Source organism: Chiloscyllium plagiosum, unplaced genomic scaffold (genome assembly GCF_037043375.1).
Source record: "Chiloscyllium plagiosum isolate Xiang-an unplaced genomic scaffold, Cpla_swu_hap1 HiC_scaffold_50, whole genome shotgun sequence".
Taxonomy (NCBI): Eukaryota; Metazoa; Chordata; class Chondrichthyes; order Orectolobiformes; family Hemiscylliidae; genus Chiloscyllium; species Chiloscyllium plagiosum.
In genome coordinates, this window is record NW_028270188.1 from 12,656,611 (window position 1) to 12,728,699 (window position 72,089).

Genomic DNA, 72,089 nt, shown 5'->3' on the forward strand with positions numbered 1-72,089 from the left:
CCTCAATATCTTGAATCATGACTTCCCACGCACAAAGCAATGCTGACTATCCCCAATTAGACATTGCCTTTCTAAACTCATGTAAATCCTGTCCCTCATGGTAAAAACAATGACTGCAGATGCTGGAAACCAGATTCTGGATTAGTGGTGCTGAAAGTGCACAGCAGTTGAGCAAATCCGAGGAGCAGCAAAATCGACGTTTGGGGCAAAAGCGCTTCATTAGGAATACAAACAGAGTGCCTGTAGGGTGGAAAGATAAGTGAGAGAAGGGTGCGGGTGGGGAGAAAGTAGCAGAGAGTACAATAGGTGAGTGGGGGAGGGAATGAAGGTGATAGATCTGGGGGAGAGGGGGGAGTGGATACGTGGAAAAGAAGATAGGCAGGTAGGACAAGTCAGGACAAGTCATAGGGTCAGCGCTGAGCTGGAAGTTTGGAACTGGGAAATGAGGAAACGGCTGAAGTCCACATTGATGCCCTGGGGTTGTAGTGTTCCGAAGCGGAAGATTTGGCGTTCTTCCTCCAGGTGTCTGGTGGTGAGGGAGCGGCGGTGAAGGAGGCCCAGGACCTCCATGTACTCGGCAGTGGGAGGGGGAGTTGAAATGTTGGGTCATGGGGCGGTGCGGTTGATTGGTGCGGGTGTCCCGGAGATGTTCCCTAAAGCGCTGTGCTAGGAGGCGCCCAGTCTCCCCAATGTAGAGAATACCGCATCAGGAGCAACGGATACAATAAATGATATTGGTGAATGTGCAGGCAAAATCTTTGATGGATGTGGAAGGCTCCTTTCGGGCCTTGGATGGAGGTGAGGGAGGAGGTGTGGGCGCAGGTTTTGCAATTCCTGCGGTGGTAGGGGAAGGTGCCAGAATGGGAGGGTGGGTTGAAGGGGGACGTGGACCTGACCAGGTAGTCACGGAGGGAACGGTCTTTGCAGAAGGCGAAAAGGGTTGGAGAGGGAAATATATCCCTGGTGATGGATCTGTTTGGAGGTGGCGGAAATTGGCAGCAGACGATTTGGTTTATGCAAAGGTTGGTAGGGTGGAAAATGAGCACCAGGGGTGTTCCGTCCTTGTTACATTTGGAGGGATTGGGTCTGAGGGCGGAGGTGCGGGATGTGGACGAGATGCATTGGAGGGCATCTTTAACCACGTGGGAAGGGAAATTGCGGTCTCTCAAGAAAGAGGCAATCTAGTGTGTATTGTGGTGGGACTGGTCCTCCTGGGAGCAGATACGGCAGAGGCGGAGGAATTGGGAATACGGGATGGCATTTTTGTAGGGTGGAGGGTGGGAAGAGGTGTAATCCAGGTAGCTGTGGGAGTCGGTGGGTTTGCAAAAAATGTCGGTATCAAGTCCGTCGTCATTAATGGAGATGGAGAGGTCCAAGAAAGGGAGGGAGGTGTCAGAGATGGTCCAGGTAAATTTAAGGTCAGGGTGGAATGTATTGGTGAAGTTGATGAATTGCTCAACCTCCTCGCGAGAGCACGAGGTGGCGCCAATGCAGTCATCAATATAGCGGAGGAAGAGGTGGGGAGTGGTGCCGGTGTAATTACAGAAGATCGACTGTTCTACGTAGCCAACAAAGAGACAGGCATAGCTAGGGCCCATACTGTTGCCCATGACTACACCTTTAATCTGGAGGAAGTGGGAGGATTCGAAGGAGAAATTGTTAAGGGTGAGGACCAGTTCGGCCAAACGAACGAGAGTATCGGTGGAAGGGTACTGTTGGGGACGTCGGGAGAGGAAGAAACGGAGGGCGTGGAGGCCCTGGTCATGGCGGATGGAGGTGCAGAGGGTGTGGATATCCATGGTGAAGATGAGGCGTTTGGGCCCGGGGAAACGGAAGTCTTGGAGGGGGTGGAGGGCGTGGGTGGTGTCTTGACCGTATGTGAGGAGTTCCTTGACTAGTGGGATAGGGCAGTGTCGAGGTCCTGTCCCTCGTGTATCCGTCTTTCAACGAGTCCACGACTGACATCAGGCAAACCAGTCTGTAGTTCCCTGGCTTGTCCTCACCATCCTTCTTAAACAGTGGCACCACGTTTGCCAACTTCCAGTATTCTGGTACCTCACCAATGTCGATCGATGATACAAAGATTTCAGCAGGGGCACAGCAATCACTTCTCCAGCTTCCCAAGGATATCGAGAGTACACCTGATAAGGTCCTGTGGATTTATCCACCTTTATGCGTTTCAAGACATCCAGCACCTCCTCCTCTGTAAGGTGGACATTTTGCAAGATGACATGATCTATTTACCAACGTTATTTCCCAAACCATCATTCTATTCTATATCTTCCATGTCCTTCTCCATAGGAAATATTTGTTCAGTAACTCCCACATCTCCTGCAGCACCACGTGCAGGCTGTCTTGATCTTTGAGGGGTCCAATTCTCTCCGCAGCGATGCTTTGACCTTAAAGCATTTGCAAAAACCCTTAGGATACTCCTTAACCCTATTTGTCAAAGCAAACTCACGTCCACATTTTGCCCAGGTGATTTCCCTCTATCCCTACCCAACACAACAATCACCCACACTCTGACTGATCCCTACCCAACACTGCATTCACTCTCTCCCTGATTGATCCCTACACAACACTGCAATCTCCCCTCCCTGACTGATCCCTACCCAACACTGCAATCACCCCCTCCCTGACTGATCTCTACCCAACACTGCAATCTCCCCTCCCTGACTGATCCCTACCCAACACTGCAATCTCCCCTCCCTGACTGATCCCTACCCAACACTGCAATCTCCACCTCCCTGACTGATCCCTACCCAACACTACACCCACCCCCTTCCTGACGGATCCTTACCCAAAATTGCAATCGCCCCCTCCCTGACTGATCCCTACCCAACACTGCAATCTCCACTTCCCTGACTGATCCCTACCCAACACTGCACACACCCCCTCCCTGCCTGATCCCTACCAACACTGCAATCAGCCCATCTGATCCATTCCCAACACTGCAATTATCCCCTCCCTGATTGATCCCTATCCAACAATGTAATCTCCCCCTCCCTGACTGATCCCTACCCAACACTGCAATATCCCCCTCCCTGACTGATCCCTACCCAACACTGCAATCTCACCCTCCCTGACTGATCCCTACACAGAACTACAATCTCGCCCTCCATGACTGGTCCATACCCAACACCACACTCACAACCTCCTTGTCTGATCCCTACCCAACACTGCAATCTCCCAATCCCTGGTTGATCCCTAAGCAACATTGCAATCACCCCCTCCCAGACTGACCACGATCCAACACCTCAGACCCCCTACCTGACAGATCCCAACCAAAAACTACAATCAGCCCCTGCCTGACGGATCCCTACTCATCACTACAATCAACCCCAGTCTGACTAATCCCGATCCAACACTGCACTCACCCCCTCCCTGACTGATCCCGATCCAACAGTGCACTCACCCCCTCCCTGACAGATGCCTAACCAACACCTCACTCAACCCCACCCTGACGGATCCCTACCCAACACTGCAATCACCCCCTCCATGACCGATCCCTACACAAAACTGCAAACTCCCCCCGCCTGACTGACCATGACCCAACAGTTCAATCTCCACCAACATGGCAGATCTCTACCCAACACTACAATCTCCCCCTCCCTGAGGGATCCCTACAAAAAACTGCAATGTCCCCCTCCCTGACTGATCCCTAACCTACATTGCATTCATCCCCTCCCTTGACTGATCCCTACTCAACACTGCACTCACCCCCTCCATTACTGATCCCTACCCAACACTGCAATCTCCCCCTCCCTGAGTGATCCCTACACAAAACTGCACTCGCCCCCTCCATGATTAATCCCGACCCAACACTCTACTAACCACCACCCTGACTGATCCCGACCCAACGATGCACTCACACCCTCCCTGACTTATCCCTACCTAACACTGCAATCACACCCTCCCTGACTGATCCCTACCCAACACTGCACTCACTCCCTGCCTGCCTGATCCCTACCCAGCACTGCAATCATCCCCTCCCTGACTGATCCCTATCCACTGCAATCTCCCCCTATCTGACTGACCCCAAACCAACACTGCAATCACCCCCTCCCTGACTGATCCCGACCCAACTCTCCACTAACCCCCACCGTGACTGATCCCGACCGAACAATGCACTCACCGCCTCCCTGACAGATCCCAATCCAACACTGCAATCTCCCCCTCGCTGACTTATCACTATCCAAAAACTGCACTCACCCCCTCCCTGGTTGATCACAACCCAACATTGCAATCACCCCCTCCCTGACGAATCCCTACCCAACAGTGCACTCAACCCCTGCCTACCTGATCCCCACACAACACTGCAAACACTCCTCCCTGACTGATCCCCACACAACACTGCACTCACCCCCTCCCTGACTGATCCCTACCGAACGCTGAAATCTCACTCTCCCTGAAAGATCCAAAACCAACACTGCAATCTCCAACTCCCTGGCTGATCCCTACCCAGCGGTGCACTCACCCCCTTCCAGACTGATCCCCTACCAACACTGCAATCTCACCCTCCTTGACTGATCCTTAACCAACACTGCAATCTCCCTCTTCCTGACTAATACTGACACAATACTGCAATCCCCCCCTGACCGATCGCTATCCAACATTGCAGTCTCCCTATCCCTGACTGATCCCCACCCAACACTGCAATCTCGCCCTCCCTGACTAATCCCAACCCAACACTCACTAACGCCCTCCATGTCTGATACCTATCCAACACGGCAAACTCCCCGTCCCTGACTGATCCCTACCCAACACTGCACTCACCCCCCTCCCTGACTGATCCCTACCCAACACTGCAATCTCCCCCGACCTGACTGATCCCCACAAAACACTGCAATCACCTATCCCTGATTGATCCATTCCCAACACTGTACTCATCCCCTCCTTGACTGATCCCTGTCCAACACTGCTCTCACCCGTCCCTGACTAATCCCTACCCAACACTGCAATCTCCCTCTTACTGACTAATCCAGACCCAACACTTCAATACCACTTCCCTTGCTGATCCCTACCCAACACTGTAATCACACCCTTCCTGACTGATCGCCACACAACACTTCCATTATTCCTCCGTGACTGTTCCCCACCCAACAGTGCACTCACCCGGTCCTTGACTGATCCCTAACCAACACTGCAATAATTACTCCCTGCCTGATCCCGCCCCAAGACTGCAATCTCCCCTTCCCTGACTAATCCTTAGCTAACACTGAAATCTCACCCTCCCTGACTGATCCCTACCCAACACTGCACTCTGCCCCCCACTGACTGATCCCTACCCAACACTGCAATCTCCCCCTCCCTGACTGATACCAACCCAACACTGCAATCTCCCCCTCCCTGACTGATATTCACCCAACACTGCAATTACCCCCATCCTGTTGATACCTACCCAACACTGCAATCTCCCCCCTGACTTATCCCAACCTAACTCTGCAATTTCGCCCTCCATGTCTGATCCCTAACCAACACTGCAATCACCCCATCCATGACTGATCCCTACTCAGCAATGCACTCTCCCCCTCCATGACGGATCCATCCCCAACACTCCACTAACTCCTTCCCTGTCTGATAGCTATCCAACACGGCAATCTCCCCCTCCCTGACTGATCCCTACCCAACACTGTAATCTGCCCCTCCCTGACTGTTTCCTACCCAACACTGCAATCTCCCCCTCCCTCACTGATCCCTACACAACACCGCAAACTCCCCCTCGCTGACTGATCCATACCCAACACTGCACTCACCCCATTCCTGACTGATTCCTACCCAACACTGCAATCTCCCCCGACCTGACTGATCCCCATAAAAACACTGCAATCACCTCCTCCCTGTTGATACCTACCCAACGCTGCAATCACCCCCTGATGCCTTCCAAACACTGCACTCACCCCTACCTGACTGATCCCAACCTATCACTGCAATTGCCCCCTCCATGTCTGATCTCCAACCAACATCGCACTAACCCTCTGCCTGACGAATCCAGACCCAACACTGCAATCTCCCCCTCCCTGACTAGTCCCGACCCAACACTCCACTAACGCCCTCCCTGACTGATCCCTACCCAACACTGCAATCTCCCACGACCCGACTGGTCCCCACACAACACTGCAATCACCTCTCCCTGATTGAACCGTTCCCAACACTGCACTCATCCCTACATTGACAGATCCCTAGCCATAACTGCAATCACCCCCTCCCTGACTGATTCCTGAACAACACTGCAATCACTTCCTCCCTAACTGATCCACTACCAACACTGCAATCTCAGCCTCCCTGACTAATCCCTGCCAACACTGCAATCACCCCCTCCCTGACTGATCCCTAAGCAACACTGCACTCACGCCCTCCCTGACTGATCCCTATCCAACACTGCAATCTCCCCATTCCTGTCTGATACCTAACCAACACTGCACTCACCCACTCCCTGACTGATCGCTACCCAACTCTGCACTAACTCCCTCCCTGCGTGATCCCTACCCAACACTGCAACCACACCCTCACTGTCTCATCCCTTCCCAACAGTGCAATCTCCCTCTCCCTGACTGATCCCGACCCAACACTGCACTAAACCCCTACCTGACTGATCCCAACCTAACACTGCAATCTCCCCCTCCCTGACTGATCCCTCACCAACACTGCAATTTCCCCTTCCCTGACTGATCCCTTACAAACAATGTAATCTCCCCGTTCCTGATTAATCACTACCCAACACTGCACTCACCCATCCCTGACTGATCCCGATCACACACTGCAAACTCCCCCTCCCTGACATATTCCTACCCCACACTGCAATCTGCCCCTCCCTGACTGATCCCGATCCCACACTGCAAACTCCCCCTCCCTGACATATTCCTACCCCACACTGCAATCTGCCCCTCCCTGACTGATCACGATCCCACAATGCAATCTCCCCCCATGACTGATCCCCACCCAACACGGCAATCTCCCCGTCCCTGACTGATCCCTACCCAACACTGCACTCACCCCCTCCCTGACTGATCCCTACCCAACACGGCACTCACACCTTCCCTGACTGATCCCTACCCAACACTGCAATCTCCCCCGACATGACTGATCCCCACAAAACACTGCAATCACCTATCCCTGATTGATCCATTCCCAACACTGTACTCATCCCCTCCTTGACTGATCCCTGTCCAACACTGCACTCATCCGTCCCTGACTGATCCCTACCCAACACTGCAATCTCCCTCTTACTGACTAATCCAGACCCAACACTTCAATACCACTTCCCTTGCTGATCCCTACCCAACACAGTAATCACCCCCTTCCTGACTGATCGCCACACAACACTTCAATTATTCCTCCGTGACTGTTCCCCACCCAACAGTGCACTCACCCGGTCCTTGACTGATCCCTAACCAACACTGCAATAATTACTCCCTGCCTGATCCCGCCCCAAGACTGCAATCTCCCCTTCCCTGACTAATCCTTAGCTAACACTGAAATCTCCCCCTCCCTGACTGATCCCTACCCAACACTGCACTCTGCCCCTACCTGACTGATCCCTACCCAACACTGCAATCTCCCCCTCCCTGACTGATATTCACCCATCACTGCAATCACCCCCACCCTGTTGATACCTACCCAACACTGCAATCTCCCCCCTGACTTATACCAACCTAACTCTGCAATTTCGCCCTCCATGTCTGATCCATAACGAACACTGCAATCACCCCATCCATGACGGATCCATCCCCAACACTCCACTAACTCCTTCCCTGTCTGATAGCTATCCAACACGGCAATCTCCCCCTCCCTGACTGATCCCTACCCAACACTGCAATCTCCCCCTCCCTCACTGATCCCTACACAACACCGCAAACTCCCCCTCGCTGACTGATCCCTACCCAACACTGCACTCACCCCATTCCTGACTGATTCCTACCCAACACTGCAATCTCCCCCGACCTGACTGATCCCCATAAAAACACTGCAATCACCTCCTCCCTGTTGATACCTACCCAACACTGCAATCACCCCCCGATGCCTTCCAAACACTGCACTCACCCCTACCTGACTGATCCCAACCTATCACTGCAATTTCCCCCTCCATGTCTGAACTCCAACTAACATCGCACTAACCCTCTGCCTGACGAATCCAGACCCAACACTGCAATCTCCCCCTCCCTGACTAGTCCCGACCCAACACTCCACTAACGCCCTCCCTGACAGATCCCTATCCAACACTGCAATCACCTCTCCCTGATTGAACCGTTCCCAATACTGCACTCATCCCCACATTGACAGATCCCTACCCATAACATTCAATCACCCCCTCCCTGACTGATCCCTGATCAACACTGCAATCACCTCCTCCCTAACTGATCCACTACCAACACTGCAATCTCACCCTCCCTGACTAATCGCGACACAACACTGCACTCACCCCCTCCCTGACTGATCACTACCCAGAACCGCAATCAGCCCCGGCCTGACCGATCCCCACAAAACACGGCAATCACCCCTCCTTGATTGATCCCTTCCCAACACTGCATTCATCCCCTCCTTGACTGATCCCTGTCCAACACTGCACTCCCCCCTTCCTGACAGATCCCTAACCAACACTGCAATCTCACCCTCCCTGACTGATCCCTTACCAACACTGCAATCTCCCTCTTCCTGACTAATCCCGACCCAACACTGCAATCACCACCACCCTGACTGATCCCTACCCAAAACTGCAATCACCCCCTCCATGACTGATCCCTACTCAACACTGCACTCACCCTCCCTGACAGATCCCTACCCAACACCTCACTCCCCCACTCCCGACTGATCCCTTTCGAACATTGCAGTCTCCCCATTCCTGTCTGATACCTATTCAACACTGCACTCACCCACACCCTGACTGATCGCTACCCAACACTGCACTAACTCCCTCTTTGCGTGATCCCTCCCCAACACTGCAACCAAACCGTCCCTGTCTGATCCTTTCCCAACAGTGCAATAACCCCCTCCCAGACTGATCCCTACCCAACACTGCAATCATCTCCTCCCTGACTGATCCCGACCCAACACTGCAATCTCACCCTCCCTGACTGATCCCTAACCAGCACTGCAGTCTCCCTCTTCCTGACTAATCCCGACCCAACACTGCACTCATCCCTTCCTTGACTGGTCCCTGTCCAACACTGCACTCAACCCGACCCCTATTGATCCCTACCCAACACTGCAATCACTCCCTCCCTAACTGATCCCTTACCAACACTGCAATCTCCACCTCCCTGACTGATCCCCACACAATACTACAATCTCCACCTCACTGGCTGATCACTAACCAATACAGCAATCATCCCCTCCCTGACTGAACCCTACCCAACACTGCAATCGCCCACAACACTTCAATCACTCATCCCTGACTGTTCCCCACCCAACACTGCATTCACCCCCTTCCTGACTGATCCTTAACCAACACTGCACTCACCCCTCACTGACTGATCCCTACTCAACACTGCAATCACCCCTTCCCTGACTGATCCCGACACAACACTGCAATCTCCCCCTCCCTGACTGATCCCTACCCAACACTGCAATCTCACCCTCCCTGAGTGATCCCTTACCAACACTGCAAACACCCCCTTTCTGACTGATCCCTACCCAACATTGCAAACACCCCCTCCCTGACTGATCCCTACCCAACACTGCAATCTGCCCCGGCTTGACTGATCCCCAGAAAACACTGCAATCACCCTCCCTGATTGTTCCCTTTCCAACACTGCACCCATCCCTTCCTTGACTGATCCCTGTCCAACACTGCACTCAACCCGACTCCTACTGATCCCTACCTAACACTGCAATCACTCCCTCCCTAACTGATCCCTTACCAACACTGCAATCTCACCCTCCCTGACTGATCCCTAAGCAGCACTGCAATCTCCCTCTTCCTGACTAATCCCGACCCAACACTGAAATCATCTCCTCGCTGACTGATCAATAGCCAACACTGCAATCTCACCCTCCCTGACTGATCCCTTATCAACACTGCAATCTCCCTGTTCCTGACTCATACCGAGCCACTGCCTGACTAATTCCTACCAAACAATGCAATCACCACCTCCCTTGCTGATCCCTACCCAACACTGCAAACTCCAACTCCCTGACTGATCCCCACACAACACTGCAATCTCCACCTCCCTGGCTGATCACGAAGCAATACTGCACTCACCCCCTCCCTGACTGATCCCTACCCAACACTGCAATAACCCCTTCCCTGACTGATCCTTACGCAACACTACAATCTCCCCCTGCCTGACTGATCCCTACGCAACACTGCAATCACCCCACCCTGACTGATCGCGACACAACAATGTAATCACCTCCTCCCTGACTGATCGCTATCCAACACTGCAATCTCCCCCTCCCTGACAGATCCCTACCCAACACTGCAAACACCCCATTCCTGACTGATCCCTACCCAACACTGTAATCTCCCCAGACCTGACTTATCCCCAGATAACATTGCAAACACCTCTCCCTGATTGATCCCTTCCCAACACTGCACTCATCCCTTCCTTGACTGGTCCCTGTCCAACACTGCACTCAACCCGACCTCTACTGATCCCTACCCAACACCGCACTAAACCCCTCCCTGCGTGATCCCTACCCAGCACTGTAACCACACCCTCCCTGTCTGATCCCGACCAACAGTGCAATCTCCCCCTCCCAGACTGATCCTTACCCCACACTGCAGTAACCCCTTACCTGACTGATCCCACCCTAATACTGCAAACTCCCCATCCCTGGCTGTTCCCTAAGCAAAACTGCAATCATTCCCTCCATAACTGATCCCTAAGCAACACTGCAATAACCCCCTCCCTGACTGATCCCTACCAATACTGCAATAACCCATCCCTGACTGATCCCGACCCAACACTGCAATCACCACCTCCCTGACTGATCCCTTGCCAACACTGCAATGTCACCCTCACTGACTTGATCCTTACAAAACAATGCAATCTGCACCTCCCTGGCTGATCCCTAAGCAACACTGCAATCACCCCCTCCCTGACTGATCCTTAAACAACACTGCGATCTCCACTTTCCTGAATGATCCCTACCCAACACTGCATCCACCCCCTCCCTGACTGATCCCTACCCATCACTGGAATCACCCCTCCCTGACTGAACCCGATCCAAAACTACAATCTCCCCCTCCTTGACTGATCCCTAATCAAAACTGCAATAACCCATCCCTAACTGATCGCTACCCAACACTGCAATCTCCCCCTCCCTGAATGATCCCTACCCAACACTGCACTCATCCCCTCCCTGACGGATCCCTATCCAACACTACAATCTCCCCCTCCCTGACTAATCCCGAACCTTCACTGCAATCTCCACCTCCCTGACTAATCCCTATCTAACACTGCACTCACGCCTCCCTGACTGGTCCCTACCAAACAATGCAATCACCACCTCCCTGACTGATACCTAAGCAGCATTGCAATCTCCACCTCCCTGATTGGTCCTTAGCCAACAATGCAATCACCACCTCCCTGGCTGATTCCCGCATAACACTGCAATCTCCACCTCCCTGGCTGATACCTAAGCAGCACTGCAATCACCCCCTCCCTGATTGGTCCTTAGCCAACACTGCAATCTCCACCTTCCTGACTGATTCCTACCCAACACTGCAATCTTCCCCTCCCTGACTGATCCCTACCCAACACTGCAATCACCCCCTTCCTGTCTGATCCCTACCCACCACTGCACTCACCCCCTCCCAGACTGACCCCTATCCAACACTGCAATATCCCCCTCCCTGACTGATCCCGACCCAACACTGCAATCTCCATCACCCTGGCAAACCCCTACCCAACACTGAAATCTCCCAATTCCTGACTTATCCCTACCCAACACTGCATGCTCCCCCTCCCTGACAGATCCCTCAACAACACTGCAGTCAACCCGACCCTGACTGATCCCTAACATCACTGCAATCACGCCCTCCCTGACCTATCCCTACCCAACACTGCAATCTCCACCAACCTGACTGATCCCTTCCCAACACTGCATGCTCCCCCTCCCTGACAGATCCGTCACCAACACTGCAATCACCCGCTCCCTGACTGACTCCCACCCAAATCCGTAATCTCCCCCTCCCAGACTGATCCCTAACCAACACTGCACTCACCCCCTCCCTGAGTGCTCCCTATCCAGCACTGCACTCACCTCCTCCCCGACTAATCCCTACCCAACAATGCAATCCCCCCTCCCTGACTGATCCCTACCCAGCACTGCACTCTTCCCCTCTCTGTCTGATTCCTACCCAACACAGCACTCACCCCCTCCCTGACTGATCCCTACACAACTCCTCACTCACCCCTCTCTGACTGATCCCTTCCCAACACTGCAAACTCTCCTTCCATGACTGATCCCTACCTAACTGGCTTTTATTGGTAGAGGAATTGAGTTCCGGAGTCCTGAGGTCATGATGCAGTTGTATAAGACTCTGGTACGGCCGCATCTGGAATATTGTGTGCAGTTTTGGTCGCCATACTATAGGAAGGATGTGGAGGCATTGGAACGGGTGCAGAGGAGGTTTACCAGGATGTTGCCTGGTATGGAAGGAAAATCGTATGAGGAAAGACTGAGGCACTTGGGGCTGTTTTCACTAGAGAAAAGAAGGTTTAGGGGTGACTTGATTGAGGTGTACAAGATGATTAGGGGGTTAGATAGGGTAGACAGTATGAACCTTTTCCCGCGTATTGAGTCGGGTATTACAAGGGGGCATAGCTTTAAATTAAGGGGGGGTAGATATAGGACTGATGTTAGGGGTAGGTTCTTCACTCAGCGAGTCGTTAGTTCATGGAATGCCCTGCCAGTAACAGTGGTGGACTCTCCCTCTTTATGGGCATTTAAGAGGGCATTGGATAGGTATATGGAGGATAGTGGGTTAGTGTAGTTTAGGTGGGCTTGGATTGGCGCAACATCGAGGGCCCAAGGGCCTGTACTGCGCTGTATTCTATTCTTCTATGTTCTAACACTGCAATATCCCCCGACCTGACTGATCCCCAGAAAAACTGCAATCTACTCTCTCTGAATGATCCCGACCCAACACTGCACTCACCACTCCCTGACTTATCCCTTACCAACACTGAAATCTCACGCTCACTGACTGATCCCTAACCAAAACTGCAATCTACCTCTTCCTGACTAATCCCGACCCGACACTTCAATCACCCCTTTCCCTGACTGATCCTTAACCAACATTACAATGTCCCCCTCCCTGACTGATCCCTACCCGAGACTGCATTTACCCACTCCCTGAATGATCCCTACCCAACACTGCAATTACCCCCTCCCTGTATGATCCCTACCCAACACTGCACTCACCCACTCCCTGCGTGATCGCTACCCAACACTGCAATCACCCCATCCTTGACTGACCCCTACCCAACACTGCAATCTCCATCACCCTGGCCGATCCCTACCCAACACTGCAATATCCACCTCTCTGACTGATCCCCACACAACACTGCAATCACCCGTCCCTGACTGATCCCTACCCAACTCCTCGCTCACCCCTCCCTGACTGATGCCCACTCAACACTGCAATCACCCTCTCCCTGTTGATACCTACCCAACAATGCAATCAACCCTCCCTGCGTGATCCCTTCCCAACACTGCAATCACCCCCTCTCTGATGCCTACTGCACTCATCTCTACCTGACTAATCCCAACCAAACACTGCAATTTCGCCCTCCATGTCTGATCCCTAACCAACACTGCAATCTCCCCCTCCCTGACTAATCCCGTCCCAACACTCCACGAACGCCCTCCCTGCCTGATACCTATCCAACACTGTAATCTCACCCTCCCTGACTGATACCTAACCAACACTGCAATCTTCCTCTTCCTGAGTAATCCCGACCCAACACTGCAATCACCACCTCCCTAACTGATCGCTATCCAACACTGCAATCGCCCCCTCCCTGACTAATCGCTATCCAACACTGCAATCTCCCCCTCCCCGACTGATCCTCACACAACACTGCACACATACCCTCCCTGACTGATCCCTACCCAACACTACAATCTCCAACTCCCTGACTGATCCCTAACCAAAATTGCAATCACCCCTCCCTGATTGATCCCTTCCCAACACTGCACTCATCCCCTCCCTGACTGATCCCTTTCCAATACGGCGCTAACGCCTCCCTGACTGATGACTACCCAACAATGCAATCACCACCTCACTGGCTGATCACTCCCCAACAGTGCAATCTCCCCCTCCCAGACTGACCACTACCCAACACTGCACTAACCCCCTACCTGACTGATCCCAACCTAACACTGCAATCTCCCCGTCCCTGGCTGATCCCTAAGCAACACTACAATCAATCACTCCCTAACGGATCCCTCAGCATCACTGAAATCTCCTCTTCCTGAATGATCCCTACCCAACACTGCACTCACCCCCTCCCTGTCTGATCCCTACCCAACATAGCACTCTCCCCCTCCCTGTCTGATCCCTACGCAACACTGTACTCACCCACTCTCTGACTGATCCCTAGCCAACATTGCACTCACCCCCTCACTGTCTGATCCCTACCCAACACTGCACACACCCTCTCCCTGACTGATCCCTACCCAACACAGCACTCTCCCCCTCCCTGACTGTGCCCTACCCAACACTGCAATCTCCCCCTCCATGACTGATCCCTCACCAACACTGCAATTTCCCCTTACCTGACTGATCAGTAAACAACAATGTAATCTCCCCATACCTGACTAATCACTACCCAAAACTGCACTCACCCTTCCCTAACTGATCCCGATCCCCCACTGCAATCTCCCCCTCCCTGATATATCCCGAACCCAACACTGCAATCTCCCCCTCCCTGACTGATCACTATCCAACACTGCAATCACCTCCTCCCTGACTAATCCCTACCCAACACTGCACACAACCCGAACCTGACTGATCCGTACCCAACACTGCAATCGCCCCCTTCCTGACTGATCGCGAAACAACACTGAAATCACACACTTCCTGACAGATCCTTATCCAACAACGCAATCACCCCCTCCCTGACTAATCCCTACTCAACACTGTAATCTCCCCGTTCCTGACTAATCACTACCCAACACTGCACTCACCCTTCCCTGACTGATCCCGATCTCTCACTCCCTGGCATATCCCTACCCAACACTGCAATCTACCACTACCTGCGTGATCCCTACCCAACACTGCAATCACCCCCCTCTCTGATGCCTACACAACACTGCAATCACCCTTATCTGACTGATCCCCACCTAACACTGCAATTTCGCCCTCCATATCTGATCTCTAACCAACACTGCAATCACCCCATCCCTGACTGATCCCTAACCAGCACTGCAATCTCCCCCTCCCTGACTGATCCCTAACTAGCACTGCAATCTCCCCCTCCCTGACTGATCCCTAACTAGCACTGCAATCTCCCCCTCCCTGACTGATCCCTAACTAGCACTGCAATCTCCCCCTCCCTGACTAATCCCGACCCAACACTCCACTAACGCCCTCCCTGTCTGATACCTATCCAACACTGCAATCTACCCCCTGACTGATCCCTACCCAAAACTGCAATCCCCCCTCCCTGACTGATTCTAACCCAACACTGCAATCTCCCCCTCCCTGACTGATCCCTACCCAACACTGCAATCTCCCCCGACCTGACTGATCCCTGCCCAACACCACAATCTCCCCTCTTCCTGACGAATCCTGACCAAACACTGCAATCACCACCTCCCCGACTGATCGCTATCCAACACTGCAATCTCCCCCTCCCTGACTGATCCTCACCCAACACTGCAATCACCATTTCCCTTGCTGATCCCTAGCCAACACTGCAATCATCCCTTCCTTGACTGATCCCTTCCTAATACTGCAATATCCACCACCCTGGCTGATCCCTACCCAACACTACAATCTCCCCCTCCCTGACTGATCCCTACACAACACTGCACTCACCCCCTCCCTGACTGATCCCTACACAACACTGCACTCACCCCCTCCCTGACTGATCCCGACCCAACACTGCACTCACCCCCTCCCTGACTGATCCCTATCCAATTCTGCATTCAAGCATCCCTGGTTGATGCCTACCCAACACTGCAATCACTCCCTCCCTGACTGATCCCAACCCAACAATGCAATCACCACCTACCTGACGGATCTTTATCAAACACTGCAATCTCCCCATTCCTGTCCGATCCCTAACCAACACTGCACTCACCCACTCACTGACTGAAACCTACCCAAAACTTTACTCACCCCCTCCCTGACTGATCCCTACCCAACACTGAAATCTCCCCCGACCTGACTGATCCCCACAAAACACTGCAATCACCTCTCCCTGATTGATCCCTTCCCAACACTGCACTTATCCCCTCATTGACTGATCCGTGTCCAACACTGCACTCACCCCTCCCTGACTGATCCCTACCCACCACTGCACTCACCCCCTCCCTGACTGATCCGTATCCAACACTGCAATCTCCACCACCCTGACTGATCCCCACAGAACACGTCAATCACCCCCTCCCTGACTGATGCCGATCCAACAAGGCACACAACCCGACCCAGACTGATCCCTGACCAACGCTGCAATCACCCCCTCCTTGACTGATCCCTAAGCAACACTAAAATCACACCCTCCCTGACTGATCCTTATCCAACACTGGAATGACCCCCTCCCTGACTAATCCTTACAAAACGCTGTCATCACCCTCTCCCTGGCTGATCCCTACCCAACTCCTGACTCCCCCCTCCCTGACTGATCCTTACCCAGCACAGTACTCTCCCCCTCCCTGTTTGATCCCTCTCCAATACTGCAATCAACCCTCACTGACTGATCCCTACCCAACACTGCAATCTCCCCCTCCATGACTGATCCCTCATCAACACTGCAATTTCCCCTTCCATGTGTGTTCCCTAACCAACAATGTAATCGCCCCGTTCATGACTAATCCCTTCCCAACACTGCAATCACCCCCTCACTGACTGATCCCTTCCCAACACTGCAATCACCCCCTCACTGACTGATCCCTACCCAACACTGCAATCTCCCCCTCCCTGACTGATCGCTATCCAACAATGCAATCGCCACCTCCCTGCGTGACCCCTTCCCAACACTGCAATTACCCCAGACCTGACTGATCTGCACAAAACACTGCAATCACCCCTGCCGGATTGATCCCTGACCAACACTGCAATCATCCCCTCCCTGGCTGATCCCTACCCAACACTGCAATCTCCACTTCCCTGACTGATCCCTACCCAACACTGCAATCATCCCCTCCCTGGCTGATCCCTACCCAACACTGCAATCTCCCCCTCCCTGGCTGATCCCTTCCCAACACTGCAATCTCCTCCTCCCTGGCTGATCCCTACCCAACACTGCAATCTCCCCCTCCCTGGCTGATCCCTACCCAACACTGCAATCTCCCCCTCCCTGGCTGATCCCTACCCAACACTGCAATCATCCCCTCCCTGGCTGATCCCTACCCAACACTGCAATCTCCCCCTCCCTGACTGATCCCTACCCAACACTGCAATCATCCCCTCCCTGGCTGATCCCTACCCAACACTGCAATCTCCCCCTCCCTGGCTGATCCCTACCCAACACTGCAATCTCCCCCTCCCTGGCTGATCCCTACCCAACACTGCAATCTCCCCCTCTCTGACTGATCGCCACACAACACTGCAATCACTCTCCCTGACTCTTCCTCGTCTAATCCTGCGCTCACTCCCTCCCTGACTGATCCCTACCCAACACTGCAATCTCCCCCTCTCTGACTGATCCGTAACCAACATTACAATCACCCCGCCCTGATTGATACCTTCCCAACCCTGCACTCATCTCCTCCCTGACTGATCCATATCCAATTATGCTCTCACGCCTCCCTGACTGATGCCTACCAAACACTGCAATCATTCCCTCCCTTACTGATCCCTTGCCAACACTGCACTAACCCCCTCCCCTGCGTGATCCATACCCAACACTGCAACCACACCCTCCCTGTCTGATCCCTACCCAAAAGTGCAATCTCCCACTCCCTGACTGATCCCAACCTAACACTGCAATCTCCCCCTCCCTGGCTGATCCCTAAGCAACACTGCAATCACTCACTCCCTAACTGGTCCCTCACCAACAATGAAATCTCCCCTTCCTGAATGATTCCTACCCAACACTGCACTCACCCACTCCCTGACTGATACCTACCCAACCCCTCACTCTCCCCCCCTGACTGATCACTACACAACACTGCCCTCACCCCTCCCTGACTGATCCCGATCCAACTCTGCAATCTCCCCCTCCCTGACTGATCCCGATCCAACTCTGCAATCACCCCTTCCCTGTTGATACCTACCCAACAATGCACTCACACCCTCCGTGCGTGATCCCTACCCAACACTGCAATCACCCCCGATACCTACCCAACAATGCACTCACCCCTACCAGACTGATCCCTACTCAACACTGCAATTTCGCCCTCCATGACTGACCCCTACCCAACACTGCAATCACCCCATCCCAGACTGATCCCTACTCAGCACTGCACTCACCCCCTGCCTGACGGATCCATACCCAACACTGCAATCTCCCCCTCCCTGACTCATCCCGACCCAACACTCCACTAACGGCCTCCTTGTCTGATACCTATCCAACACCGGAATCTCCCCTCCCTGACTGATCCCTACACAACACCGCAATCACCCCCTCCCTGACTGATCCCTACTCAACACTGCACTAACCCCATCCCTGACTGATCCTACCCAACACTGCACTAACCCCATCTCTGACTGATCCCTACCCAGCACTGCAAACACTCCATTCCTAACTAATCACTACCCAACACTGCAATCTCCCCCAACCTGATTGATTCCTTCCCAACACTGCAGTCACCCCTCCCTGACTGATCCCTACCCATCACTGCACTCACCCCCTCGCTAACTGATCCCTAACCAACATTGCAATCCCCCCGTCCTGACTGAACCCGACCCAAAACTGCAATCTCCCCCTCCCTGACAGATCCCATCTCAACACTGTAATCACCCCTCCCTGACTGATCCCTACCCAATTCCTCGCTCTCCCCTCCCTGACTGATCCCTACCCTACACAGCACTCACCCCTCCCTGACTGATCCCTACCCAACACTGCACTCACCCCCTCCCTAACTGATCCCGACCCAACACTGCAATCTCCCCCTCCCTGACAGATCCCTACTCAACACTGTAATCACCCCCTCGCTGACTGATCCCTAACCAACACTGCACTTGCCCCCTCCCTGACTGATCCCTACCCAAAACTGAACTCACGCTCTCCTTGTCTGATCCCTACCCATCACTGTTCTCACCCTCTCCCTGGCTAATCCCTACCCAATTCCTCACTCTCCCCTCCCTGACTGATCCCTACCCTACACAGCACTCTCCCGCTACCTGACTGATCCCAACCTAACACTGCAATTTCGCCCTCCATGTCTGACCCCTAACCAACACTGCAATCACCCCATCCCTGACCTATCCCTACTCAGCACTGCACTCACTCCCTCCCTGACGTATCCATACCCAACACTGCAATCTCCCCCTCTCTGACTAATCCCAACCCAACACTCCACTAACGCCCTCCCTTTCTGATACCTATCCAACACTGCAATCTCTCCCTCCCTGACTGATCCTCACCCAACACTGCAATCACACCCTCCTTGACTGATCCCTACCCAACACTGCAATCTCCACTCCCTGACTGATCCCAACCCAACACTGCAATCTCCCCTCCCTGACTGATCCCTACCCAACACTGCAATCTCCACTCCCTGACTGATCCCTACCCAACACTGCAATCACCCCCTCCCTGACTGATCTCTACCCAACACTGCAATCTCCCCTCCCTGACTGATCCCTACCCAACACTGCAATCTCCCCTCCCTGACTGATCACTACCCAACACTGCAATCTCCACCTCCCTGGCTGATCCCCACAAAACACTGCAATCTCCACCCCCCTGGCTGATCAATAAGCAACACTGCAATCATCCCCCTCCCTGACCGATCCCTATGCAACGCTGCAATCGCCACAACCCTGGCTATCCCTATCCAACACTGCAAACACGCCTCCCTGACTGAATCCTACCCAACACTGCACTCACCCCCGCCCTGACTACTCCCTACCCAACACTGCACTCATCCCCTCCCTGACTGATCCCTTCCCAACACTGCAATCACCCCCTCCCTGACTAATCCCTACAAATCACTACAATCTCCCCCTCCCAGACTGATCCCCAATCAACACTGCGCTCACCCGTCCCTGACTGATCCCTACCCAACACTGCAATCACCCCCCCGAATGATCCCTTACCAATACTGTAATCTCACCCTCCCTGACTGATCCCTACACAACACTGCAATCTCCCTCTTCCTGACTAATCCTGACCCAACACTGCAATCTCCCCCTCCCTGACTGATCCCTACCCAATACTGCAATCACCCCCTCCCTGACTGATCCCAACCCAATACTGCACTCACCCGCCCCCCGACCAATCCCTACCCAACACTGCAATCACCCCCTCCCTGACTGATCCCTAACCGCCACTATAATCACCCCCACCGACTGATCCCTTCCCAACCCTGCAATCACCCCCTTCCTGACTGATCCCTACGCAACACTGCACTCAACCCCTCCCTGACTGACCCCTACCACCACTGCAATCACCGCCCCCCGACTGATCCCCACCCCACACTAGAATGTCCCTCACCGACTGATTCTGACCCAACACTGCAATCTCCCCCTCCCTGACTCATCCCTTCCCAAACACTGCAGTCACCCCCTCCCTGACTGATTCATACCCAACACTGCACTCACCTCTCCTTGAACTGATCCTTACACAACACAGCAATCTCCCCCTCCCTGACGGATTCATACACAACACGGCAATCTCCCCCGCCTAACTAATCCCTAACCAACAATGTAATCTCACCATTCCTGACTGATCCCTAGCGAACATTGCAATCTCCCCCCGACTGATCCCGACCCATCACTGCAAACTCTCCCCCTCTGACTGATCCCTACGCAACACTGCACTCACCCCCTCCCCGACTGATCCTTACCCAACACTGAAAACCCCATCACTGACTGATACCTCCCCATCATTGCAATCTCCCCCTCCCTGACTGATCACCCCGTCCTGACTGATCCCTACCCAACACTATAATCTCCACCTCCCTGACTGATCCCTACCCAACGCTGCAATAACCCCCTCCCTGACTGATCCCTACCCAACACTGTAATCTGCCCCTCCCTGACTGATCCCTACCCAACACTGGAATCTCCCCCTCCCTGACTGATCCCTACCCAACACTGAAATCTCCCCCTCCCTGACTGAACTCTACCCAACACTGTAATCACCCCTCCCTGACTGATCCCTACCCAACACTGCAGTCACCCCTCCCTGACTGATCCCTACCCAACACTGTAATATCCTCCTCCCAAGGAAAAGGAATAACTGGAAAGAGACTAGGATCCTTCAATGACCAAAGTGGACATATATGTGCAGAATTGCGGGAGTTATTTCACCTCTGTGTTGACCGTGGAGAACGGCATGAAGGCTTTTGAAGCTTGGTGAAGTTAGTAATGATCTCTTGAGGACAGTCCATATCAACGGAGAGGAAGTGTTTAATGCATTAGAATGTATGAAGGTGGATAAATCTCCCGGACCTGACGAAACATATCCAACAACACTGCAAGAGGCGAGAGAAGAAATTGTGGGGTCCCTGTCTGATCTTTTTGCATCACCGTTACCCACGGGTGAGGTCCCGGAAGATTGGAAGGCAGCAAATGTTGAGCCCCTATTTGAGAAGGGCTGCAAAAAAAAAAAAAACCCTGGGCACTATAGAGCAGTAAGCATAACATCTGTGGTCAGTCAGTTACTTGAGAAGATGCTATGCATTTGGAAATACAGCTTTTGATTGGGAGTAGTCAACATAGCCTTGTGCCTGTGAGACCATGCCTCACAAATTTGTCAGCGTTCTTTGAGGAAGTGTTCAGGAAGTTTGACGAGGGCAGTCCAGTACATGTAGACTCTACAGATTTCAGTAAGGCCTTTGATAAGTTTCCAAATGGTACATTGCTCTGCAAGGTTAGATCGCATGAAATCCAGGGGGTGTTGGCAAACTGGATACATAACTGGCTTGATGGAAGGAAGCAGAGGGTAACAGTCAGACTGAAGGCCTGTGAATAGTGGTGTGCTTCAGCAGACATAGAATCATAGAATCCCTCCTCTGTGGAAACACGCCCTTCAGCCCAACACGTCCACTGGCACTCTGAAGATTATTCCACCCAAACCCATTCCCCTACCCTATTACTCTACATTTACCCCCGACTAATGCAACTTGTTTACACATCCATGAACACTATAGGCACTTGAGCATTGCCAATTTACCTGACCTGCACATCTTTGGGTTGTGGGAGGAAACCGGAGCACCCAGAGGAAACCCTGGCAGCCACGGGGAGAACGTACAAACTCAGTAAGTGTGGCATGGTGTCTCAGTGGTTGGTACTGCTGCCTCACAGTGCCAGGGACCCGGGTTGGACCCTGGCACTGTGACTGTGTGGAGTTTGCACATTCTCCCTGTGGCTGCGTGGGTTTCCTCTGGGTGCTCCGGTTTCCTCCAACAATCCAAAAATGTACAGGTCAGATGAATTGGCCGTGCTAAATTTCCCATAGTACTCGGTGCATTCGTCAAGGGTAAATATTGGGTAGGTTACTCTTCGGAGGGTCGGTGTGGACTTGGTGGGACAATTGGCCTGTTTCCATACTGAAGGAAATCTAACCCTAACAGGATTTAACCCAAACAGACCACCCTGTGAGGTTGGAATTGAACCCAAATCCACGGTGCTGTGAGGCAGCAGTGCTAACCACTGAGCCACTGTGCCACTGTACCGCTGAGCTGGTCAGTGCTTTGGTGAATGGTAGGGCCTGAAGGAGTGTATTGGAACAGCGGGACCTTGGAATCCAGGAGCACGGTTCTCTGAACTCAGGTAGTCAGGGCAGTGAAGAAGGCTTTTGGCACACTGCACTCTTCATCAGTCAAGGCATGGAAATCGAAGTTGGGAAGTTCTGTTGTAGTTGTGCAGGATGTTGGTGAGGCCGCACTTGGAATATTGTATTCAGTTTTGCCCACCTTGCTATAGGAAAGATGTTATTAAACTGGAAAGAGTACAGAAGAAACTTACAAGGATGTTGCCAGAACTCAACTTGACAGTTATAGAGAGACAAGCAAAGACATTTTCTTTAGTGTGCAGGAGACTGAGGCGTGTCCTTATAGAGGTGTATAAGATCATGGGAGGCATGGATAGGGTGAATGCACTCAGTCTTTATCCAAGGCTTGGGGAATCAAGGATGAAAGGGCATCAGTTTCAGGTGAAAGGGGAAAGATCAAAAGGGAACCTGAGGGCAAATGCTTTTACCCAGAGGGTGATACACATACGGAATGAACTACCAGTGGAAGTGGTCGAGGAGGATACATTTAATAACATTTAAAAGGCACTTGGACAAATACATGGAGAGGAACGTATTGGAAGGATATGGGCCAAATGCAGGGAAACGGGGTTAGTGTGGATGGGCCAGTTTGGGCCAAAGAGCCTGTCTCCGTGCTGTAGAACTCCATGACTCTCTGAACATACCCTGGTGTCCCATAATAGAGAAGCAGCCAAAGCAACACGAACACGAGCCGGTACAAATGTGAAACAGTCCTGCAGATTTTGGCAGGAAGCCAGCCTGGCCTTGCAGCGAAGGATTCCTAGCACAGGAGCTGTGGTGAGAAGCCGATAGAGAACTGGGGAAGGAAGCTGGAAAGGTCACTCCACTGCCGATAGCGTTGAGGACCCCCGGCTGGGATAAGACAGCTGGGATCCGGTCACCCCAGGGAAAACCTACAGGCTGTGACAGAGCTAGGCCTCTTCCACAACGAGCAGGACAGAACGTTGCAGGAAAACCTCATCCACATGGGACTACTCCAGTTACAATTGGGAAGAGTCCATTCCACTGAAAGGAGGGCCGCTGGGGATGGGAAGCAGCCTCAGGTTACATTGACAATCTGGAAAGACAGTGTATGAGCTCCAAACAGCTGCATGGGTCCTGTACACCTGCAACATGAAGCAACACGCATCAGGCCCTAGTAGGAGGTGCCAGGAGCAAATACAATCCCTAGGGAACCAGGGCTCCTCCCAGAGTGGGATAATGTGTGCCTTTAGGGTACTACCTCCCCAGGGAGATAATGACAAGCCCCACACTGACACATCCACACCCGACCAGATGGGGACTCCCACTGCCTTTTTTCCAGGTAACTGCACCATTCCCCCCCAGCCCTGAGCCACAGCCAAACTCAGAATCCATGAATCCTGTGGTTACCCAGTGTCAACCAGCTGATGGTCTCACTCCGTACACAACAGTCAGTCCAGGCACCCAGCTGTTGGGCAGCACCAAAAAGATCCTGTCACTGACCCAGATGTATGTTTGGATGAGATTTACTGACAGTCTGTCATACACAGAGTGCACGCTGAGGAGCAAACCAAATTAATCGCCATGTGCCTTAGTCCAGCAGGCCATTCAGCCCTCCTTGAGGGCCAACAGCTAGGGTTGGGCATCCATGATGTGATGAAGTCAGCTGTCCTCACTGCTCGAGGGCAGGATAAGGCAGACCCTGCAGAGGCGCCACATAGCTGCAGAACAACAACCAGGGGAATGCCCCTCCCCTCCCCCGTCAGCTTCACCCGGAGACTCTGAGTCCAATTTGTCTGGGTTTTCAGGGATGTGACATGCACCTCTCTTAGCGATGACAAACTTGGCCCGACCCTTTGTCTCCCATGTCTCAGAAAGAAGGAGGGACACCTGGGAACCGACCCCTGAGAAATCCCTTGTAATGAGATTCTAGATTAGAGTGGTGCTGGAAAAGCACAGCAGTTCAGGCAGCATCCTGGGAGCAGTAAAATCAACGTTTCAGGCAAAAGCCCTTCATCAGGAATACAGGCAGAGAGCCTGAAGGGTGGAGAGATGAGCTAGAGGAGGGTGGGGGTGAGAAAGTAGCATAGAGTACAAGAGATGAGTGGGGGAGGGGATGAAGTTGATAGGTCGGGGGAGGGTGGAGTGGATAGGTGGAAAAGAAGATGGGAAGGTAGGACAGGTCATGGGGACAGTGCTGAGCTGGAAGTTTGGAACTGGGGTAAGGTGGGGGAAGGGGAAGTCCACACTGATGCCCTGGGGTTGAAGTGTTCCAAGGCAGCAGATGTATTACAGGAGCTCAGGGAACAGAGGCGATTGGTGGTGTTCCGCCAGGAAACGGGTGTATGATCGTGAGATACTGAGCACACAGCTCGGACAAGGGGTCAGATTTTGGACAGCGATATCCCAGGAAGCCCACCAGGGAGTATTCCTCAGAAACAAAATTAAATACGGCCTGAGACCAGGAGGGAAGGCTCCTCCCACAGCTTGTCCCACACATACCAGGCTCTCGTAATGGACTAGTCATTAAACTCACAGGGAATTTCTTGTTCACTAACATTTATCACAAACTGACACTAATCATAATGAATGCATCAGGGATACAGTAACCAAAGTGGTGTCCTTCCCCATTAAAATTATTATATTCCCAACTGACCCACAGGATAATGGGATGAAGGACAGGGAAATATGAGGGAAAACCCAGAACAGTATTTAACAGACGAAAGAAAAGAGAACTTCTTAATGATGTTGCCACGGTATACAGGGCAGGAGTGTTACCGGTCAGTACGTTGACTTGGCTATTTTGGAGAATAAACTCAGAATCCTGACCCAACAACTCTCTAACGAGCCTGAGAAAGACTAAATACAGGAAGCCCAGAGGAGACCATGGGACAACTAGTGGAGAATTAGGCTAACCATCACTTAGTGACCAAACTGGAGGGTCACGCCAACACGATTAACCAGATCATCCAGGGCCCAATCAGAGATGACGATGAGCAGTAAAACCACACCCAGTGCAGTATCTACGGTAACGGGATAATGGAATAGCTGAGGGAGCAGCTCATGCAGGACAGATAAGGGGAAGTCCCATCCCGGGTTAGTGCCAAACAACGTAAACATTTGTTCCAGGAGAACACCCACACTAACATCTTTCACTGTGAGTGACAGCAGCTCACCAAGGGCTGGGTTAATGACAGCTATAAGGACACTCTCAGTGGGGCATTGGGCTTGGTACAAGGGATTCCAATTGTCCCGAGTGACAAGGTTAAGATGAAGTCCAAACTATCGGAGTTGTACAAAAAAGGTATTTGGATGGGCTATCATGATTTCCTCCCACTTACTGTGGAGATAGAGGGAATATTGACAGGGATCATACTTATGTAAGTGGGAAGGAATAGGACATACCATGACATGCCCATAGCCTGTTATCCAAGAATTCGGCTCCTCTCACATCGGCTGTGGTCCTAACCGCACTCACCATGATATATCTCGGGAGACTGGTGGTTAGGATTGCAGGCTGAAACAGACAGGTACGATTATGGTGAATCATGCCTGGACACACTTCCAGGGGCTGTAAGATAGATGGAACTCACCGGGTGATCACCTTAGTTTCATTCGTTTGCAGGGTTTGAGTGTTCCTGGCTGGGCCAGTATTGATTTCCTGTCCATCGTTGCCACTACGACAGATTAGACATGCTAAATTGCCCGTTGTATCAAGGACATTCGGGCTAGCTGGAATAGCCATAGGAAATGCAGGGTTTCAGGGATATCATCGGGGGAGTGGGTCTGAGTAGGATTATCTTCATAGGGTCATTGTGGACACAATGGGCCGAACGGTTTGATTCTGTTCTGTCAAGATTTTATGATATCACTTATCAGCCATAAGACCATCGGATTGACCAATGTACACAATGGCTTTTGCACAGCCAGCTGGCTACTCTGACAACAAGCATAACCAGTTTTTAAAATTAGGCTGGTAATTTATTGCATAAGCTTCTTTCCATTCAAGTGGATGAGTTGGGGGAAATGTCACAACATCCTGGCTAAAACACCGATAGACAGCCAAGGCACCTTGGCCAAGAAAATCTCCCAAACCACAAAACCCGCACACCAGACACAGTGCAAACACAGCATAATGTAAAAGGCAACAGTTATTCTAGACAGATGTCTCCACCAAACAAAGGAGGGCCCAGACAGGAAGGCATCGGGTCCTGCGACACAAAGAAACTAAAAACAAGCCATCCAAATGATTGGCAATGCTTCAAACTATTAACTGATTTTCCTAATTGGCCAGAACGATAGAAAGTTCCAGAAAACCATCCAGAAATGAACAAAAACAGGGTTCATCTGCAGACTAATTTCTTGAATCTCTGGACGCCTTCTGAGGACACCATCATGGCAAGAGACAGAGACCATCTGACCATCCAGAGAGAGCGAGAAGAAGAGAAAAAACAGTTTCGCAGACCCAGATGCAGAATCAGAGAGAGAGAGGGAGAGAGAGAGAGACAGGCAGAAGCAAAACCCAGGAGCATGGCAGTGAGGTAATGTGAAAAACCATCGAGAGAGAGAGTTGGAACCAACAGGAATAACGAGTGTCACCCCTTCAGTCTGTCCATGTTTTAACTCCTGTTTGTCTCAGTCTGACTTCCCCCTTCTCTCCCTCTCTCTGTCCTCTCTCTCTCTCTCTTTGTCCTTCTGTCTCTCTCTCTCTCTCACTTTGTCTTTCTCCCACATTCTCCCTCTCCCTGTCTCTCTCTACCCAACTTTCTCCTATCCCTCTTCTTTATCCCCACTCTCTCGATGTCTCTCACTCTCATTTTCTCACCCTCCCTTTCTGTTTTTCGCTATTTCAGACCTGAAAGATCTCACTCAATTTTGAACCCCCTCAAAAATACAATGCTGTTCACTTTCACTCTCCTCCCAAATTTATGCCCTTCCCCAAATATCTTCCCTCCCAAATAATTGCCTCACCAAATACGCCTCCCTCAAATATTTTGCTGCCCCCACCACTGCTGTGAGCCCCACTCCGTGGGGCAGAGGGAAATGAGTGGAAATGTGTGGAGCTGGAAAAGCACAGCAGGTCAGACCTGAACTATCGACTCTCCTTCCTGACCTGCTGTGCTTCCCCACCTCCACACTTTGTAACTCTGACTCTCCAACATCTGCAGTCCTCACTTTCTCACACCGGTAAATGAGTCTGGGTTGACTGACTGGCCTGTGACTGTTTAAATGCACAGCAAGATCCCAGTCCCAGAATTACAGAAGGCTTGTATCACAGATGGAGTCCTTTCTGCCCATAATCCCCCCTCCTCCATTAAATGATCCTGGTCAGTTCAGGATCCTCAGGATTGGCCCTTGAATGGCCTCATTGACTACCCTTTCTGTGGAGACCTCTTCTCCGCTCTGCCTCTGAATTTGCATCACATGCTATCCCTCCCTCCATCTCTCTCTGACAACAGACGCTCCTTTCTCCACCAACCCCAAAACCCCAACAAGTACTCGACCTGTCTCTGGCTGTCCCACTCCCTCCTTGTCTCCCACTTTCCACCTTTCCCATGCAGACTCACAGCCCCTGGACTGGAGGACATAGTGCAGAGACTAAATCACTTTTGACTGACTGTTGTAATGCACAGGAAGATCCCACTCTGCAACTATGCCCAGCCACACACAGTCCTTCTCCCTCCATATGTATCCTTCTCTCTCTCGCTATCTCTCTCACTCTGTCCTTCTTTCACTCTCTCCGTCTCCGTGTCTCTCATTGCCCATCTCTCTCTCTCCTCACTTTCTCCATCTCAACTCTCTCCATGTCTCTCTCTCTCTTTTTGTCACCCTCCCATTTTGCTTGATTTCAGACTCATTGAGAAAAGTACTTTATGTCCCTTACACTCACGCCCTCCCCACAGTCGGGGTAAAACCAGGAAAAGCTTGATCCCCCTGCATTAACTGCACAGCATCCAGCGACACAGAGACAAGCTCTTCCAAATGTCCCTTCCCCAGTCACTGGGACAGAGCAGAGGGGTCCAGGGAGAAAGAGGAAGATAAACTACAAGAGAGAAAGAGAGACAAACAGACAGACAGCGAATTGGAGGGAGAGAACAAGAGAAAGACAGGCAGACAGAGTGAGGGAGAGGAAGTGAGAAGAACTGAAAGAGAGCAGGAGAGAGGCAGAGAGAGAAAGGGAGAGAGAGAGTAAAACCCCAGAAAGAGAAATACAATGTCAGCCAGATAGAAGGTGAAAAAGGGGCGGAAAAGACAGGGTGATAAGGTCAGACAGACAGCAAGAGAGAAATCCCAGGGAGAGATGTAGGACAGAGAGAGAGAGGAGTTGCAGCAGCAGAGAGATAGAGCTGAGAGAGTTGGGTGGTGGTAGTGGTGGGAGGGGCTGTTGCGATGCAGCTAGAATGATGTACAGACAAGAATAGCATGATCCCACAGAGCTGAGAGAAAGATGCAGGGAGAGATGAGCAAGGTGTTAGTTTTGTAAAAGATTGAATGATTAAGCATTCCTGAAAAACATGGTGGGGTGACAAAGGGGCAGCGTGGAAGGGAATCTACAGGGAAATGTTAACAGGGCAGAGATGTGAAGGATCTTGAGAGATAGGAATTGAAGGAAAGATGTGGGAGAGACAGCTGGGAACACAGAAATAGACATGAGAGCTCTCATGGGAGTGGGAAGCAGTGAGATCAGTGGGATCAGAATGTGCAGCTGCCCACTCTCCAGCATTTTGCGCCTTTGTCTCTCCTCAGTGTAGAACTCGCCTCTTGTGGTAAAATTCCCAGAAACATCCTGAATTCGTGTGTGTGTGTGTGTGTGTGTGTGTGTGTGTGTGTGTGTGTGTGTGTGTGTGTGTGTGTGTGTGTGTGTGTGTGTGTGTGTGTGTGTGTGTGTGTGTGTGTGTGTGTGTGTGTGTGTGTGTGTGTTTGTGTGTGTGTGTGTGTGTGTGTGTGTGTGTTTCTGTGTATGTGTGCGTGTGCGTGTGCGTGTTCACTCTCTCTGGTTCCAGCTCCTCTTTGATGATTCCTCATGGTAGAAAAATTTGATTCTCTCTGTCTTTGTACTGTCCTGGTTTCAACTCCCAGATCAAATGCTAAATCATCCATGATCGTATTGAATACCAGAGTAGGCTCAAAGGGCTGGGTGGTCTCCTCCTATTCCTATTTTGGATGGTCTTAAGTTCTTAACGCTATCTCCCAGCTCTTGCCCACACACTGGAGGCTATGACTACACAAGGGCCTGATCTGGAGAGTGCTGCCCTCTTCCGTGAATCTCGGAGGGAACCAGCCTGATTTGGATTGGAGTTGCAGCCTCTCAGTGAGAAGTGAAATGTCCTCCCGGTTCTCACTGTAAGGTGAAGCAGGCCGGTCACGGGGAAATCTGGCCATCCTGCTGTCCTTGTAAATCTGCATTTTTTGTTCCTTGTTTGTTACAGCTTGTTCTTTTATCCAGTTTCTCTTATCATACTATAAGCTTTATTGTGAAATGCCCCTGCTGCTTCTTTCGTGGTCAGCTACAACCCTTCATAGTCATTTCCTAGCTTAAAACTATTTTCTATGAAAGACCCTCTATATTCATTAAAGTCTTAGCTTTAATTATGCTATATGCTACAAGAATTCCGCGACCATTTGTACAATGACCCACCCCAGCAACAGCCCACCCCCCCACCTGCAGAAGCTACATTTCTAACCTCCCACAATTCCCCCCTTTTTCTTTTTCTATAACTGTTGTTTCTGCACTTATTAAGTCTCCTTTAATTTATTCTTACGGTCTGCCCTCTTACGCCTTTTGGCAATGAGGTTCTTAATCTTACATTTTACATTTGTGCTGTTCGTCCCTCGAACTCTAGGAACATTCTTTGACTTTCCCTTTGTTGCATATTACCTGCTGATTGTAAAAGCATCTGATGATGTATTTGGGTTCCTTCCCCAAGGGATGTCATCAGTCGGCTCATTACCCATTTTAGGACATTGAACCCTACCACCAGACCCACTAATATCAATAATCGAAAGATAGCCAGATTGACTAACCACCTTCCTCAACCAGTTAATCCCCAATTCCCCCACTCCCATCCCTTTTCATTCCGGTACCGATTCCCGGCCTTCTTTATTTTGGCGATTTTGTCTCGCACATGTTTGGAGATTTCAGTAATGTTCGAGGAGACCTCAGGTATGTAAGTACAAAATTCCTCTCCAATTAGTGCATAGATACCACCTTTCTCTGCTAGAATATAATCTAGAGCCATCCTGTTCTGAAGAGTCATTAGCCTAGTGGCAATCATTTCGGTCGTTATGGCTGCGACTTGGGATTGGGTTTCGGCCAACACATCAGCAGTATTGTTGGACAGCTCTTCCAGGGAAGCCGCCAACTTTTGTATTTCTACTCCTGCTCGAGCCATACATAGGTATGAAAGTCCAGAGGAGGAGATCTCCTTCGGTTACTCGCCTTCCTCCCTGTTTATTCTGAGGTATTTTGGGGGATCTCTTTAACAGCCTCAAGTGGAGAATTATATGGGCGAGGAAGCAGCAGCCGCTCCAGCCTTTCTGGCTTTGAGGCAGTGTTTGATCAACATCATAACATGCATTCGGTCACGCGAATGTTTTATTTTTCCCCAAGAATAAATGGACATGCCTTCAGGCCGCATACCCAATGTGTTCCGTTTAATATTCGGGGAATGGTCGTGGCAATGGCTTGGCTGGTGTAGACACAAGATGATTTTCCTAATCGGAAGGGTACGGTATCATTCTGATTACAGACACAAGTGGTATTTACTGCTCCTTTCGGTGGGGAAACTCTAAGGGCATCGATAGCACCCAGAGTTTTTGGAGCTGGTCAAGGGAACCATCCCTCAAAGTTATAATTACACCTGTCAGATCTCCATTCTGTATTGTTTGAGCCCGAGTCAAATTGTTGTACATCGTACACTTCTCTTTCGGTAAGTGGTATTACCATGAGAGGAATTCCGGATTCCTCATGGTGTGGGATGACCCTTTAGTTTAGCATAATTCTAACATAAAGCGGTAAAATGATTCCCCCCCACCCACCAACTTGGCAGCTAGCGCCAATACTATCGTGACAATATAAAGCTGACCACTCATTTCAGCTCACAACCCCATCTGTCTATTCCCTAACCCTTTAAATACCAGGGAGGAGGGAGTCCACGCAACACTTACAATTGTTTTGGGATACAGTTTTTAACCAATACTTAATAGTCTCTTATCTCAGTCCATTCTTTTTGCTCAGCTTGACTTTCAGAGGGTTGTCTGTAGGATGTGCTTGCCGCTCTGCCGGAGGGGAAGGAGCGCCACCGGGCCCTTAACACGATTGTGATGACTCCACCCTGTTTCAGCAGTTTGGACAGCTGTTTCAGTAGTCAGGAGGGTTAGGAACGGTCCGTCCCAGCTTGGGTGCAGTTTGGTATCTTTCCAGGTTTTGATCAGGACCCAATCACTCGGTCGTATCCGATGTACGGCGAACTCAAGTGGAGGTGTCTGGGTCAACCGACCCTTCTTCCTGAGGACAGACAAAGAACAGCCGAGCGCCACAATATAATTCTTTAAAAACTTATCATTGAACTCTACAGTTGGTAAATGTCCTGTCACTTCCTCATCATTTCCTCGAATTAGGGTTGGCTCAAAAATAGGCACTAAGATTTCTTCGCCTATTACTCCAGAAACCCTGCGATTCTTGTTAGTCAATTTAACACCGCTAGGTCTAAAACTTAGGGATGATCGTGCCGCTCCCGTGTCCACCAAAAATACTGTCTCCTCCCCTTAAGGTCCCACCTTTAGATTTATCAAGGGTTCCCAGTGGGTCTCAGGAGGAAGGAACCCCTGACTCCCCTAGTCCTCATCGAAGGTCATTAGGGAAACGATTTCCCTTTCTCGTGCTAATCCCGGGCATTCCCGTTTAACATGCCCCACTTTTCCGCAATGGTAACATCCTGCCTGTTGCCTCCTTCCCTGGATGTCCGTCCTTTGTCTTTCGTGTCCTCCCCATCCTTCTGTTTTCCCCGATACCAGTCTCCTTTTTGTTATTTCCACCATCATTTTGGCTTTCTGTTTCTGCTTCTCGTCTTCCCTTTACACAGACATTTTCTGTGTCTGAGGTAACAATTCTTCTATCTGTCTTTCACTCCACCCATCTAATTTCTGTAATTTCTTTTGTATGTCCGGCCATGATTCAGTTACAAACAGGACCTTTAAGAGTCCCTGTGCTATCGATTATCGGGATCCATTCCCGAATATTTCCTTGAGGCCTCCTTGAGCCTTTTAAGAAATGCAGAAGGGGTTTCATCCTTCTCTTGTCGTACTTCGAAAGCCTTAACAAAGTTTTGTGATCTAGGTGCCGCCTTTTTGATTCCCAATATTACAATTTCCCTTAGATCCCACCGGATCCTCTATCAGACTTTTCCTTTCCTTCTTAAAAGCGCTAACTTCACTACTAGTTAAGGGAGCATTTACGTATCCTATTTCTCTGTCCCCAATCGGGACCTCTCTTAAGGGACATAATTTTATATTTTCCATTATATCCTCCTTTACGTATGGTGGCTCGAATGACTCTGGGCCCCCTAGGTTCTGCATCTTTTAGCTCAAAGCCCGTTTCTCTTTCAGTTGCTGGAGTTGCTTTCGGCTCTGGGGCCGTAGGCTGGATATAGAGACGGGAGAGATATGTCTCTAGAGGAGGGTATGGGGGCGGTAAACAGGTTAAGGGATCCTATTGTGGTTTCCCTTGTTCATTCTTTTCTTGCTCTTTCCCTGATTCTTCCGCCTTCATGGGATATAATTTTACCCCCTGCACCCCCTATCCAGCAAGCCACATATTCTGACTCTTCTTGACTGTATGTTTCTTTCCAATTGACGTATATATAGAACATAGAACATAGAAGAATACAGCGCAGTACAGGCCCTTCGGCCCGCGATGTTGCGCCGATCCAAGCCCACCTAACCAACACTAGACCACTATCCTCCATATGCCTATCCAATGCCCGCTTAAATGCCCATATTGAGGAAGAGTCCACCACTGCTACTGGCAGGGCATTCCACGAACTCACGACTTGCTGAGTAAAGAACCTACCCCTAACATCTGTCCTATACCTACCCCACCCCCCCCCCCCCCCTTAATTTAAAGCTATGCCCCCTTGTAATGGCTGACTCCATACGTGGAAAAAGATTCTCACTGTCGACCCTATCTAAACCCCTAATCATCTTGTACTCCTCTATCAAGTCACCCCTAAACCTTCTTTTCTCCAATGAAAACAACCCCAAGTGCCTCAGTCTTTCCTCATACGATCTTTCTACCATACCAGGCAACATCCTGGTAAACCGCCTCTGCACCCGTTCCAGTGCCTCCACATCCTTCCTATAGTATGGCGACCAAAACTGCACACAATACTCCAGATGCGGCCGCACCACAGTCTTATACAACTGCAACATGACCTCAGTACTCCGGAACTCAATTCCTCTACCAATAAAAGCTAGTACGCCATATGTCTTCTTCACCACACTATTTACCTCGGTGGCAACTTTCAAAGATCTGTGTACATGGACACCAAGATCCCTCTGCTCATCCACACTACCAAGTATCCGACCATTAGCCCAGTACCCCATCTTTTTGTTACTCTTACCAAAGTGAATCACCTCACACATAGCTACATTGAACTCCATTTGCCACCTTTCTGCCCAGTTCTGCAGATTATCTATATCCCGCTGTAACCTGCCACGTCCTTCCTCACTGTCTACAACTCCTCCGACTTTTGTATCATCTGCAAACTTGCTCACCCAACCTTCTAATCCCTCCTCCAGGTCATTTATAAAAATGACAAACAGCAATGGTCCCAAAACAGATCCTTGCGGAACACCGCTAGTGACGGCACTCCAAGATGAACCTTTGCCATCAACTACTACCCTCTGTTTTCTTCCGGACAGCCAACTCCTAATCGAAACCTCCAACTCACACTCAATGCAGTACCTCCGTATTTTTTGAAGTAGCCTCGCATGGGGAACCTTATCAAACGCCTTTCTAAAATCCATATACACCACATCTACCGCTTTACCCTCGTCCACATCCTTAGTCACCTTCTCAAAGAATTCAATAAGGTTTGTGAGGCACGACCTGCCCTTCACAAAACCATGCTGACTATCCTTGATCACATTATTCCTATCCAGATGTTCATAAATCCTATCCCTCACAATTCTCTCTAAGACTTTGCCCACAACAGAAGTGAGATTCACCGGCCTATAGTTACTAGGGTTATCCCTACTCCCCTTCTTGAACAAGGGAGCCACATTTGCTAGCCTCCAATCTTCTGGCACTACTCCTGTAGACAACGAGGACATAAAAATCAAGGCCAATGGCTCTGCAATCTCCTCCCTTGCTTCCCAGAGAATCCTAGGATAAATGCCATCAGGCCCAGGGGGCTTATCTATTTTCACCATTTCCAGAATTTCTAACACTTCTTCTCAACATACCTCAAAGCCATCCATTCTACTGAATTGTGACTCAGTATTCACATTGACAATAATGTCCTGTTCCTGAGTGAATACTGACGAAAAGTATTCATTCAGTGTCTCCCCAATCTCTTCAGCCTCCACACGCAACTTCCCACTACTATCCTTGACTGGACCTATTCCTACCCTTGTCATTCTTTTATTCCTGACATACCTATAGAAAGCCTTAGGGTTTTCCCTCATCCTACCAACTAAGGACCTTTAATGTCCCCTCCTTGCTTCTCTTAGCTCTCTCTTCAGGTCCTTCCTGGCTTCCTTATAACTCTCAATAGCCCCAATTGAACCTTCACGCCTCATCTTTACATAGGCCGCCCTCTTCCATTTAACAAGGGATTTCAATTCCTTATTAAACCACGGCTCCCTAACACGACCCTTTCCTCCCTGCCTGACGGGTACACACTTATCAAGGACACTCAATAGTTGCTCCTTGAACAAGCTCCACATATCAATTACGCCCTTGCCTTGAAGCTTACTTTTCCAAGCCACACATCCTAAGTCATGCCTCACCGCATCATAATTTCCCTGCCCCCAGCTATAACTCTTGCCCTGTAGTGCACACTTATCCCTCTCCATCACTAGAGTAAAAGTCACCGAATTGTGATCACTGTCCCCAAAGTGCTCACCTACCTCTAATTCTAGCACATGTCCTGGTTCATTACCCAGAACCAAATCCAGTATGGCCTCACCTCTTGTTGGCCTATCTACATATTGTGTCAGGAAACCCTCCTGCACACATTGGACGAACACTGACCCATCTAACGAACTTGAGCAATAGCTTTCCCAATCAATATCAGGAAAGTTAAAGTCCCCCATAACAACCACCCTATTACTTTCACTCTTCTCTTGAATCATCCTCGCAATCCTTTCTTCTACGTTTCTAGGACTATTAGGAGGCCTGTAAAAAACTCCTAACAGGGTGAGCTCACCTTTCCTATTCCTAACCTCAGCCCAAACTACCGCAGATGGCGAGTCTTCATTCATCGTCCTTTCCACAGCTGTAATACTATCTTTGACAAGCAATGCCACACCTCCCCCTCTTTTACCCCCACCTCTGACTCTACTAAAACATTTAAACCCTGGGACCTGCAACAGCCAATCCTGTCCCTGTTCTACCCATGTCTCCGTAATAGCCACAACATCGAAGTCCCAGGTACCAACCCACGCTGCAAGTTCACCTACCTTATTTCGTATACTTCTTGCATTGAAATATACACACTTCAAGCCACTTTCCTGTTTACAGGCATCCTCCTTTGAAATTGATGCCGTGTTCCTAACCTCCCTACACTCCAGGTCCTGCACCCTAAAGCTACAGTCTGGGTTCCCATGCCCTGTATTTAGAACCTGGCGCAGCCAATCTTCTTCGGACCCATATTTGGGCCAAACAAAAACAGACTCCTTAATGCTTTTTCGAATCGAGACAAAACAACAATAGTTTATCATTATAGCCATATCTTTCCCCCGCGTCCGAGGGTTGTGTTGCCAATTTCCCAACATTTTCCCCAAAGGACTGTCGGGCGGAATATATTCCCCTTTAACGTTATTTATAGATGATCGCTACACAGGCAGCTCCCCGTGCCTCCCATTGTTGCTCATCTAATTAATCTTGACGATTTCCGGTGCCACCTTCTTCCCCACCCCCTTGAGGGTCCTGACTAGACACCTTACTCGTCCGAATAATCTGACCAATTATATGCTTTTTGAGACTTCAACTGTTCTCCATAAATCACTTTCATGTTAGGAAAAAGAGATTAGTTAGAAACTGATAATAAGGCAGTCGTGACCTGTAAAAAGAACAGGAGTTAACATTTTATTTCATAATCTGTAAAATACTTAACCTTAAAAGAAATCATGTTAAAATTTCCATAGTAGAAATCAGATTCAAAACAGTCCCGGATCTCAAGCTCCAGGGAACAAAGCACAAACATTCAATCACCAACAAACAAATGTGCATTCAACCCGACTCTCAAAAGGGTTAAACTTTCTACTGGCTGCACAGCTCTTTTCTCTCTCTCTCTCTCACACACACACACACACATAGACACCTTATCTCACAGACACTTTTGAGCTTCCCACAACCACTCCTCTAGCTTTTGAATGTTTTTCTGGACGTCTGGCCATAAGTTAGTTATGAAGTGCACCCTCAGTAGACCTTCAGCTACTGGCCCTTCTGACACGGGCTGTTTCCATTGATATATGCTTTGTTTTGTATCTCGCCAATTCCCGGTACTTTTTGTACGTCCCCGACTACCACGGCAATACTTAAAGGTCTCTTTTCTTACCTTGGTCTGTGCAAAGAGTTACCTGGTCGTTTCAGTGCGCCCCATCCCGCGGCAATTCCTGCAGCAAATACCGCTGGTCTCAGTCGCACGGAAATATCGTTTAAGACCCATCTTTACAAGGGTCTTGTGCACAAGAGTTGCCTGATCGAACTCGCCGCGTCTGCCCGCCTTGTTTCCAGGGTCTCCCAGTCCGGATCGTACTCGCCCAAACCACGAACGGCAAACAAAGGAGTCGGAGATGCACCTCCCGCGTCGTCCCAAGAGTGTCGAGTAGTCGGAGTTTTGAATCCCGGAATGAGGCCATCAATTGTGAGAAACAGAACTCAGTTATAAATCAGCCTGAGACAAAGCCTTGGAAACAAGAACAATTTATTACGGCCTTGCTAGTACCGGACGCCTCTGCAATCAAGCAAAAATGCGCGCGTAACAAAGCATGTAAACTTTCTTTGTTCAGTTTGCAAGTTGCTGAATCACTCCTCCCTTTTCTCATTGGTCTAATCTCATCCTATCATAAACCGATTACCTCACTTGTTTTTTTTTTCTCTCTCGTTATTTTCTTATCTGGCCATCCTGCTGTCCTTGTATGCTTGAATTCTTTGTTCCTTGTTTGTTACAGCTTGTTCTTTTATCCAGTTTCTCTTATCATACTATAAGCTTTATTGTGAAATTCCCCTGCTGCTTCTTTTGTGGTCAGCTACAACCCTTCATAGCTATTTCCTAGCTTAAAACTATTTTCTTTAAAAGACCCTCTATATTCATTAAAGTCTTAGCCTTAAGTATGGTACATGCTACAAGAATGCCGCGACCGTTTGTATAATGTCCCACCCCCGCAACAGCCCACCCCCCACCTGCAGAAGCTACATTTCTAAACGCCCACAGTAGGGGCCGAATGGCCTTGCTCCTAGCTCCTATTGAAGTGCAGGCTGGCTATGATTGAGTTATACACCGCATGCCCCTGGAGTGAGGTCGGTTAGCTCAGCTGGCTGGGCAGTTAACTTACCATACTAGCTAGAGTTACTCTGAAGGACTCTCCTGTCCAACCTCTCCCCTCAGCTGGGGCATGGTGACCCTCTGATTAAAACACCACCAGACACCGCACTGGAATGAGGAACTGTCCCATCCTCTGGTAAGACTATGGTGACATTACATTGGTTTGTACCTGGAGCACTGTGTGCAGGACTAGTCACTGCATTGCCAGAGGGATGTTAGTGTGTGGGGAAGGTTTACTGAATACCCACTGGAATGAGCAGCACTCTCTTTCCCCCAGTTAAGTCACTCTTGCAGCCTTTGTGTCTTTGGAGACAAAAGGACCAATTCACCTGAAACAGCAGCTGGATTTTATATTCATGGGCACCTGATAAGATTGGCTAGTTTACACACGCTCTCTCACACACAAACACACACAGACGCACGCTCCCTCAAACACACACAGACACACTCTCTCACACACATACACACACACAGGCACACTCTCACACATACATACACACACAGGCACAACTCTCTCTCACACACACATACACACACAGACACACGCTCCCTCAAACACAGGCACTGACACACACTCACACACACAGGCACACTCTCTCTCTCACACACACACAGACACACGCTCCCTCAAACACATACAGACACAGTCTCAGGCACACATGCACACAGGCACAACTCTTTCTCTCACACACATACACACACAGGCACACTCTCTCTCACACACACACACATACACAGATGCACTCTCTCACACACACAGACACACACTCTCTCTCACACACTCGGACACAATCTCTCTCTCACACACACACATACAGACACACACTCTCTCACACACCCACACAGATACACTCTCTCATACACACAAGACACTCTGTCTCATGCACACTCTCTCTCACACATACACACGGCACACTCACTTTCTCACACACACAGACACACTCTCTCACACATAGACACACTCTCTTTCAGACACACACAGACACACACACTCTCTCTCACACACACACATTGACACACACTCACTCATACACTGACACACACAGACACTCTCTCACACACACATGCACACAGGCACACTCTCTCTCACACGCACACACATACGCAGACACACGCTCCCTCAAACACACACAAACACACTCTCTCTCACGGAAACATGGAAACACACTCTCTCACACATGTAGACACAGCACACTCACTCTCTCACACACAGACTCTCTCTCACACACACACACTCACACACACTCTCACGCACACAGTCTCTTACACACACAAACACACACTCTCTCACACACACTCTCACACACACACTCTCTCACACACACTGTCTCTTACACACAGATACACCCATTCTCTTACACACACGTGCACACAGACACACTCTCTCACACACATACACACTCTCTCTCACACACACATACACATTCCTTCTCACACATAGACACACTGTCACACACACATAGACACAATCTCTCACACAGACCTCTCTCACACACATACACCCAGATACACTCTCTCTCACACACAGACACTCACTCACACGCACATACACACTCTCACACACACAATCATACTCTCTCTCACACACACTTATACACTCTCACACACACCCTCACTCTCACATATATGCACACACAGACACACAGTCTCACATAAACACACACTTTCTCTCTCACTCTCTCACGCACACACATACAGACACACAGAGATACACATGCATCCACTCTCTCACACACACAAACACGGAAATCTCTCTCTGTCTCACACACACACACTCACAACTCTAAAGGCATGATTGAGGTTTTGATGGAGAAATAATTTCTCTGAGGACTGAACTGTGATCTCGCATGATTACTGCTCCAGTGAGACAGACAGTAGCTACAGATGACTTGTTGGATCTTCCTGTGCACCACCTCTTGCATCGACAGCATTAGTCTGTTTGGGTGCTTGCTTTTCTAAAGCGTCTCCAAGCAACAAGTGACAATAGATTACTGAACGTTTTCCTCCAAACCATGTTTCAGACACATGCTGATGTTATTTTTCACTGATTTTTTAAAATGATCTGAATATTCTGTATTGGGGAGTTGTTTCCATTTCAAATTACAACACCAGAGCGCCTTGGGGAATTGCATCTGTTCCTTTCTACTCTCTGCACTCTGTACCGCCAGATAGTTCTCCGTCAGTACCTCAGAAAGTGCTCCCCCAATGCCTCCGAAAGTACCATTTTGTTATATTTAACTCCCAAAGCCCCTCAGACAGTAGCTCCACAAAACATTTACATCCTCAACACTTCAGGATGCAGCCCAGCTCCCCAATTCAGACTGCGTTCAAACCCCTTCAGACTGGAAGGACTCACATCCACCCCTGTCCAAGATTGGAGCCCAGGTCCCCAGGACATTACTTGTCTCTCTGGATTAATTTTAGAATTCCTACATTGTAGAAGCAAGCCATTCCATCTCTTGGCTCCACACTGGCTGTCTGAACAGCATCCCACCCAGACTCACATCCTCTATTCTATCCCTGTAATGCTGCATTTCCCATGGCAACTTTGGACTGTGGGAGAAAACTGGAGCACCCGGAGGAAACCTGCACAGATACAGAGAGTATGTGTAAACCCCACATAGACAGCCACCAGGAGTTAGAATCAAACCACTGAGGCACCGTGCTGTCATCTCTTGCTGGATGACATGTCATCTAACCTTTTACTAAGCAATCACCCATGTGGAACCTTCTTATCTGCCTTCTTGGTCATCCCTTCAAAAGCTCTATCAAGTTGGACACATCATTTCCACAAACAAAGCCAAGCTGACCATCCCTAATCAATTCTTGCTTTTTCAAATGCATCTAAATTGTCTCTCAGAATGCACTCCAACAGCTTTACCACCACTGCCATCAGGCTCACAGCTCCAGAGTTCAATGGCTGTTCCTGGCTTCAATAATGGCACAAAATCACCCTCCAGTCTTCAGGCACCTCACCCGTTGCCGCTGATCAGTTCATCTGACAAGGCCATCTCTATCCTTCTGTAACCTCAGGCTATAATCCTCAGTATTTATCACCCCACCAATCTAAATATCATTCATGAACCCAATGATTAACCATTCACCATTCAAATCTAAATCATTTCTATCAACCACATCAGCAAGACCCCAACAGTGAGACATGAACAGACAGAGATTTCTAATTGGACCATCACTGTCTGCTTCCTGCCACTTAGCATTCTGCGCCAAATTCCTTGGATCTTGAGTTTTTATCTGTTTCCAGTAGGGGCCCTGATAAAAGCCTTACTGACCTCCAAGCAGACGACAGGAAAGTCTTGCCCTTATTTTCACACCTGGTCACCTCGCTAAAACGTGCAATCCCATTGGTCAGACCTAACCTCCCCTTAACAGAACCATTCTGACTGTTCTTCATGAACTCCAGTCTCTGTAAATGCTGATTAATTCTATCTCCCAAAATTGCTTCCAACAGACGTCCCACCCACGATATTAGCCTGACTGGCCTATAGCTGCCTGGTATATCCCATGATTCCTTCTTGAATAACAGTACCACATAGTCAGTCCGACGACACCTCTTCTGTGGCCAGAGGGGATTTGAAAATGTTTGCAAGTGGACATCCTACTTCCTCCATCACCTCATTTGCTTAACTGAGATACATTTCCACCGTCTTTGGAGATTTACTGGGTTTTAACAAGGCCAGACCACTCAGAATCATCTCTCTCTATATATATGTGAATTCATTTAATTGTATCACAGAACATCTCCACGATTTCATATCAACCCTAACCCAATGAGCATTGACAAACTGCATCCATTCACTATAGCCTCTGGGTCCATGCACAAATTCTCACTTTGTTCCACAACCTACTCTTTCCTTCATTATCAATTCACTCTTAAAGTCACTGTAAAGTCCTTTTAGATTTTTATTTCCTCCCTTAGCACTCCTCTCTCCCAGGCAATTAGCCTGCGATACCATTTGGAGGAGTGTGGGATGCCATTCTGGATGTAGATTAGCATTGGGAAGCTCAGAAATAAGGAACACACGACTGTGTTGAGTGTGGGGCAGTGGGATTCATTTGGGAAGAGCACAGGGAAGCTGAGGAATAAACCTCAGCCCTGCAGAATGAAAATATCCCGTTGAGCTGGCAGGTCAGTCACGCGAAACGAAAACTCGATCCTTGGGAAAAGAGGGTGGAACCACTTCAGGTTCAATAATCAAATGAAGACGGTCTGTTTGAACACAGTCTCTGGAGTCTGGACGTGGGAATCATTGCTGATCAGGGTATGAAGGACGCAAAGGCAGAACAAGTTCAGATATTCCTATTAGACCACAAGACATGGGAGCAGAAATTAGGCCATTCAGCCCATCTGATAGTGTGGCACTCACTCAGTACCGACTCTCTTACAATGCAGTATACCCTAGACTGATGCGCTGTCAGTGCAGCACTCCCTCAGTAATGACCCTCTGACAGTGTGGCACTCCATCAGTACTGACCTTCTGACAATGCGGCACTCCCTCAGAACGGATACTCAAAAAATACAGTGCGCAGATTCCTCAAGAACAAACCACGACAAGCAGACCAAACACAGCCAGAAACCCTAACCATCTTACCATACATCAAAGAAGTTTCAGAAATGACAGCCAGATTACTAACACCCCTCGGAATCCTAGTAGCACACAAACCCACCAACACTCTCAAACAAACACTAACAAACTTAAAAGACCCAGTACATCTCATGGACAAAACCAATGTCATCTACAAAGGACTGCCACAAACACTACATAGGACAAATTTGAAGAAGTTCAGCCACAGCATACACGAACACCAGCTAGCCACAAAAAGACACGACCCTCTCTCCCTCGTAGCCCTACACACGGATGAAAAAAGACAACATTTCGACGGGGCAACACATCTATCCTGGGACAGGCTAAGCAAAGGCATGCCAGAGATTTCCTAGAGGCCTGGCACTCCAACCACAACGCCATAAACAAACAAATAGATCTAGATGCCATCGACCAACACCTCAGAAAATGAACAGGAAATGACATCACCACAAACCCCAGGAACCCCATCCAGGAGAAAGATATAAATAGAAAGCAGGAGACAACAGCTTCGCTTCACTTGGAGATCGCCACTGATGATGTTACCTAGCCAGGTAATGAAACGACTGGATATCAAACCGACAGCTCAGCGAGCAAATCTGCACCTAAAAACTCCCTCATTACTGACCCCCTGACAGTGCAGCACTCCCTCAGTAGTGACCCTCTGACAATGTGGCACTCCATCAGTACTGACCTTCTGACAATGCGGCACTCCCTCAGAACGGATACTCAAAAAATACAGTGCGCAGATTCCTCAAGAACAAACCACGACAAGCAGACCAAACACAGCCAGAAACCCTAACCATCTTACCATACATCAAAGAAGTTTCAGAAATGACAGCCAGATTACTAACACCCCTCGGAATCCTAGTAGCACACAAACCCACCAACACTCTCAAACAAAAACTAACAAACTTAAAAGACCCAGTACATCTCATGGACAAAACCAATGTCATCTACAAAGGACTGCCACAAGGACTGCCACAAACACTACATAGGACAAATTTGAAGAAGTTCAGCCACAGCATACACGAACACCAGCTAGCCACAAAAAGACACGACCCTCTCTCCCTCGTAGCCCTACACACGGATGAAAAAAGACAACATTTCGACGGGGCAACACATCTATCCTGGGACAGGCTAAGCAAAGGCATGCCAGAGAATTCCTAGAGGCCTGGCACTCCAACCACAACGCCATAAACAAACAAATAGATCTAGATGCCATCGACCAACACCTCAGAAAATGAACAGGAAATGACATCACCACAAACCCCAGGAACCCCATCCAGGAGAAAGATATAAATAGAAAGCAGGAGACAACAGCTTCGCTTCACTTGGAGATCGCCACTGATGATGTTACCTAGCCAGGTAATGAAACGACTGGATATCAAACCGACAGCTCAGCGAGCAAATCTGCACCTAAAAACTCCCTCATTACTGACCCCCTGACAGTGCAGCACTCCCTCAGTAGTGACCCTCTGACAGTGCTGCAATCCCTCAGTACTGATTCCCTGACAGTGCAGCACTCCCTCAGTACTGAATCCCTGAGAGTGCAGCACCCCCTCAGTAGTGACCCGCTGACAGTACTGCGCTCCCTCAGTACTGACTCTCTGACAGTGCAGCATTTCCACAGTAATGATCCTCTGACAGTGCAGCACTCCCTCAGTGCTGAGTCTCTGACAGTGCAGCACTCTCTCTGTACTGACCATTTGAAATAGCACTCACTCAGAACTGACAATCTCACTGTGCAGCGCTCCCACAGTACTGACCTTTTGATAGTGCGCACTCCTTCAGTGCTGACCCTCTGATGGTGTATTGTTCTCTCAGTACTGACCCTCTGATGGTGCAGTGCTCTCTGAGTACAGAGCCTCTGCCAGTGTGGCATTCATTCAGTACTGACCCTTTGACAGTGTAGTGCTTCTCAGAGATGGCACTCTGGTATTGCAGCAGTCCCTCACTACTGACTGTCCGACAGTGCGGTGACCCCTCAGTACTGACCCTCTGGCAATGCAGCAGTCCCTCATTACTGACCTTCTGACAGCGCATTTTTCCCTCAGTATTGACTCTCTCACAGTGCAGCACTCCCTCAGTACTGACCCTCTGACAGTGCAGCACTCCATCAGTGTTGAGCCTCCGACAGTGCAGCACTCCCTCGGTACTGACCCTCTTTTTTCTATTTCTTAGAGTCTTGTGGGAATTTGGAGACATAGGGTTTGCAGATTCTGAGGAAGCATGAGAGAGAGACACAAACCAAGCCCTGTCTGAAACTCTCTGCAATAGACTATTCAGAGCCACAGAGTCACAGAGATGAACAGCATGGAAACAGACCCTCTTGTGCAACTCATCCATACCAACCAGATATTCTCATCTCATTTCATTCCATTTGCTAGCACTTGGCAGATATCCATCTAAACCCTTCCTATTCGCATACTTATCCTGATGCCTTTTAAATGTTGCAATTGTACCAGCCCCCATCACTTCCTCTGGCAGCTACCTGCATGCCATTGAATAAGTGCTCAAACATTCATACTGTCGATACAAACTCTAATAAACACCAACCTACGAAAGGCTATCATTGTCATTTTCAACCCACCCCTTGCTTCTTCATTATGTTGATCTCAACACAGGTAAAGAAATAGTCTTAGTAACCATCCAATGTGACCCTGTAATAAAACTTATTTTCAAATTTAGCTTGCATGTGATCACCACACCCTCTAATAGTTGCCTGGAAGATGGGGGTGAGCTGTACTCTCCTGCTGAAGTCCTTGGGTGTCCCACAGTGATGTTAGGGAGGGAGCTCCAGGATTTTGACCTGAACCATGTAAAGAGCTCTCTTACTGGAATGCCTTTTTAAAGTTGCGAAGTCAATATAGACCAGGAGGACCCGAGAGCTGCTGTCTTGTCAGAGAGAGAGGACTGGTGGGTCACACACCTCCGGTGAGTGGCGAGGTTCAGAAGCTGGGGCCTTCATGGTAATTTCAGACATGATAGAGATTGAGCCAACAATGTTGGCATCACGAACCTGTTAGCTGAGGTAACTGACTCTCCTTTATGGCGGAGGAATTCAATCCTTTTAATGGAGCAAGCTTGAGAATTCAACACTAAAATCAATCTGTACGGACACGCTGGAGACCTGAACCATCAATATAGAGATTGCTGTAGAAGCTAAGCATGTCCCGCAGCATCTCTGAAGGTAGAGGGAGAGAGAGACAGAGAGAGAATTCACCTTCAAGTCCTGTGACTTCTGCGGGAAAGTACCTTCAGAACAGACCGTTTTGAGGAAGGGTCGCTTGAAATGCGAATTGTTCCTCTCTCTCTTCACCGTTGCTACCTGAACTGCTGAATTTCCCCAGCCATCTGTTTGCTTGAGAATTTGATCTAACCTGATCCAAGGGTCACTGAGTAATTCAGTGAAGGGCTTTTGCCCGAAACGTCAATTTCGAAGCTCCTTGGATGCTGCCTGAACTGCTGTGCTCTTCCAGCACCACTTATCCAGAATAATTCAGTCTGTGTTCAATGCCCTGAGGCTGCTTCTGCTCAAAGTTGACAAACAGGTTTAAGGCTTTGCAAGGTATTGTATTCGTCGTGGGGGTGGGATGAGGTGGGGGGTGTGGGGGTAGGTACATGGGAGAACAGATACAGAACACAGGTAATTCACAAAGATCCTTATCAATTTAACTTTGTGATGTTAATTCAGAAGGGACAGCTCAGACCTAACATTTCAGTTAATCAGCCAAGGGGAATATATATGTCATGACAAAGACTTGTTGTAAAGACTGTACAGAACCGAAATTTAGTGACTATGTTTGTACGTAAAGTTTTTTTTTGTGAATAAAGTCTGTTTTTGAAATTGATATGAATATTTTTTGGAGGGGGATCAAGCATCTTGAGCTTATGGAGGCATTGCCCTTTTCCCTAATCTTTCTTAAATAAACGCTAGAAAAGTTAGATACTCCCGGGGTCATCAAATGGTCATCAACGGGGAGGAGATGGTGGGATTGTCACGGGGGCTTGGTGTTGCCTCACCCCACCCGGGTTCGATTCCAGCCTCGGGCCACTGTCTGTGTGGAGTTGGCACATTCTCCCCGTGTCAGCCTCCGCGTGCTCCAGTTTCCTCCCACTCTCCAACGATGTGCAGGCTGGGTGGATTAGCCAGAGGAAATGAAGGGATCCAGGGATGGGGTGGGGGGGGGGGTGGGCTGCTCTGCCGAGGGTCAATGTGAACCTGATAGGCCGAATGGCCTGCTTCCGCATTCTATGAGCAATCCGGAGACCTAAATAATGTTCTGGGCCCTGGCTCCAATCTTGGTGGGGGGGGGGGGGGGGGGGGGGGGGTGGGGCTGCTGTGGGTCATCGCAGTGAGAACAGTCTTGGGGATGAACACGGTCTAAGGGGGTAACAGGTTTGCTTTCTGAGGTGTTGAGGGCATGAATGTTTTGTCGAGGTGCTTTGGGGATAAACATACTGAGGAGGTGCTTTCTGAGGTACTGAGGGAGCACTATCTGGCGCTAAAAAGTGCAGTAGGTGGAATGGTACAGATACACTTCCCTAATCATTTCCTCAGGGCCCTAAAGGGACGCTGGTACGGTCATCTGAGATGGAAGCCACTCCCCATTTTAGAAGATTAGATCAACACTCAGTGAAAAATAACATAAACACATGCCTTAAACATGGACTGGAGGAAAACTGTTATGAATCTATCATCACTTGTTGCTTGGACACGGTTTAGAAACGCAGGCACCCAAACAGACCAATGCTGTCGATGCAAGTGGTGCTGCACAGGAAGTTCCAAGAAGTCATTTGCAGTTGATGTCTGTCTCCCTGCAGAGGCCATCATCCGAAATCAGGGTTCAGTCCTGGAAGAAATCATCTCTCCGCCAAAACCTCAACCATGTGTGTGTGTGTAAGGTTATATTGTGTATCCAAGAAAATAAACTCCTGCTGTTGTTTCAGGTTGATTGGTCCTTGATTTTCAAAAAACTGGCAAATACACAAATGTGAAAGCTTTTAAAAGCTGCAAAACTCACTTAACTGGGGTAAAGTGAATGCTGTAAAGCTCCCAAAAGAGGTTTGGATGGAAGGAACAAGCAGCATTAGATTGAGAAGAGATCGTGCCACTCCAGTGCAGAATGTCTATTCAGGATTAACTGAGTCATTTCAGCAGAGGAGAAAACAATTCCAGGTAGATCAAAAACACCTTGGAGATAATTTCTCAACCAACCTGCTCAGTGATGGTATGATATTCCACTTTACCAGGTGGGACTGGATCTTGGATCTCCTAGCTCAGAGGTAAAGTCTCTACCACTGTTCCTTTATACCTTCTCCAAGCTGTACAAGAGACCTAACACTTGGCTGCAGACATTAATTAAAAACAGCCAGTGTGACAAGGTCTTCAAGAAGGAAGGAGGGAGAAACCAGGAATCTACAGGCCAATCAGTCTAACGGTGGGGAAACCGTTGGAATGAATACTTAGGGACAGAATGAATCTGCACTTGGAGCAGGCAGGGGTTAATCAAGAACAGTAGGTGTGGTTTTATTAAAGGAAGGTCATATCTGACCAACCTGATTGAATTTGTCAAAGAGGTGGCCAGCTGTGTAGGTGACAGCAACGCATTTGCTGTAGGCTACCTGGAATTCAGTGGGGCTTTTGATAAGGTCCTGCATGGGACACTGATGGCAAAGACAAGAGCCCATGGCATCCAAGTAAATTTGGCAAATTGGATCCACAATGGGCTGAGTGGCAGGAAGCAGAGGGTGATGGTTGAGATGTGCTTCTGTAACTGGAAGCTTATGTCCAGTGGGATCTTGCAGAGGCCAGTATTGGGTCATGGCAGTTTCTAGGTTTATAGAAATAACTTTCACTTGAAAGTTGGAGGATTGATCAGTGAGTTCACGGATGATATGAAAACTAATGTGCTGGCAAACAGTGAGGAAGATAGAATTAGTCCATAGGAGGACAAACATGGTAAGGGAATACATGATGAACTATCGGGCCCTGGGAAGCACTGAAGATCAGAAGGACCTTGTTCTGCCTGTCCACCAGTCACTTAAACACCGGGACAGGTGATAAACTCGCCTTTCCTTGTTAAGCACAGAGTTTGAGCTGGGACGTTCTGTCGGAACTGTCGAAAACATTGGCTAGGGGACAGCTAGCTTGTTGTCTGCATTTCTGGAATCCACATTTAATGAGGGATATGCTAGCACTCGAGAATTGGAAGGATGTTTTCTGAGCTGGTGAGTTTCAGTTATGAAGAGAGACTGGAAAGATTGGGTCATTTTCCTTAGACCAGAGAGATTGAGAGGGGAGTCACAGGTATATAGGATAGTGAAGAAGGCATTTTGTATGCTTTCCCTTATTGGTCAGTGCATTGAGTAAAGGAGTTTGGAAGTCATGTTGTGGCTGTACAGGACATTGGTTAGGCCACCTTTGGAGTATTGTGTGCAATTCTGCTCTAATTCCTGTACAAAGGATGTTGTGAAATTTGAAAGGGTTCAAAAAAGATTTACAAGCATGTTGCAGGGTTGGAGGGTTTGAACTACAGGGAAGGATGAATAGGCTGGAGCTGTTTTCCCTGGAGTGTTGGAGGCTGAGGAGTGACCTTCCGGACGTTTATAAAATCATGGAGGCATGGATAGGGTAAATAGACAAGGTCTTTTCCCTGGGGTGTGGTAGTCCAGAACTAGAGGGCATAGGTTTAGGGTGAGAGGGGAAAGATTTACAAGGTCCTAAGGGCCAACGTTTTCAAGTAACAGGCGGTGCGTGTATGAAAGAAGAAGTGCAGGCCAGTACGCGGCTAGTAACACATAAAAGGTATCGGGAGGGGTATTAGAAAACTCCACCACCACCTGATGAAGGAGCAGCGTTCCGAAAGTTAGTGATTCCAAATAAACCTGTTGGACTATAACCTGGTGTTGTGTGATTTTTAACTTGAATTGGAAGGGATTAGAGGGCCAAGTGTTGGTAAATGGGACAAGGTTAATTTCGGATATCTGGTCGGCATGGACGAGTTTGGTTGAAGGATCTGTTTCTGTGTTGTACATCTGTTTGACTCTATGACATCATTGAAATGTATAAAATAATGAGAGGTGTTGATTGGGAAGACAGTAAGGAAATATTCCCCTTGATGGAGGAACTAGTTAATACAAATGCTGTAAAGACTGGAAGGCAGTGCAAATATTTAAGGTAATGGGCAGGAGACTTAAGGGGAATGTCAGTGATAAAGTCATACAGCATGGAAACAGACTTTTTGGTTCCCCCCAAGTCAATGCTAATCATAATCCCAAACAAAACTAGTCCCGCTGCCTGCTCCTGGCCCATATCCCTCCAATTCTTTCCTGTTTATCCAAATACCTTTTAAACATTGGAACTGTATCCGCATCCATTAATTCCTCAGGAAGTTCATTCACACATGAACCACTCTCTGTGTCGAAACAGGTGACCCTCATTTCCCTTATGTCCCCTAGTCCTGAAGTCTAGGGGGGAATAAGCTCCCTAGTCCAAGGAGAAAATTTCCTCACTATCTACCTTATGAACACCTCTCATTATTTTATATAACTCAAACATGTCATCGAGTAATAGAGACGTACAGCACAGACACAGATCCTTCGGCCCAACTCGTTCATGCTTGCCAGATATCCTAACTTACCCTAGTCCCATTTACCAGTACTTGGTCCATATCACTCTGATCCCTTCGTCTTCATATACAAGCCCTGAAGTCTATCACCCGAAGGAAAATACATCTGACATTCACCTTGTATATGCCCCTTATATTGTAAACCTCTGTCAGGTCACCCCTCAGCCTTCAAGCTCCTTTCCATATAAGTCAAACTCTCCAGTCCTGACAACATCTTGTAAATATTTTCTGAACAGTTTAACAATACCCCTCCTATAACAGGGAGACTAGAATTGGACACAGTATTCGAGAAGAGGCCTGTACAACGTCAACATGATGTCCTAACTCCGATACTCATGGTCTGTGTAATGAAAGAAAAAGGCTTTCACCCAGAGGGTGGTGAGAAACTGAATTCACTGCCGGAAGGGTATTGCAGAGAGAAGCTCTCAAATCATTGAAGAAGTATTGAGAAGTGCACTTGCAATGCCAAGACATACAAGGTGATGGGTCTTGAAGAAGAACCGTTGCTGGTGTTTTTGAATCTGTAGACTGTACTGTTTGCCTGAAACGTCAATTTTCCTGCTCCTCGGAAGCTGCCTGATTGCTGGGCTTTTCCAGCACCACTGTAATCTAGACACTGGTTTCCAGCATCTGCAGTCCTTGTTTTTACCTTATATAAGGTGATGGGCCGAGGGCTGAGAAATGAAGTTACCATAGTTTGATGGTGGTTTTGACTGGCACAGAATCAATGGGCTGAAGGGACTTGTTCTGCAGTGTAGACCGCTGCGATTTGAAAAGAAAGGACAATGAAGAGACTTTCATTGAGGTGTTGGCACTAACAATTGTCAATGTGGCAGTGCCACAAGATTGAGCTTTATTCTGACACAATGTCAGACCTGGATTTGAACTCTGTTCTCACACTCTGCAGATGCTTCTGGACCTGCTACATTTCTTAAGCACTCAGCATTTATTTGTGGTTACAGAGAGGATCTGAGGCTGCAGAGGTGAAATCTGATGGTTTGTTAGATATGGGAAGGCAAATCAGACACTTCCTGATTGAAAATGAAAACTCAAATATAGAATTGTGAGGCTGTTAATGTATATTTTGTTCCACAAATCCAGACGACACAAGTTTCAGTACAACAGCAGATGCTTTATTATCGGAGTGCAGCGCGAGATTCTCGATGTCCCTGAAAGTAGTCCTGTGTCTACTTGTGGTGACACTTCTCCACGAATCTCTGCTCTCCATCCAAAGGCAGTACGTTTTATGGGAATAATACAAAAGGTCTCTCAGCAACCTGTTTGATTGTCGTTACATTGTTTAAGATGGACAATTATATTTTTACAAGGCCCAGTGAATGTCGATGTCCTGCGTTAATGAGTGAATGGATTACAGTGTCTGATTATCGTATTCTTCATGATCATGTGTCAACGGGAAGAGATTAAAACTGAAGGGTTTTGCCTGTTTTCAACGGGGAATTCACATCCCTATGCTAATGCGGAGAGGAAGCAAGATAATGGGAGCAGGAGGCAGTTTAACAGGGTTGCAGCCAAGGCTATCTGTCTTGGCTGGGAAGGACAAATACCTTTGCCTGAGGCTGCAGAGGAATCCACATGTGTGGCTGCAATGGATTCCTTCTCTAAGATTCAGTTATTCTACTGAGATGTTCTGTCTGTCTATTCTGTAATTGATACTGTAGTGAGTCTGTTTCACAGTGGAGTGTTTAACCCTTGAGTGCCCAGTATGCCTTGAGAGAGAATTAAAACACGGAACTGATCTCTTTATGGCTTTATAAGGTCCTCACCGCAGTCAATGACAGCAAACTCCCCCGTCTGATATAAACCAGCCCCACAGTCACTGACGCGAATCCCCCTGTCTGATATAAACCAGCCCCACAGACACTGACACCAATCTCCGCCTGTCTGATATAAACCAACCCACAGTCACTGACACCAATCTCCCCATGTCTGATATAATCCAGCCACACAGTCACTGACACCAATCTCCCACTGTCTAATATAAACCAACCCACAGTCACTGACACCAATCTCCCCCTGTCTTATATAAACCAACCCACAGTCACTGACACCAATCACCCCGTCTGGTATAAACCAGCCCCACAGTCAATAACACCAATCTCCCCCCGTCTGATATAAACCAGCCCCACAGACACTGACACCAATCTCTGCCTGTCTGATATATACCAAATAGGTAAAAACAAGGACTGCTGATGCTGGAAAACAGAGCCCAGATGAGAGTGGTGCTGGAAAAGCATGGCAGGTCAGGCAGCATTCGAGGAGCAGGAAACTCGATGTGTCGGGCAACAGCCCTTCATCAGGAATAGAGGCAGGGAGCCTGCAGAGTGGAGAAATCTTGTAGAGAGAGGAGGAAAACGTCTTCAAGGCAGGCAACCTTTCAAGAGGATTCGCAGGAGGCTTAAAACCAACTAGGTAAAAACAAGGACTGCAGATGCTGGAAACCAGAGTCTAGATTAGAGTGGTGCTGGAAAAGCTCAGGTAGCGTTGATATAAACCCAATCCACAGTCACTGACACCTATCTACCCCTGTCTGAGAAACACCAGCCCCACAGTCGCTGACGCCAATCTCATCTTGTCTGATATAATCCAGCCACACAGTCACTGACACCAATCTCCCACTGTCTGATATAAACCACCCCACAGTCACTGACACCAATCTCCCCCCGTCTGATATAAACCATCCCCACAGATACTGACACCAATCTCTGCCTGTCTGATATAAACCAAATAGGTAAAAACAAGGACTGCTGATGCTGGAAAACAGAGCCCAGATGAGAGTGGTGCTGGAAAAGCATGGCAGGTCAGGCAGCATCCGAGGAGCAGGAAACTCGATGTGTCGGGCAACAGCCCTTCATCAGGAATAGAGGCAGGGAGCCTGCAGAGTGGAGAAATCTTGTAGAGAGAGGAGGAAAACGTCTTCAAGGCAGGCAACCTTTCAAGAGGATTCGCAGTAGGCTTAAAACCAACTAGGTAAAAACAAGGACTGCAGATGCTGGAAACCAGAGTCTAGATTAGAGTGGTGCTGGAAAAGCTCAGGTAGCGTTGATATAAGCCCAATCCACAGTCACTGACACCTATCTCCCCCTGTCTGATATAAACCAGCCCCACAGTCGCTGACGCCAATCTCTTCTTGTCTGATATAAACCAGCCCCACAGTCACTAACGCCTATCTCCCCCTGTTTGATATAAACCAGCCCCACAGTCATTGACTCCAATCTCCCCCTATCTGATATAAACCAGCCCCACAGTCACTGACACCAATCTCCCCTTGTCTGATATAAACCAGCCCCACAGTCACTGATGCCAATCTCCCCCTGTCTGATATAAACCAGCCCCACAGTCACTGACAGCTGTCTCCCCCTGTCTGATATAAACTAGCCTTGATTAGTGGTGCTGGAAGAGCACAGCAGTTCAGGCAGCATCCAAGGAGCTTCGAAATCGATGTTTCGGGCAAAAGCCCTTCATCAGGAATAAAGGCAGTGAGCCTGAAGCGTGGAGAGATAAACTAGATGAGGCTGGGGGTGGTGAGAAAGTATCATAAAGTACAATGGGAGAGTGAGGGAGGGGATGAAGGTGATAGGTCAGGGAGAAGAGGGTGGAGTGGATAGGTGGAAAAGGAGATAGGCAGGTAGGACAAGTCCGGACAAGTCATGGGGACAGTGCTGAGCTGGAAGTTTGGATCTAGGGTGAGGTGGGAGAAGGGGAAATGAGGAAACTGTTGAAGTCCACACTGATGCCCTGGGGTTGAAGTGTTCCGAGGTGGAAGATGAGGAGTTCTACCTCCAGGCGTCTGGTGGTGAGTGAACGGCGGTGAAGGAGGCCCAGGACCTCCATATCCTCGGCAGAGTGGGAGGGTGAGTTAAAATTTTGAACCACGGGGCAGTGTGGTTTATTGGTGCGGGTGTGCCGGAGATGTTCCCTAAAGCGCTCTGCAAGGAGGTGCCCAGTCTCCCCAATGTAGGGTAGACCGCATCGGATGCAACGGATACAATAAATGATATTGGTGAATGTGCAGGTAAAACTTTGATGGATGTGGAAGGCTCCTTTAAGGCCTTGGATAGAGGTGAGGGAGGAGGTGTGGGCGCAGGTTTTAAAGTTCCTCCGGTGGCAGGGGAAAGTGCCAGGATAGGAGGGTGGGTTGTAGGGGGGCGTGGACCTGACCAGGTAGTCACGGAGGGAACGGTCTTCGTGGAAGGCGGAAAGGGGTGGGGAGGGAAATATATTCCTAATGGTGGGGTCTGTTTGGAGGTGGCGGAAATGTCGGCAGATGATTTGGTTTATGCAAAGGTTGGTAGGGTGGAAGGTGAGCGCCAGGGGCGTTCTGTCCTTGTTACGGTTGGAGGGGTGGGGTCTGAGGGCGGAGGTGCGGGATGTGGACGAGATGCATTGGAGGGCATCTTTAATCACGTGGGAAGGGAAATTGCGGTCTCTAAAGAAGGAGGCCATCTAGTGTGTTCTGTGGAGGAACTGGTCCTCCTGGGAGCAGATACGGCGGAGGCGGAGGAATTGAGAATACGGGATGGCATTTTTGCAAGAGGTAGGGTGGGAAGAGGTGCAATCCAGGTAGCTGTGGGAGTCAGTGGGTTTGTAAAAAATGTCAGTGTCAGGTCGGTCGTCATTAATGGAGATGGAGAGGTCCAGGAAGGGGAGAGAGGTGTCAGAGATGGTCCAGGTAAATTTAAGGTCAGGGTGGAATGTGTTGGTGAAGTTGATGAATTGCTCAACCTCCGCGCGGGAGCACGAGGTGGCGCTAATGCAGTCATCAATGTAGCGGAGGAAGAGGTGGGGAGTGATGCCAGTGTAATTTCGGATGATCAACTGCTCTACGTAGCCATCAATGAGACAGGCATAGCTGGGGATGATACGTGTGCCCATGGCTACCCCTTCGGTCTGGAGGAAGTGGGAGGATTCAAAGGAGAAATTGTTAAGGGTGAGGACCAGTTCGGCCAAACGAATGAGAGTGTCGGTGGAAGGGTACTGCTGTGGACGTCTGGAGAGGAAAAAACGGAGGGCTTGGAGGCCCTGGTCATGGCGGATGGAGGTGTAGAGGGATTGGATATCCATGGTGAAGATGAGGCGTTGGGGGCCGGGGAAACGGAAATCTTGGAGGAGGTGGAGGGCGTGGGTGGTGTCTCGAACGTATGTGGGGAGTTCCTGGACTAAGGGGGATAGGACAGTGTCGAGGTAGGTACAGAAGAGTTCAGTGGGGAAGGAGCATGCTGAGACAATGGGTCGGCCAGGTTGGTCAGGCTTGTGGATCTTGGGAAGGAGGTAGAACCGATCAGTGCAGGGTTCCCGCACTATGAGGTTGGACGCCATGGGTGGGAGATCTCCTGACGTGATGAGGTTCTGTATGGTCTGGGAGATGATGGATTGGTGATGGGGGTTGGGTCATAGTCGAGGGGGCAGGAGGGAGAGGTGTCCTCGAGTTGGCGTTTGGCTTCAATGGTGTAGACGTCAGTGCTTGATGGTGAAGTTGGGAGACACAGTCACGGACACTAATCTCTCCCTGTCTGATATAAACCAGGCCCACAGTCACTGACACCAATCTCCCCCTATCTGATTTAAACCAGCCGCAGAGCCACTGTCAATAATCTCCCCCTGTCTGATCTAAACCAGACCCACAGTCACTGTCACCAACCTCCCCTTGTCTGAAATAAACCAGCACCATAGTCACTGACACCAATGTCTCCCTGTCTGATATAAACCAGACCCACAGTCACTGACACCAATCTCCCCCTGCCTGATACAAACCAGCCCCACAGTCACTGACACAAAACTACCCTTGTCTGATATAAACCAGCCCCAAAATCACTGACACCAATCTCCCCTTGTCGGAGATCAACCAGCCCCACAGTCACTGACACAAATCTCACCCTGCATGATATAAACCAGACCGACAGTCACTTACACCAATCTCCCCTTGACTGTTATAAATCAGCCCCACAGTCACTGACACCAATCTGCCCTTGTCGGATATGACCCAGCCCCACAGTCACAGACACCAATCTCACCCTTCCTGATAAACAACCAGACCCACAGTCACTGACACCAATCTCTCCCTCTCTGATATATACCAGCCCCACAGTCACTGACACCAATCTCCCCCTGTCTGATAAAAAAACAGCCCCACAGTCACTGACGCCAATCTCCCCCTGCCTGATACAAACCAGCGCCACAGTCACTGACACCAATGTCCCCCTGTTTGATATAAACAAGCCACGCATTCACTAACGCCAATCTCCCCCTGTCTGATATAAACCAGCCCCACAGTCACTAACGCCTATCTCCCCCTGTCTGATATAAACCAGGAAACAGTCACTGACACCAATCTTCCCTTGTCTGATATAAACCAGCCCCACAGTCACTGACGCCAATCTCCCCTTGTCTGATATAAACCAGCCAAACAGTCACTGACACCAATCTCCCCTTGCCTGATATAAACCGGCCCCACAGTCACTGACGCCAATCTCCCCCTGTCTGATATAAACCAACCCACAGTAACTGACGCCAATCTCCGCTTGTCTGATATAAACAAGCAGCACAGTCACTGCCACCAATCTCCCACTGTCTGATATAAACCAGCCCAGCCCCACAGTCACTGACACCAATCTCCCCCGGTCTGATATAATCAAGCCCCACATTCACTGACACCAATCTCCCCCTGTCTGATATTAACCAGCCCCACAGTCATTTACGCCAATCTCCCCTTGTCTTATATAAACCAGCCTCACCGTTACTGACACCAATCTCCCACTGTCTGATATAAACCAGCACCACGGTCACTGACACCAATCTCCCCTTGTCTGATATAAACCAGCACCACAGTCACTGACACCAATGTCTCCCTGTCTGATATGAACCAGACCCACAGTCACTGACACCAATCTCCCCCTGTCTGATATAAACCAGCGCTGAAAATGTGTTGCTGGAAAAGCGCAGCAGGTCAGGCAGCATCCAGGGAACAGGAGAATCGACGTTTCGGGCATAAGCCCTTCCTCAGGATAAACCAGCTCCAAAGTCACTGACAGCAATCTCCCCTTGTCTAATATAAACCAGTCGCATAGTCACTGACACCAATCTCCCTTGTCTGATATAAACCAGCCCCACAGTAACTGACGTCAGTCTCCCCGTGTCTGATATAAACCAGCCGCACAGTCACTAACTCCAATCTCCCTTGTCTGATACAAACCAGCCCCACAGTAACGGTGGGCGGCACGGTGGCACAGTGGTTAGCACTGCTGCCTCGCAGCGCCAGAGACCCGGGTTCAATTCCCGCCTCAGTGACCCGGGTTCAATTCCCGCCTCAGGCGACTGACTGTGTGGAGTTTGCATGTTCTCCCCGTGTCTGCGTGGGTTTCCTCCGGGTGCTCCGGTTTCCTCCCACAGTCCAAAGATGTGCAGGGTCAGGTGAATTGGCCATGCTAAATTGTCCGTAGTGTTAGGTAAGGGGTAAATGTAGGGGTAGGGGTAGGGGTAGGGGTGGGTTACGCTTCGGCGGGTCGGTGTGGACTTGTTGGACGGAAGGGCCTGTTTCCACACTGTAAAGTAATCTATGTAAAGTAACTGACGCCAGTCTCCCCCTGTCTGATATAAAACAGCCCCACAGTCACTGACGCCAATCTCCCCCTGTCTGACATAAACCAGCCCCAGAGTCACTGACGCCAATCTCCCCTTGCCTGATATAAACCAGCTCCACTGTCACTGACAGAAATCTCCCCCTATCTGATATAAACCAGTCCCACAGTCACTGACACCAATCTCCCCCTGTCTGATATTAATCAGCCCCACAGTCACTGACACCAATCTCCCCCTGTCTGAAATAAACCCGTCCCTCAGTCACTGACATCAGTTTCCCCCTGTCTGATATATATTAGCTCCACAGTCACTGACGCCAATCTCCTCCTGTCTGACATAAACCAGCCCCTTATTCACTGACGAGGAGAAAGTGAGGACTGCAGATGCTGGAGATCAGAGCTGAAAATGCGTTGCTGGAAAAGCGCAGCAGGTCAGGGGGCATCCAATGAACAGGAGAATCGACGTTGCGGGCATAAGCCCTTCTTCAGGAATGAGGAAAGTATGTCCAGAAGGCTAAGATAAAATGTAAGGAGGAGAGGCTTGGGGGAGGGGCGTTGAAATTTCGATAGGTGGAAGGAGGGCAAGGTGAGGGTTATAGGCCGGAGTGGGGTGGGGGCGGAGAGGTCAGGAAGAAGATTGCAGGTTAGGAAGGCGGTGCTGAGTTTGAGGGGCTTGTCTGAGACAAGGTGTGGGGAGGGGAAATGAGGAAACTGGAGAAATCTGAGTTCATCCCTTGTGGTTGGAGGGCTCCTAGGCGGAAGATGAGGTACTCTTCCTCCAACCGTCGTCTTGCTATGGTCCGGCGATGGAGGAGTCCAAGGACCTGCATATCCTTGGTGGAGTGGGAGTGGGAGATGAAGTGATGAGCCTCGGGGTGGTTGGGTTGGTTGGTCCAGGTGTCCCAGAGGTGTTCTCTGAAAGGTTCCGCAAGTAGGCAGCCTGTCTCCAAAGTATAGAGGAGGCCACATTGGGTGCAGCGGATGCAATAGATGATGTGTGTGGAGGTGCAGGTGAACGTATGGCGAATATGGAAGTATCCCTTGGAGCCTTGGAGGGAAGAAAGGGGGGAGGTGTGGGCGCAAGTTTTGCATTTCTTGCGGTTGCAGGGGAAGGTGCCGGGAGTGGAGGTTGAGTTGGTGGTGGGTGTGGACTTGACGAGGGAGTCACGTTGGGAGTGGTCTTTTTGGAACGCTGATAGGGGAGGTGAGGGAAATATATCCCTGGTGGTGGGCTCCGTTTGGAGGTGGCGGAAATGTCGGCGGATGATTCGCTGTCCATGGAGGTTGGTGGGTTGGTAGGTGAGGACCAGTGGGCTTCTGTCCTGGTGGCAGTTGGAGGGGCGGGGCTCAAGGGCGGAGGAGCGGGAAGTGGAAGAGATGCGGTGAAGGGCATCGTCGACCACGTCTGGGGGGATATTGCGGTCCTTGAAGAAGGAGGCCATCTGGGTTGTGCGGTTTTGGAACTGGTCCTCCTGGGAGCAGATGCGGCGGTGACGAAGGAATTGGGAATATGGGATGGCGTTTTTTCAGGGGGCAGGGTGGGAGGAGGTATAGTCTAGGTAGCTATGGGAGTCGGTCGGTTTATAGTAAATGTCCGTGTTGATTCTGTCGCCCGAGATAGAAATGGGAAGGTCTCAGAAGGGGAGGGAGGAGTCTGAGACGGTCCAGGTAAATTTTAGGTCGAGGTGGAAGATGTTGGTAAAGTGGATGAACTGTTCAACCTCCTCGTGGGAGCACGAGGCAGCGCCGATTCAGTCATCGATGTAGCGGAGGAAAAGGTGGGGAGTGGTGCCAGTGTAGCTGCGGAAGATGGACTGTTCCACATATCCTACGAAGAGGCAGGCATAGCTGGGGCCCATGCGGGTGCCCATGGCTACTCCTTTCGTTTGGAGGAAGGGGGAGGATTGGAAAGAGAAGTTTTGCAGGGTGAGGACCAGTTAGGTCAGTCGAAGGAGGGTGTCAGTGGAAGGGTACTGGTTGGTACGGCGGGAAAGGAAGAAGCGGAGGGCTTTGAGTCCTTCGTGATGGGGGATGGAGGTGTACAGGGAGTGGATGTCCATGGTGAAGATAAGGCGTTGGGGACCGGGGAAGCGAAAATCATGGAGGAGGTGGAGGGCGTGGATGGTGTCCCGAACGTAGGTGGGTAGTTCTTGGACTAAGGGGGACAGGACCGTGTCGCGGTATGCAGAGATGAGTTCGGTGGGGCAGGAGCAGGCTGAGACAATGGGTCGGCCGGGGCAGTCAGGTTTGTGGATTTTGGGCAGCAGGTAGAAACAGGCGGTGGGGGGTTGTGGGACGATGCGGTTGGAGCCGGTGGATGGGAGATCCCCTGAGGTGATGAGGTTATGGATGGTCTAGGAGATGATGGTTTGGTGGTGGGAGGTGGGGTCATGGTCAAGGGGGCACTAGGAGGAGGTGTCCGCGAGCTGGCGTTTAGCCTCAGCGGTGTAAAGGTCGGTGCTCCAAACTACTACCGCGCCTCCCTTGTCTGCTGGTTTGATCGTGAGGTTAGTTTGGGAACGGAGGGAGAGGTGGGCTGCACGTTCCGAGTTTGAGAAGTTGGAGTGGGTGAGAGGGATGGAGAATTTGAGACTTTTAATGTGAGGGGTGGAGAAGTTGAAACGGTTAACGTGAGAGGTAGAGAGGTTGAGGCGGTTAATGTGAGTGGTGGAGAAGTTGAGACGGTTAACCTGCAATCTTCTTCGTGACATCTCCGTCCCCACCCGACTCCGGCCTATCATCCTGACCTTGACCTCATTCCACCTGTCGCATTTCCGATGCTTCTCCCCCAAGTCCCTCCTCCCTACCTTTTATCTTAGCCTGCTGGACACACTTTCCTCATTCCTGAAGAAGGGCTTATGCCCGAAACGTCGATTCTCCTGTTCCTTGGATGCTGCCTGACCTGCTGCGCTTTTTCAGCAACACATTTTCGGCCTTATTCACTGACACCAATCTCTGCCTGTCTGATATAATCCAGGCCCACAGACACTGACGCAAATCTCCCCTTGTGTGATATAAACAAGCCCCACAGTCACTGACGCCTACCTCTTCCTATCTGACATAAACCAGCCCCACAGTCACTGACACCAATCTCTGCCTGTCTGATATAAACCAGCCCCACAGTCATTGACGCCAATCTCCCATTGTCTGATATAACCCAGCCCCACAGTCACTGACGCCAATCTCCCACTGTCTGAAATTATCCAGCCCCACAGTCACTGACGCCAATCTCCTCCTGTCTGATATAAATCAGCCCCACAGTCACTGACACCAATCTCCCCCTGTCTGATATAATCCAGCCCGTCACTGACGTCAATCTCCCCCTGTTAGATATAAATCAGCCCCACAGTCACTGACACCATTCTCCCCCTGCCAGATATAATCCAGCCCCACAATCACTGACACCAATCTCACCCTGTCTGATATAAACCAGCCCCACAGTCACTGACACCAATCTCCCCCTGTCTGATATTAACCAGCGCCACAGTCACTGACACCAATCTCCCCCTGTCTGATATAGTCCAGCCCCAGAGTCACTGACACCAATCTCCCGTTGTCTGATATAATCCAGCCCCACAGTCACTGACACCAATCTCCCCCTGCCAGATATAATCCAGCCCCACAATCACTGACATCAATCTCCCTCTGTCTGATATAAACCAACCCACAGTCACTGACACCAATCTCCCCCTGTCTGATATAAACCAGCCCCACAGTCACTGACACCAATCTCCCCCTGTCTGATATAAACGAGCCCCGCATTCACTGACACCAATCTCTCCTGATATAAATCAGTCCCCCAAAGAGTGATACCAAACTCCTCAAGTCAATTCAAACCTTTCCAACAAAATCTTTCACCAATCTCCCATTGTCTGATATAATCCAGCCCCACAGTCAGTGACGCCAATCTCCCCTTTTCTGATATAAATCAACCCACAGTCACTGACACCAATCTCTCCTGATAAAAACCAGTCCCCCAAAGTGTGATACCAAACTCCCCAAGTCCAATTTAAACCATTCCCACAAAATCTTTCACCAATCTCGCCCTGTCTGATATAAACCAGCCCCTAGACCACTGACAACAATCCCTCCCTTTCTGATATAAACTTGCCAGACAGTCAGTGACAAAAATGTTTTGCTGGAAAAGCGCAGCAGGGCAGGCAGCATCCAAGGAGCAGGAGAATCGACGTATCGGGCATGAGCCGTTCTTCAGGAATCATGCCCGAAATGTCGATTCTTCTGCTCCTTGGATGCTGCCTGACCTGCTGCGCTTTTCCAGCAACACATTTTCAGCTCTGATCTCCAGCATCTGCAGTCCTCACTTTCTCCTAGACAGTCAGTGACACCAATCTACACCAGTCTGTTTCCAATCAGCCCCACAGACACTGACAATAATCTCCCTGCGTCTGATATACACCAGTCCCACAGTCACTGACACCAATCTCTTCCTGTCTGATATAAACCAGCCCCACCGACACTGACAATATTTTTCCCTTTCTGATGTAAACCAGCCCCTTATTCACTGACACTAATCTCCCCCTGTCTGACATAAACCAGCTCCACAGTCACTGACACCAATCTCCTCGGATCTGACATAAACTTTGATTCCCATTCTTCCTGGTAGGAAAGTAGGGCCATGTGTGCAATGTTCAAGTCAGTAAGAATTGTCAGCAAGGATTCATCAACACTTTCTTATCGGAGATTTTAATGCCGGGGAACTTTTCAGATATCAAATTTCAGTTCTTTTTCCCAGGGAGCAAGTTCCATTTGAAGCAGAAATTCAATATTAGTTGCACACTAATTGTCTGTGAATTTTTTCTGAATTTGATAGAATGATCACAGAGAGCTGGTTTTAAAGGGTCACTATACCCTGAAGAAAGCTGTCAGCTACAATGACAAGAATCTTCAACTCTACTCTCGTGATAAGGAAGTAACTTCAGCAGAAGCAAACCCTAACTGTCAGGACGAACTTGATTCAATGCTGGATGTCACGAGCAACAGGAGTAATGGAATATTCCAACCTCTGCAGTCACATGTCGACTTGTTGGTGTGTGAGCTGACTAAATCCACTTGCACTGGTTGAACAGGTCACTCCAAGGTGTGAATCTGCTGATGTGTCAGAAGTTGGATGAAGTTGTGAATCCTTTCTCTACACAGGGCAGGCGAATGGCCTTGACACAGTGTGAACTCACTGATGGGTCAGAAGGTTAGATGCATTAGGGAACCCTTTCTCCCACACGGCAGATGAATATTCTTTCCGTAGTTTGAACATGCCGATGAATCAGTAGCTGTGACAGTTGAGAAAATCCCTCTCTCAAATGGAGCAGGGGAATGAATAGCTTCTCCCCAGTATGAACCTGATGTACCAGACACTCTGAGTGAATCCTTCCTCACAGAGACAACAGGTGAATGGTCTCTCACTTGTGTGAAATACCTGGTGTGTCAGCAGAGTTGTTGACAGAATGAACCCTTTCCCACACTGAGTCCAGGAGAATGGCTTCTCTCCAGTGTGACTGTGCGGATGAATTTCCAACAGGAATGAGTATTTGAATGCCTTTCCACAATCCCCATGTTTACATGGTTTCCCTGTGGTACTGGTGTTGTTGCTTGTCTCCAGGTTTGGTGATCAGTTCAAGCCTTTCCCACACACAAACACAGCCACAGGGTGTGGGAAATGGGAACTCACTGTCTGTAAGTTTTTCAGAAGGAGAAACTCTCCAAATATTGAAGATGCTGTTATGAAGTTGAAGGTGTATACTGTATCTTTAAGGGAGAGTGAAGGATGCTTTGGCAGTGAGAGCAACTGTCGTGTGACTTGACTATGACTTGAAAATATGTAACATTTGGTTGTAAACTAGATGCCTCAGTAGTTTGACCACCATTTGAATTCAACCAATCAGTTTAAATTATGCCCCATTATACTAAAACCCAATGGAATTTGAATTTTACTGTTTTGACAACTTAGAACCAGTGAGATGATCCGATATTTGGGGTATCAAAGGTCAGCATTTTGAGAGTTAGCTAGAGAGAGAGAGAGAGAGAGAGAGAGAGAGAGAGAGCGCGAGAGAGAGACAGAGAGAGAGAGACTGCCATCCAAAACACTCTCGATCAAAGGTACTTTTTTTTACCCTAACAGCAGAAGTCTAAAGCCGACCCAGGGAGATCTACAAACAGGAAGATCGACACCGGAGACGACATCCGCTGTCTGGCTTTGAAAATAAATATGTTGCACATTTTAATTGGTGTTTATTGGATCAGTATATTGTTATAGAGTTGGACATAGAAAACAGATCTTTAAGAGAAAAGTGGTTCAGAGTTGCAATTAATTTTTGTTTACATAGAACATAGAAAAGTACAGTACAGAACAGGCCCTTTGGCCCACGATGTTGTGCCAAGGATTAATCCTAATGTAAAATAACATAACTTAACCTATGCACCCCTCAATTCACAGCTATCCATGTGCATGTCCAGTAGTCGCTTAATTGTCTCTAATGACTCTGCTTCCACCGCCACCGCTGGCAACAGCATTCCATGCGTCCACAACTCTCTGCGTAAAGAGACTACTTCTGACGATCCGTTTAACCTTTCTCCTAATAACTTAAAACGATGACTCCTCGTGCCAGTCAATCCTGCCCTATGGAAAAGTCTCTGGCTATTGTCTCTATCTATTATTCTCAGTACCTTGTATACCTCGATCAGATCTCCTCTCTTCCTCCTTCTCTCCAGAGAGAAAAGTCTGAGCTTCGTCAATCTCTCTTCATAAGGCAAGCCCTCCAGTCCAGGCAGCCCTGGTAAACATACTGTGCACCCTCTCCAAAGCCTCTGTATCTTTCCTAGAGTCGGGCAACCAGAACCGGATACAATATTCTAAGTGTGGTCTCACCAGGGGCTTGTCGAGCTGCAGCAAAACCTCACGGCTCTTAAACTTGATTCCCCTGTTAATGAAAGCCAAAACACCATATGCTTTCTTAACAACCCTATCCACTTGGGTGGCATATTTGGGGGACTATGTACTTGAACAACAAGATCCCTCTGTTCCTCCACACTGCCAAGATCAGGTATTTCAAATTGCATCATTTTGCATTTATCCAGGTTTAATTCCATCTGCCATTTTTCAGCCCAGCTCTGCCTCCTGTCTATGTTGTGCTGCAGCCTGCAATAGCCCTTGATCCTATCAACAGCACCTCCAACCTATGTGCCATCTGCAAATTTATTAACCCAACCCTCAACCTCCTCATCCAAGTCATTTATAAAAACTACAAAGAGCAGAAACCCAAGAACAGAACCCTGTGGGACACCACTCAAGACTGACCTCCAGGCAGAACTTGCCATCTACAACCACTCTCTGCCTTCTATCAGCTAGCCAATTCTGAATCCAAATAGCCAAATCTCCCAAAACCCATACCTCCTGACTTTATGGATGAGCCTACCATGGGGAACCTTATCAAATGCCTTGCTGAAGTCCTTATACATCACATCCACTAGCTCGACCTTCATCGATCCGTCCTGTCAGTTCCTCAAGGAACTCAATAAACTTTTTGAGGGATGACCTGCACCTCACAAAGCCATGCTGACTGCCTTGAATCACGCTATGTTTTTCCAAATAGTCATAAATTCTATCCCTCAGAATTCTTTCCAAAACCTTGCTGACCACGGACGGAAGACTGGCTGGTCTGTAATTGCAAGGGATTTCCCTATTACCCTTCTTGAAAAGAGGAACAACAGTCGCCTCCTAGCAATCCTCCTATGCGACTCCCATGGAGAGTGAGGACGCAAAGATCTTCACCAGCGGCTTAGCAATCTCCTTTCTGGCTTCCTGGAGTAGCCTGGGATAAATCAGGTCGGGTCATGGGGACTTATCAACCTTAATGTTTGCCAAAATTTCCAGCTCATCAACTTCATCAATCTTGATCTGTTCCAGCCTGTATCCCAGCTCCTCAAAGTTCTCATTCACAACAAGGACCCTCCCCTTAGTGAAAACCAAAGCAAAAAAACTCATTGAGGGCTTCCCCTAGCTGCTCAGGCTCCACGCAGAAGTTCCCTACGCTATCCCTGATTGGCACTACCTTCTGTCTGATCATTCTGTATTCCTAACGTATGTGTAAAATGCCTTTGGATTCTCCCTCATCCTTCTTGCCAAGCCTTTTTCGTGCCGCATCATGGCTCGCCTCAGTCCATTTCTGAGCTCCTTTCTCGCAAGCCTGTAATCCTCTAAAGCTGTGCTAGATCCTTGCGTCCTCCACCTTACATAAGCTGCCTTCTTCCTTTAGAGGAGAAGCTCCTCTGTTCTCGTTACCCCTTCTTACCTGTCTCAGAGGAACATATTTGTGCATCACTCGCAACAACTGTTCCACATGTCTGCTGTGCCCTTTCTATGGCACAATTGCTCCCAGTCTGTACGTCCCAACTCCTGTCGGATCGCGTCATAATTTCTTTATCCCCAGATAAAATATTCACTTTTTAAAATGTTTAATGTTCACTTTTAGGGTTAAAGAATAACATTGATATTTTTTATAAAAATAGTGGAATTTGGGAGTCCTCTGTGTCTTTAACAGATTACGAGACAAGGTGAGTTTTTCTGCGATTGGTTTAAATTGCAGAAGGGCTCAAAGATCTTTTTTCTGTGCTGTCGATCTCTGTAACTCCATGCTGTCCAGGTCCTGTCTGCTGCGAATGGTGCAAAGCTTTTCCGAGGCTGTGCATCTGGTTGTAACACTTCTGCTTCCACGTTCAAAGACCGATAGCATTCAGATCCTGATTAATTGTGTTGTATCAGATTTTGACTGTTTTTGGTTTGGTTCTGTCCTGATGCCCTGTAAAAGAAGTACAGGAGAGAAGTTCAGACCATTCCAGTATTGCTGAATTATTTGTCCCTGTCCTGTTCCCCCACGACCCCGAGCTGTGAATGCCTGTCTCCCCTCCCCAGAGCTGTGAATGCCTGAACCCCCACCACCGAGCTGGGAATGCCTGTCTCCCTTCCCCCAGAGCTGGGAATGCCTGTCTCCCCTCCCCCAGAGCTGTGAATGCCTGGCCCCCCTCCCCAGAGCTGTGAATGACTGTCCCCCTACCCAGAGCTGTGAATGCCTGTCCCCCTCCCCAGACCTGTGAATGCCTGTCCCCCTCAACCCCAGAGCTGTGAATGCCTGTCCCCCCCAGAGGGTGAATGCCTGTCCCACCCCCAGGGCGGTGAATACCTGTCCCCCGCCAGAGCTGCAAATGCCTGTCCCCCCCTCCCGCAGAGCTGCGAATACCTGTCCCACCAACCCCGATCTGTGAATGCCTGTCCCCCCCCAGAGCTGCGAATACCTGTCACCCCGACCACCAGAGCTGGGAATGCCTGTCTCACCCACCCAGAGCTGTGAATGCCTGCCCCGCCAGAGCTGTGAATGCCTGTCCCCCCCCACCCCCAGATCTGTGAATGCCTGTCCCACCTCCCCCAGAGCTGGGAATGCCTGTCTCCCCTCCCCCAGAGCTGTGAATGCCTGGCCCCCCTCCGCAGAGCTGTGAATGACTGTCCCCCTACCCAGAGCTGTGAATGCCTGTCCCCCTCCCCAGAGCTGTGAATGCCTGTCCCCCTCAACCCCAGAGCTGTGAATGCCTTTCCCCCCAGAGGGTGAATGCCTGTCCCCCCTCCCCAGAGCGGTGAATACCTTTCCCCCGCCAGAGCTGCAAATGCCTGTCCCCCCCCTCCCCCAGAGCTGCGAATACCTGTCCCACCAACCCCGAGCTGTGAATGCCTGTCACCCCCAGAGCTGCGAATACCTGTCACCCCGACCACCAGAGCTGAGAATGCCTGTCTCACCCACCCCCAGATCTGTGAATTCCTGTCCCCCCCACCCCCAGAGCTTTGAATTCCTGCACCCCTCCCCCAGAGCTCTGAATGCCTGCCCCCCTCCCCAGAGCTCTGAATGCCTGCCCCCCCAGAGCTGTGAATGCCTGTCCCCCCACCCCCAGATCTGTGAATGCCTGTCCCCCCCACCCCCAGAGCTGTGAATGCCTGCACCCCTCCCCCAGAGCTGTGAATGCCTGCCCCCCTCCCCAGAGCTCTGAATGCCTGCCCCCCCAGAGCTGTGAATGCCTGTCAACCCCCACCCCCAGATCTGTGAATGCCTGTCCCCCCCACCCCCAGAGCTGTGAATGCCTGTCCCCCTCCCCCAGAGTTGTGAATGCCTGACCCCCAACCCCCAGAGCTGTGAATGCCTGTCTCCCCCTCCCCCGAGCTGTGAATGCCTATCTCCCCCTCAGAGCTGTGAATGACTGCCCCCCTCCCCCAGAGCTTTGAATGTCTGTCCTCCCTCCCCCAGAGCTGTGAATGCCTGTCCCCCAGCCCCAGAGCTGTGAATGCCTGTCCCCCAACCCAGACCTGTGAATGCCTGTCCCCCACAACCGCAGAGCTGTGAATGCCTGTCCCCCAACCCAGGCCTGTGAATGCCTGTCCCCCCTCCCCCCAGAGCTATGAATGCCAGTCCCCCATCCCCAGAGCTGTGAATGCCTGTCCCCCCACCCCCAGAGCTGTGAATGCCTGTCCCCCCACCCCAGAGCTGTGAAAGCCTGATCCCCCTCCCCAAAGCTGTGAATGCCTGTCCCCCAACCCAGAGCTGTGAATGCCTGTCCCCCACCCCCAGAGCTGTGAATGCCTGTCCCTCCACCCCAGACCTGTGAATGCCTGTCTCCCTCCCCGAAGAGCTGTGAATGCCAGTCCCCCCATCCCCAGAGCTGTGAATGCCTGTCCTCCGACCCCCAGAGCTGTGAATGCCTGTCCCCCCACCACCAGAGCTGTGAATGCCTGTCCCCCTCTCCACAGAGCTGTGAATGTCTCTCCCCCACCCAGGGCTGTGAATGCCTGTACCCCTCCTCTCCAGAGCTGTGAATGCCTGTCCCCCCAGAGCTGTGAATGCCTGTTCCCCCAGAGCTGTGAATGCCTGTCCCCCCTCCCCCAGAGCTGTGAATGTCTGTCTCCCCTCCACAGAGCTGTGAATGCCTGTCTCCCGCCAGAGCTGTGAATGCCTGCCCACCCCAGAGCTGTGAATGCCTGTCCCCCCACAGCTGTGAATGCCTGTCCCACCCACCCCCAGAGCTGTGAATGCCTGTCAACCCCCACCCCCAGATCTGTGAATGCCTGTCCCCCCCACCCCCAGAGCTGTGAATGCCTGTCCCCCTCCCCCAGAGTTGTGAATGCCTGACCCCCAACCCCCAGAGCTCTGAATGCCTGCCCCCCCAGAGCTGTGAATGCCTGTCAACCCCCACCCCCAGATCTGTGAATGCCTGTCCCCCCCACCCCCAGAGCTGTGAATGCCTGTCCCCCTCCCCCAGAGTTGTGAATGCCTGACCCCCAACCCCCAGAGCTGTGAATGCCTGTCTCCCCCTCCCCCGAGCTGTGAATGCCTATCTCCCCCTCAGAGCTGTGAATGACTGCCCCCCTCCCCCAGAGCTTTGAATGTCTGTCCTCCCTCCCCCAGAGCTGTGAATGCCTGTCCCCCAGCCCCAGAGCTGTGAATGCCTGTCCCCCAACCCAGACCTGTGAATGCCTGTCCCCCACAACCGCAGAGCTGTGAATGCCTGTCCCCCAACCCAGGCCTGTGAATGCCTGTCCCCCCTCCCCCCAGAGCTATGAATGCCAGTCCCCCATCCCCAGAGCTGTGAATGCCTGTCCCCCCACCCCCAGAGCTGTGAATGCCTGTCCCCCCACCCCAGAGCTGTGAAAGCCTGATCCCCCTCCCCAAAGCTGTGAATGCCTGTCCCCCAACCCAGAGCTGTGAATGCCTGTCCCCCACCCCCAGAGCTGTGAATGCCTGTCCCTCCACCCCAGACCTGTGAATGCCTGTCTCCCTCCCCGAAGAGCTGTGAATGCCAGTCCCCCCATCCCCAGAGCTGTGAATGCCTGTCCTCCGACCCCCAGAGCTGTGAATGCCTGTCCCCCCACCACCAGAGCTGTGAATGCCTGTCCCCCTCTCCACAGAGCTGTGAATGTCTCTCCCCCACCCAGGGCTGTGAATGCCTGTACCCCTCCTCTCCAGAGCTGTGAATGCCTGTCCCCCCAGAGCTGTGAATGCCTGTTCCCCCAGAGCTGTGAATGCCTGTCCCCCCTCCCCCAGAGCTGTGAATGTCTGTCTCCCCTCCACAGAGCTGTGAATGCCTGTCTCCCGCCAGAGCTGTGAATGCCTGCCCACCCCAGAGCTGTGAATGCCTGTCCCCCCACAGCTGTGAATGCCTGTCCCACCCACCCCCAGAGCTGTGAATGCCTGTCCCCCGCCAGAGCTGCGAATACCTGTTCCCCACCCCTAGAGCTGTGAATGCCTGTCCCCCCACAGCTGTGAATGCCTGTCCCACCCTCCCCCAGAGCTGTGAATGCATGTCCCCCCACACCCAGAGCTGGGAATACCTGTCCCACCCACCCCAGAGCTGTGAATGCCTGTCACACGCAACCCAGATCTATGAATGCCTGCCCCCCTCCCCAGAGCTGCGAATGCCTGTCCCCCACACCCCCAGAGCTGTGAATGCCTGTCCCTCACACCCCCAGAGCTGTGAATGCCTGTCGCTCCCACCCCCTGAGCTGTGAATGACTGTTCCCCCCTCCCCCAGAGCTGTGAATGCCTGTCCCCCCTCCCCCAGAGTTGTGAATGCCTGTCCCTCCTACCCCCAAAGCTGTGAATGCCTGTCCCTCCCACCCCCTGAGCTGTGAATGACGGTTCCCCCCTCCCCCAGAGCTGTGAATGCCTGTCCCCCCTCCCCCAGAGCTGTGAATCACTGCCCCCCCCTCCCCCAGAGCTGTGGATGCCTGCCCCCCCACCCCCAGAACTGTAAATGCCTGTCCCCCGCCCCAGAGCTGTGAATGCCTGTCTCCCCCCCCTCCCCAGAGCTGTGAATGTCTGTCTCCCCCCCCCCCAGAGCTGTGAATGACTGTCCCCCCAACCACCAGAGCTGTGAATGCCTGTCCCCCACCCCAGGTCTGTGAATGCCTGTCTTCCCCCCAGAGCTGCGAATGCCTGTCTCCCCCCCAGAGCTGTGAATGACTGCCCCCCCTCCACAGAGCTGTGAATGCCTGTCCCCCACCCTCAGAGGTGTGAATGCCAGCCCCCCCCCCAAGCCGTGAATGTCTGTCCCCCTCCACAGAGCTGTGAATGCCTGTCCCCCCTCCACAGATCTGTGAATGCCTGTCCCCCCTCCCCAGAGCTGTGAATGCCTGTTTTTCGCTCCCCCAGAGCTGTGAATGCCTGTCTCCCCCCCTTCCCCAAAGCTGTGAATGCCTGTACCCCTCGTCCCCCAGGCTCTCCCACCTCCCTGGGTCAGTCCCACAGGCCCCTCCCCATCTCCATTGTATCTGTCCCTGGGACCGCTGCCCCGCCCACTCGCTTTGCGTCACCAGAATAACCGCGCATGCGCCTCGTCCCAAACAATATGGCGGCCACGGCCCAGGTCCCAGGAATTAAACTCAGGGCTGAAACCGCGAGACCCGCTAATTCTT

General features: G+C 50.3%; 1 pseudogene; it reads right to left on the reverse strand.

The window, feature by feature from the left end:
• Positions 1-30,832: 30,832 nt before the first annotated feature.
• LOC148135242 (uncharacterized) lies at positions 30,833-38,108 on the reverse strand (annotated as a pseudogene).
• Between the last annotated feature and the right edge of the window lie 33,981 nt (positions 38,109-72,089).